At 49.8% G+C, this 72,089-nt stretch overlaps 1 protein-coding gene across 1 annotated transcript; it reads right to left on the minus strand.

Moving 5' to 3' along the window:
- Positions 1-17,711: 17,711 nt before the first annotated feature.
- On the minus strand, positions 17,712-19,305 carry LOC119969620 (bladder cancer associated protein). Its single transcript, XM_038803495.1, has one exon. It carries the CDS (start codon positions 19,067-19,069, stop codon positions 18,806-18,808), a length of 264 nt encoding a protein of 87 aa, XP_038659423.1. The 5' UTR covers positions 19,070-19,305; the 3' UTR covers positions 17,712-18,805.
- Positions 19,306-72,089: the final 52,784 nt, after the last annotated feature.

Consider the following 72,089-nt stretch of genomic DNA (forward strand, 5'->3'; position numbering starts at 1 on the left):
TTTTTCCTGCACGGCAAACTATCTCCCTCGCTTTGGGCTCCCACTCTGTTCACATCCAAGGGCGCACTGTCGCGTCCCTAACGATCCAAGGTGCTAGTTACTCTAATTTTCAACTATACGTCCTGCCCGAACTCTGCGCCCCACTCTTACTGGGACTCGACTTCCAGTGTAACCTCAAAAGTCGCACCCTCAGCTTCGGCGGACCCCTACCCCCACTCACCATCTGCAGCCTAGCCACACTGCGAATCTCCCCCCCTCCACTCTTTGCCAATCTCACTCTGGATTGCAAACCCGTAGCCACTCGCAGCAGGCGGTACAGCCTGCAGGACAGGGTGTTTTTTCAGAACCCTGGTCTGGAGGCTCCTACATGAGGGGATCAAAGAGGCCAGTAACAGCCCCTGGTGAGATCAGGTGGTGGTCGTCAAGACCGGGGAAAAATTCTGCATGGTCGTAGACTATAGTCAGACCATTAATCGGTTTACGCTCCTCGATGCGTACCCCCTCCCCACGATTGCAGACATGGTGAATCAGATCGCCCAGTATCGTATTTTCTCCACAGTGGATCTGAAGTCTGCATACCACCAGCTCCCAATCCGCCCAGAGGACTGCCACTACACGGCATTCGAGGCCGATGGCCGCCTCTTCCATTTCCTCCGGGTTCCCTTTGGCGTCACGAACGGGGTCTCGGTGTTCCAACGAGCAATGGACCGAATGGTGGACCAGTACGGGCTGCGGGCCACGTTTCCGTACTTGGATAACGTCACCATCTGCGGCTATGACCAGCAGGACCACGATCCCAACCTCCATCGATTTCTCCAGACGGCCCAGAAACTCAACCTCAAACGGTGCCTGGGATTCTTTTCATACTATGCCCAGTGGGTCCCTCAATATGCGGACAAAGCCCGCCCACTATTTAAGGCCACACGTTTCCCCTTGTCGGCTGAGGCTCGCCAGGCCTTCAACTGCATCAAGGAGGACATCGCCAAGGCGGCCATGTGGGCGGTGGATGAATCCGTCCCCTTTCAGGTTGAGAGTGGTGCCTCTTTCAGCCACATTAAATCAGGCAGGGAGACAAGTCGCATTTTTCTCCCGAACCCTCTCCGCTTCAGAACTTCGACATTCATCGGTCGAAAAAGAAGCACAAGCCATTGTGGAGGCTATACGTCACTGGAGGCACTACCTCGCAGGTAAGAGGTTCACCCTCATCACCGACCAAACATCGGTTGCCTTCATGGTTAACAACTCGCAAAGGGGCAAAATTAAAAATGATAAAATTCTGAGGTGGAGGATCGAGCTCTCCACCTACAAATATGATATTATGTATCGACCGGGAAAGTTCAACATGTCCCCAGATGCACTGTCCCGCGGCACGTGCGCCAGCACGCAGAGCGACCGCTTAAAAGCCATCCACAATGACCTCTGCCACTCGAGGGTCACCAGGATCGCCAACTACATTAAAGCCCGAAATCTGCCTTTCGCCACTGAGGTAAAAGCCGTCACCAGGGATTGCCCGATCTGTGCGGAGTGCAAACCGCACTTCTACAGACCAGACAGGGCCCACCTGGTCAAGGCTTCTAGGCCGTTTGAACGCCTCGCTATCGATTTCAAAGGGCCACTCCCCTCGACGAATCGAAATGTGTACTTCAAATGTGTCATCAACGAGTTCCCTTTTGCTATCCCGTGCCCCGATATGACCACCCACACAGTCATTAGGGCCCTGCATAGTATCTTCACCCTGTTTGGTTTCCCCAGCTATGTACATAGCGACTGGGGTTCGTCCTTTATGAGCGACGAGCTGCGTCAGTACCTGCTCGACAAGGGCATCGCCTCGAGCAGGACTACCAGCTATAACCCCAGGAGGAACGGGCAGGTAGAGAGGGAGAATGTGAAGATCTGGAAGACTGTCCTACTGACCCTCTGGTCCAGGAATCTCCCGATCTCCCATTGGCAGGAAGTCCTCCCAGACGCGCTCCACGCTATTAGGTCCCTCGTATGTACCGCCACCAACCAGACCCCTCACGAGCAGCTCTTTATTTTTTCCAGGGGCACCACCACAGGGGCTTCGCTCCCGGCGTGGTTGAAGACACCGGGCCCAGCACTCCTCCGGAAGCACCTCAGGGCACACAAAACGGACCCACTCGTAGAGAAAGTGCTTCTACTGCACTCAAACCCCCAATACGCCTTCATAGAGTACCCTGACGGCCGTCAGGACACCGTATCCCTCCGGGACATAGCGCCTGCAGGATCAAACCCCACCACTACCACCGCCGAGGTACCCCTCACACTACTTCCCACCCAACTCGCCGCGCCCCACGCCCCCGCGCCTACCAGTTCGCTATACATGTTCCACGCACCCGCACTTGCAAGCTTCCACTCCCCAGTCGAACCAGACGGGTACGAAGCTCGGACAGAATCGCCCCCGGAGTCCGCCATCGTACCCCAACCGACCGTGATCATCCAGCCACCAGAAGGGGCTGCAACACCGGTGCTCCGCTGATCACAACGGACAACTCGACCACCGGACAGACTCAATCTGTAAACCATCACCCCCGCCGAACTTGATTTTTTTGCAGGGAGTGAATGTGGTGAATTATAAATACTAATACTCCACACTGTATTGTACATGTGTTGAGCCTGTATATTGTATTGGATCACGTGTAGTTGCACGGCTCTACCCATAGGGGGAGATGAGGAGCTTGTACTGGGCTCCACCCATGGCTCCTCCCCTTAACTGGATGTATAAAGGTTGATGCTGAGAGCCTGCCTGCCAGTTCATCTGGAGTTCATCTCGTCACAGGCAGGCTCTGTTGTAAGACGATCAAAACCACTGTTCACTTCTAACCACGTGTCGCGTGAAATGATGGTCTCATCACCGGGAAGGGCCAAATGCGATGGGCTCGAGAAGGACATGGTGGGAATAGAGAGTTAAAGCAATTGTGAACAGTCTGTACAGCAGTCAAGGCAAATAAATCCTAAAGGGAGTAGTGTATAATTCTGGACTGGATTCACTGTTAAAAGTGTGAGTGGAAGCTTTGTTGAAAAGTGTAACTTGGAAATTCTGGCCTGGGTTTCGGAATGCAAACCGCTGAGGGAAAGCATTATTATGAGATGTTGTAGCGGGGTTTTGGGAATGGAGTTTTGAAACTCTCATGGGACAATCATCGGGGGGGGGGGGGGGGGAATCCACAGCCACTACATTGGGTTCAGAGCGGAGTGTGTGTATTTGATCACAGCCAATCCACGTGCTTAAAGGGTCTGTGTGGTAATTAGACCATTGTATCTTAAGGGAATGGAGTATAAATTAGGAAGTCCTGCTAAAACTATACAACATTGTAATTAGTCCACACCTGGAATACTATGAATAGTTTTGATCCCCTTATCCAAGGAAAGATATACTGGCATTGGAGGCCCCAGATTCTGTCCCGGCTCTGGGTCACTGTCTGTGTGGAGTTTGCACATTCTCCCTATGTTTGCGTGGGTCTTATTCCCACAACCCAAAGATGGGCAGGTTAGGTGGATTGGCCACGCTAAACTGCCCCTTAATTGGAAAAAATGAATTGGGTGGTGGTGATCTGCTGAGCGGAAGCACATCAGGTGGCTCTCCTCTCAATCGGACCCAAAATAGCACATTTTCCAGGATTCTTGGCTCAAAAAGCCACCCAAAACTCCTAAAAACCCAAAAGGCATTAGTAGCGAAGAAGCAGAAGAGAAGATGCCGGCAAACGGTAGTTCAAAGGGCCGGCGAGAAGGCAGAAGTGGCGGCAAGGAGCAGGAGCAACAAGCAGATGGACCAGCGTACACATGAGGCGAGGCGGAGGCCCGGGTGAGTCAAGAGAGGGGGGTGACCGCCGAACCGAACAGAAGAACATGAACAGGCAGCGACGCCCCGCACCACGCCGGGGGATGGATGGCAGACATTCCTAAAAAAAGAACTGGCTGCCATGAGGGAGGTGATCGGGATGGAACTCCAGGTGGTGGTGGAAGAGGTGGTGAAGGAGGTAGCGACGGAAGCAAAATGGCTGCCCTTCAGCACATGACAGATGGTCTGGGAAAGAAGGTGGAAGCCCAGGAAAGGACGATCCTGGACTGGAAAGGGCAGCAACCGACCAGAGTGATAGGATCGTGGCTCTTGAGACTGAGGCGAAGAGTTTGGTGGCAGCCGAAGGGAACCCGAGGGGAAAGGCAGAGGACCAGGAAAGCAGGTCCAGGCGACAGAACATCCGTATTGTGGGTCTGCCAGAGGGGGTGGAGGGAAGGGACCCAATGGCCTACATCGCCCACATGCTGGGCAACTTGGTCGGGAGGAACAGCTTCCCAAACCCCCCAGAGCTTGACAGGGCACACAGGTCGCTCCGGCCAAAACCCATGACTGGGGAGCAGCCGAGTGTGATCACTGCCAAGCTGTACTGGTACCAGGACCGGGAAAAAATCCTGAGGTGGGCCGACAGACAAAGTTGTGCTCGTGGGAAGGATACAGAATAAGGATCTATCAGGACACTGGGGCTGACCTCGTGAAAAAAGGGCCAAATTTAATAAGGCAAAATCGGCACACTACAAGAGCAGGGCGAGGTTCGGCAAGCTGTTCCCAGCCAGAGTCTGGGTAACTTATAAAGGGAAAGAACATTTCTTCGGCATCCCAATGGAGGCCGAGGAGCTCGTGAAAACCAACAATCTAGAGAAGGAAAGACGCAGCAACGGTGAGGGCCGTAGGGAAAATGACAGAAGGTGGAGGAAGAAACGGAACCAAGATCTGCTGTATGGACTCTGTGTTTGCGAGGGACTGGGCTGCCTCATTCTCAGACTAAAGTAGGAGGATAGAGAGTGCGAAGCGAGGATAGGGGAAACAGGTGAGGGGGCGAGGAAGGAAATGGAGACGGGCAGACAGAACAGAGTCAGTTCGAGACCAGCCCAGGGAGGGGAGCCACCATACTAGCAGGGAAGACTAGCACGGGAAAACAAGCAGTCAAGGGGGCCGCGGCACGCCTCTTAGAGGAGAGGGAGCTTCTGGTTAGGGGGCAGTGGGAAGGAGCAGGGTCTCACAGAACAGAAAAGGACAGAAGGATATGAAAGGGTTGGCAGCGAGACAGACACAGGCCTCAGCAGGCATGGAGCAGGCGGAGGAATCAAGATGGTGCCACAAGCAGCCACTTTGGAGGGTCCCTAAACAAAGGGAGACCTCGGAGTACAGGGGCACACCCACGTGGCGTACACATAGTTGGCGGCCATGTTAGGTGCCCCAGGACAAAGGGAAACCCTGGAGCGCAGGGCTCCGACCTCATGGTGAGAACGGCGACTGTGGCCATTTTGGACGGCCCCCTAACAAAGGGAAATCCCGGAGTGCAAGGGCACATCCACCAGGTAAGTATGGTTGATCCCGCAGGACCAGGTGATCAGAAACTACACACCACGATAGTCACCTGGAACGTAAAGGGACTTAACGGCCCAGTGAAAAGATCCAGAGTCTTCGCCTATCTGAGAAGCCTGAAGGTGGACATAGTCTACCTACAGGGTACACACCTGAGGGAGCAGGACAGATTACTGACAAGGAAGGGCTGGGTGGGACAGTCGTACCATTCATGCTACGGGACGAGGGCTAGGGGAGTGGCCATACTGATTAGCAAGAGGACAAGATTTACTGAGACCAGGACGATTACGGACCCAGGGGGACGGTACGTCATGGTCAGCGGTGTCCTGGAAGGGGCGTCGGTAGTCCTGGTAAATGTGTACGCCCCCAACTGGGATGACACAGACTTTATTGAAAAAACCATGGCGGAAATCCCCGACATTGACATGCGCCAACTGATGATGGGGGGTCACTTTAACTGCGTACAGGAGCCGCTGATCAACCGATCAAACCCTAGGACAGGGAAAAAGACAGGCATGGCTAAGGAACTGGGAGCATTTATGGGGTGATGGACCCCTGGAGGTTCCTGCAGCTGGGAGAAAAAAAATTCTCGTTTTTTTTTTGCAAGTTCCTGTATCTGCTGTGGGGAAATCGGTGCTTCCAGGAATTACAGGCGCAGAGTGCTCCATGACAGTGATTTCCGACCACGCTGCGCACTATGTGGCTGTGAGGTTGGAGACAGGCCGTGCCCAGCGCCCCACATGGAGGCTGGACATGGACCACCTGGCCGATAAGGCCTTCTGCCAGAAAACATCACAGGCCACAGGCAACTTCGTGATTAACAACCGGAACAGGGAACTCTCTCCTTCCACGTTCTGGGAGGCACTGAAGGCTGTGTTCAGAGGGGAAACAATAGCCTATAAGGCACACAGAGATAGGGAAGAGAGGGAGGCCAGGCATCAGCTGATCAACTCTATGTTGGAAGTAGATAGAAAGTACTCGGAGGCCCTGACCGTAGAACTGCTGGCAGAGAGGAAAAAGCTACTTCAACCTGCTATCCACTAGGAAAGCAGTGTACCAACTCTGCCAGACACGGGGTACCTTTTACAAACACGGAGACAAGGCTGGCCGCCTATTGGCTCACCAGCTGAGAAAGCAGGCAGTCATGAGGGAAATAGCACAGGTAAAGTGCTATTTCTCAGGGGCTGGTTTAGCTCACCAAGCTAAATCACTGGCTTTTAAAGCAGGCCAGCAGCACGGTTCGATTCCCGTACCAGCCTCCCTGGACAGGCGCCGGAATGTGGCGACTAGGGGCTTTTCACAGTAACTTCATTGAAGCCTACTCGTGACAATAAGCGATTTTCTATTTCTATTTTCTTTCTAAAGGTTGGCAGAGACAGACTGGTAGCGGAACCCAAAATGGTCAATCAAGCATTTGAGACCATCTACCGAGGACTGTACACCTCTGAACCCTCCGATGGGGACGCGGGGATGAAACAGCTCCTCGAGGGACTGGAAATGCCAGTTGTTGGAGAGGACAGACAGGGGGAGCTGGAAGTACCAATCGATCTCAAGGTACTGAACGGTTTGGGCTAGGAGCACTATTCACCACCTAGGCGAGACTCCTGTACAACGCTCCTAAGGCGAGCTTTCAAACTAACACCACCAGCTCTGAATACATCCAGCTACAAAGAGGCACAAGGCAACGATGCCCACTGTCCCCGCTCCTGTTTGCATTAGCAATCGAACCCCTGGCAATAGCCCTAGGGGGTGCGAAAAGCTGGAGGGGCATTCAAAGAGGAGACAGTAAGCACAGAGTCTCACTCTATGCGGATGACCTGCCCCTGTACGTCTCAAAACCACAGGAAGGACTGAAAGCAATCATGTGGATCCAAAAAGAGTTCGGAACCTTCTCGGGTTACAAACTCAACCTGGGCAAAAGTGAGGCATTCCCAGTGAACCCAAACGGGGGAGAGACAGAACTGGAGGAACTCCCGTTCAAAATAACCCAAAACAGATTCTGATACCTGGGGATCCAAATAGCCAAACTGCCCACAGATCCACAAGTGGAACCTGACCAGCCTGATAGAGGAAGTCAAAAAGGATCTACAGAGGTGGGACACACTCCCACTCTCCCTGGTGGGGGAAGAATGCAGACGATCAAAACAAACGTGCTGTCGAGGTTCCTCTTTCTGTTTAAGTCTATACCAATCTTCATCCCCAAGGCCTTCTTCCAGAACCTAAATAGCTTAATTATGGCTTTTATGTGTGTGTGTGTGTGTGTGTTTTTTTTTGGGTGGGGGGGGGGCAAGAATCCAAGAAATCAACACTGCAAAGGAGGAAAATCAAAGGAGGCCTGGCACTATTACCACTGGGCAGCAACTGCAGAAAGAGTGAGGGGATGGGTGCGAGAGCTCAACTCAAGAGTGGGTACAGATGTAGGAGACTTCCTGGCCACGGCAGCACTCCCACCCCCAACGAAATACGCATCGAGACCAGTGGTAATGGCCACACTGAAAATGTGGGGCCAGCTAAGACAGCATTTCAGGCTGACCGGGATGTCCCACATCTGCGGTAAGCACAGATTCCCACCAGCTATGCTAGTAGATGCAACGTTTAAAAAATTGAGACAGGACAGGGGAACGCTGACAGTCAGGGAGTTGTAGGACACAGACTAGCGCCGCTGAACGGGCTAACGGTGGAATGGGAATTGCCGACAGGACAGGAAATGAGACATCTACAAATAAAACATTTCTTCCGCAGAAACAATAGGATACCCGGAGACTACACTATTAGAGGATCTGATGCCCATAGACAGTAAGGGGGGGGGGGGGGGAAGAGACTCTGTGGGAAAATATATGGACAGCTACTGGGCAGACCCCGAATACCTCTGGACGAGACCAGATGGAAATGGGGGGGATGAACTGGGGCCAGAGGTGGGGTGGGGACTCTGGAGCGAAGTACTGAGCAGGGCCAACTCCACCTCCTCCTGAGCAAGGCTCAGCTTCATGCAGCTCTAAGTGTTGCAGAGCACAGCTAACCAGAACCCGATTGAGCAGGTTCTTCCCGGATGTGGAGGATAAATGTGAAAGGTCCCAGAGGGGCCCAACCAACTGTTCTGGACTTGTTTCAAGCTTGCTGGGTTCTGGACTGCCTCCTCCGAGGCAATGTCCAAGGTTGTGGGGGTGAGGGTGAAGCCATGCCCAAATGTGGCAATCTTCAGGGTATCAGAGCAGCCAGAGCTACACATGGGGAAGAGGGCTGACGCCCTAGCTTTCGCTTCCCTAATCGCACACCGGAGAATCCTGCTTGGCTGGCGATCAGCAGCACCACCCACTGCTTCAGACTGGCTCGCTGACCTTTCGGAATTTCTCCACCTGGAGAAGATAAAATACGCCATCCAAGGGTCGGAGGAAGATTTCCTCACTGCATGGGGGCAATTTGTCGGTCTGTTCAAACCCGTTTGAGGCCAGCAACAGCCAGTAAGGCGGGGGGGGGGGGGGGGGGGGGGGGGGGGGGGGGGTAACTGGAGGCAGAGAGTCTGAGACGGACAAAGAGGGACAACATGGGGGGATGGGACACCTCCACCATCCACAAAAAAAAAACAACACAGGTGAAGCCGACAAAGGGAGAAGAGAAAGGGGAGGGGGGAGCAAGGAGAAGGGGCAGCACACACCCTTATCGAGCAGGTAGGGGTTAGGGATGGGGGACTGGGGGTGGGGTGCGAGGACACGCCGAACTAGATGGCAGCAGTCTGTAAACAAAGTAAAGTAAGATAAAGTCCTTTTTGCGTTACACTGTACAATAAATAAACACGAACGACTGTACATAATGTTGAAAATGCTAATAAACCTGGTGGGGGGAATGCCAGAGGTGATGGAGATTCTTGTTGAGTTCGGGAGTTTCTCGGGATATAAATTGAACCTGGGCAAGAGTGAGCTGTTTGTCGTGCACCCGGGATATCAGGAGGAGGGGATTGGTAGGCTCCCGCTAAAGAGGGCAGTGAGGAGTTTTAGGTACCTGGGGGTTCAGGTGGCTAGGAGCTGGGGGACTCTGCACAAGCTCAATTTTACTAGGTTGGTGGAGCAGATGGAGGAGGAATTAAAACGGTGGGACATGCTGCCTTTGTCGTTGGCGGGTAGAGTACAGTCCGTTAAAATGACGGTGCTCCCGAGGTTTTTGCTTTTGTTTCAGTGCCTCCCCATTTTTGTTCCGAGGGCCTTTTTTAGGAGGGTGAACAGCAGCATTCTGGGATTTGTTTGGGCGCACGGGACTTCGAGGGTAAGGAGGGTCTTTTTGGAGCGGGGCAGGGATTGAGGGGGGCTGGCACTGCCCAACCTCTCTGGGTACTATTGGGCGGCTAATGTCTCGATGGTACGCAAATGGGTAATGGAGGGGGAGGGGGCAGCATGGAAAAGGATGGAGATGGCGTCCTGCGGAGGCACGAGACTGAAGGCACTGGTAACGGCTCCGTTGCTGCTCCCTCCGACGAGGTACACCACGAGCCCGGTGCTGGCGGCCACCCTCAAAATTTGGGGACAGTGGAGGCGACACAGGGGGGAAGTGGGGGGCTCGGTGGAGGCCCCGCTGTGGGGGAACCACTGGTTTGTCCCAGGGAACATGGATGGTGGGTTCCTGGGGTGGCACAGGGCGGGCATTCGGAAGTTGGGAGACCTGTTTATTGACAGGAGGTTCGCGAGCCTTGGTGAACTGGAGGAGAAGTTTGAGCTCCCCCCGGGGAATATGTTCAGGTACCTTCAGGTCAAGGCGTTTGCTAGGCGACAGGTGGAGGGGTTCCCTTTGCTGCCCCCGCAGGGGGTAAGGGATAGGGTGCTTTCGGGGGTGTGGGTCGGGGATGGGAAGGTGTCTGACATCTACCAGGTAATGCAGGAGGTGGGGGAGGCCTTGGTAGAGGAGCTGAAGGCTAAGTGGGAGGTGGAGCTGGGGGAGCAGATTGAGCAGGGGACATGGGCGGACGCACTGGAGAGGGTGAACTCCTCCTCTTCATGTGCGAGGCTGAGTCTCATCCAGTTCAAGGTGCTGCACCGGGCCCACATGTCCGGATCTAGGATGAGTAGGTTCTTTGGGGGCGAAGACAGGTGCGTCAGGTGTTCGGGGAATCATGCCCATATGTTCTGGGCATGCCCGGCACTGGAGGAGTTCTGTAAGGGGGTGGCGGGGACGGTGTCGAGGGTGGTGGGATCCAGGGTCAAGCCAGGTTGGGGACTCGCGATATTTGGGGTTGGGGTGGAGCCGGGAGTGCAGGAGGCGAAAGAAGTCGATGTCTTGGCCTTTGCGTCCCTAGTAGCCCGGCGGAGGATCTTGCTGCAGTGGAAAGATGCGAGACCTCCGAGTGTGGAGACCTGGATTAATGACATGGCGGGATTCATTAAGTTGGAAAGGGTCAAGTTCGCCCTGAGGGGGTCGATATAAGGGTTCTTTAGGAGGTGGCAGCCTTTCCTCGACTTTGTGGCTCAACGATAAGGTACTAGGTCAGCAGCAGCAGCAACCCAGGGGGGTGGGGGGGTTTAGGGGTATAGTGTTTAAGTTAATTTGCTTATTGTTAATTTATTCTGTTGTTTATTGGGGTTGGGAGGGGGTGGGGGTTTGTTATATGCGTAGTTACGGGTGCCAGGGGGAGGGGGTTTATTATTGTATTGTTTTGTTGATATATTTTCAAAAAATTATTAAAAAAAAGAAAATGCTAATAAAAAGATTTTAAAAATAACGAAAAAAGAACTTCCTGCATTCCGCTGGAGCAGTAGCTGCACAATTCATGAACATGGGTTTGTTAATCCTCCCCAACTGAATAAACACATTTGAACTTAAATATTGCCTGGGGTCAGCACATCTTCATAACACTTTACAGTTGGAAGTACTTTTGAGATATAGACACGGCTGTAATGCTCAAAAATGTGATCGAACATTTCCACACATAATCCCAATAGCAACAAAATGCCACCAAGATAATCTTTTTTGCCAGCTGATACTTATCTCAAAAATAATTAGGTATTTTTCATCTGAATTGGGCAAACTGGGACTTGGATTAATGTTTCTCCAGAATACAGCAGTTCCAACAGTGCTACACTCCCATGCCTAGATTACCTACTCACGTTCTTGGAGTGGGACTCAAATCCACAACGATCAGACTCAGAGATGGGAGACATATCACTGAGCCAAGGTTGACATCCCAAATTGTGGGACAAAGGGAGTGGAGGATACAGAAGAGGCCAGAATTATAAGAAGCCAGAGTTCTGGGAGTTAGAAGCTGGAGAAATTAACTGAGAGAGAAGTAAGGAAAGAATGAGATTGGAACTCAAGGATGGTTCACTAGGGGTCAACGTAGATTGGCAAGCATTGGGGCAAGGGGTGAGGCTATAGGCTGCAGAGTTTGGAATTAATTGAAGTTGGTGGAAGGGAGATGGGATGTCAGCCAGGAATGTCCGATGAGTGTGTGTGTGAGTGAGAGAGACTTATATTTGACATGTATCTAGAATTTTATTTTTTTTAAAAGTAGTGAGTTGGTGGCTATCACGAAATACACCAGAAGTTGTCATGAGAGCATTATCAGTGTATTGTTTTGGTGCCAATATGCTCCCTTCCCCTTCTGAAAGCATCTATTACTTTCAGAGCCCCTTGAGCTTCATGCAAGTGACTATCTAATCACATGAGGCTAGGCAGTGGCCACTGGCAAGCTAGTCAGATGCAAGGCTTCACAAAAACATTATCTTGTCTTTCATAGAATTAAATCATATAATTTACAGTGCAGGAGGCCATTCGGCCCATCAAGTCTGCACCGACTCTTGGAAAGGGCACCCAAGCCCACCCTATTACCGTAACTCAGTAACCCCACCCAACCTTTTGGACACTTAGGACAATTTGTCATGGCCAATCCACCTGACCTACACATCTTTGGACTGTGGGAGGAAATCAGAGCACCTGGAGGAAACCCACAGAGACACGGGGAGAACGTGCAGACTCCGCACAGACAGTAACCCAAGCCGGGAATCGAACCTGGAGCCGTGAAGCAACTATGCTAACCACTGTGCTACCATGCTTCCCGTTAAAATTTATTAATATTTAAAAAAAATTTAGAGTACCCAATTATTTTTTCCAATTAAGGGGCAATTTAGAGTGGCCAATCTATCTATCCTGCATATCTTTGGGTTGTGGGGGTGAAACCCACGCAGACACGGGGAGAATGTGCAAACTCCACACCGACAGTGACCCAGAGCCAGGATTCGAACCCAGGTCCTCAAGTGCCGAAATTTATTAATATTTTTTTAAATTCAGAAGCCAAGATAAAAGCATTAGGGATCATAGTATGGTGCACTAAATAGTTTGTAAAGGTTGAAAGAGACAAAGTACATCAGGAAGTACTGAATGGATAAGCTTGAAAGTGAACAGGACTAATTGTTTACCTTGTTTGACTCAGCACTACTGTGAGAGCAGCTAACTCAACAGGAGTAGAATCAAAGCTGAAACGTGTTGATTTATACGGCTCAGCTGACTGCGTAGCCATTGAAAAAATAACCTTTATTTCATGTACTGGCCAGGTTACATTCAAAGCTTCAATTCCACAAACAGCCCTCTGTGTTGTGCACCAATTCAAAATCATCTCCACAATTTGCAACCAAAGTGTTTTGCTCGTATTTGGATTGGTTCCAGGTCTGCTTTGAACCCTCTTGACAGACTGTACAAATTGACCAAAATGCCTCCACACATCCACATTTGTGCTTGCAGCACTTATCTTCCCTTCTGTGCATTCCACGTCACGCTGAAAAGATCAAAGGTGCACAGCAAGCAGATACGCTGGAGAAAAACACATGCTTCAGATAAGAAAAGGTCATAGCCGTTGATGCTCAGTAACTGCAATAAAATAATTTTTATTCTGAGAAAGTAGATGAAAAGACTTTGGAGGCAAGTCCATAAGGCATCAGAAACCAGAAATTTAGTCTCCAATTAAAAACGCTCTACCCTACATTTCCTGGGGTAGATGCTTCATCTTTTTGGAACAGAGAATGCATGAATGAGTACAGGCAGCACCCACGTTGGCACTTGTAAACTACTGTACATTATACAGATATCACCGAGGGAGAAAAATGGCAGGAAACGTCCAAGTAACAAGTTAATTCCTCTAGAGGAAAAAATCCATCCCACTGCCAACACACAACACATTCCAATTTATGACGCATGAATGATTCATGTTGAAAACATATCAACATTCTTTGTACGAGACAACTACCTCCTTCCTTTGCACAGTCAAATCTTTTATTTCATGAAGCAGTCGAAGCTAGACTACAACACGAGCTCTACCTACAATTCTTCCCCACATGGATGGTTATTTTACAAAGTGTAGCCAGGTTGAAGAGGGTAAGGCACTTCCATGAAAGAAGTGAAAAACTGGCAGTAGGTAACCTCTACTCGTCATCTGAATGGACACAAGTGACAAGTGTACATAACAATTCTATAAATTTGGTTGGGTGCATTTGCAGCTTCAAAAAAATATTTACCAGTTTGGAAATGGTACAGCTATCACACTGCCAGGGTCAACAACCACATCAATGTAACTGGATATATTGATGGCAGTATTAAATCTTGAAACACGAGCAGTCTGCTCAACAATACAATTTTACTTTGAGATGAGATGACAATGAGAACTGGTGAAATATTAAAGCTGCAAAATTGCATTATATATTGATCATAGAAACATACAAGATAGGAGGCCATTTTCCCCTTCGAGCCTGCTCCCCCATTCATTATCATGGCAGATCAGCCAACTCAGTAGCCTAATCCCACCTTCCTCCATATCCTTTGACCCCCTTCATCCCAAGTGCTATATCTAACTGCTTCTTGAAAATATACAATGTTTTGGCTTCAATTACTTCCTGCGGTAACAAATTCCACAGGCTCACCACTCTCTAGGTGAAGAAATGTCTACTAATCTCAGTCCTGAATGGTCTACCCTGTATCCTCAAACTGTGACCCCCTGGTTCTGGACACTTCCACCATCGGGACTACCTACCCTGTCTAGTCCTGTTAGAATTTTGTAGGTTTCTAGATCCCCGCTCATTCTTCTGAACTCCACACATTACAGGTGTGGCCTCACCAAGGCATAACTCCAGCAAGACATTCTTGCTCCTGTACTCTAATCCTCTCGCAATGAAGGCTAGCATATCATTTGTCTTTACTCTCTGCTGTACCTGCAAGCTCACCTTCAGTGAACCTTTAACTTGTTCCTCAATTTGTAATTTTAAATAGAGGCATTTGAATTGGTTAATGCTCTTAAATACAAGGACACCAAGACCAATTGACTGCTTTAAAGGTTCCCCCTTCATACAGCAAATCTCAGGTGCTATATATTCCCTACCACCTTGCATATTCTGGATGCTAAATGCTTCCAGCAGGTAAACCGGCACCATATTTTACCTTTTTACCACAGGCCTTAAATGTTCATCATCTTTAGATAGGTTGTTGATCATGACTGTACTATTGGATGCAATTGTCTCATTCCTTCAATCTACTGAGCCAGTCACTTATGGATCATTTGGCATTATCAGTAAAAAGAGATGTCACTCCTTTTGTCACAGTAAAGCTGAGAGCTGTCACTGGGCACTCTAATGGAATTTAGCAGTTGAGAAATTCAATTTGCATCTAAATGCATGTAACTATCAGGAGAGTCATGTCTCTTCAGACCAGATATGGCTTTGTATCGAGACATTGCCAGTAAACTGCAAGTAGATTACCTCTCGTTTCAGAGAAAGGAGGGAGTCAGCTGGTTCCTACACTAAGCTGGCTACTAAGTTGGATGTGATGGGGCGAGAAGTGAAAGTAACTCTAGGAGGACCCCAAATGCACTGGCAGTGGAGCAGGCTGCAGCACATTGACTTGGAAAGACGGATTTTCAATTCACCTCAGGACATTCCGAAGCCCTTTACAGTCAAGTAAGTACTTTTCAAGAGTAATCCTTGTTGTAAATATAGAGAAATGTGACAAGCAATGTGCACATTAAGGTCTTCCAGACTTTAACGTGATAATGATTAGAGAGACATTGGGAGAGAATTCCTCTGTCCTTTTTAAAAGGTCCTGAAGTCCACCTGAGGGAGCAGACATGGCTTCAGTTTAAAATTTTATCTGAAAGACAGCTCCTCTAAAAACGCAGCACTACCTCAGCCACCTACATTATCCGTTTAAGTCTCCAGCATGGGACATGAACCTACAGCCTTCAATTTAGGAGAGATTATTAGCACTGAGCCACGGCAAACAACTGCTGCGTCTCTTGGGAGCACAAAAATAACAAAGTTTACCTGGCCAACTTTTGAGCTCCTCTAGTAGATCCCTTAAGGATTGGTGGCTAAGCTGCTCAAGCAGGTCCAACTACGCAAAGCATGCACACTGCAAATACAGCCCATTTGTTAGCAAATTTTAGCATTTGGGACTTACCAATGGGCATTAGACCCAGAGTTGCATTTTTAAAAAGGGAGACAGCACCCTGAGCAACCCAAGTCAATATTTCAACATTCACACTACTGGTGTGACTCAGAGGTTTTAAGCTTCAAATTTTTTAAAGATTTGCATTTCTCCCACTGCAACTTGGAAAAATAAAATAAATCATAGCAGCCACAGTTTCCTAAACTTAAAAAGCACAATTCCTCTTCTAGTCAGTCATTCATTTACATTTTTCAATCATGCCATCATAATTGAATTGAGAGCAGTTATAAGGAGCAACCGGATTAAACTTGCTCTGATGTTTTTCCTGCCAGGATATTGATAAACTGTGAACAGGATCAAAGCATATATCGTGGAAACATGCTATTCCAGCCGTATGTATTCTGTACATTTTGAAGTTACTGACTAAAGCTTAAAATTGTTTTCTTGATCAAAGTTTAATTTAATGACTTGCTCCACAATTTGAGTGGCAAATACTCTGATTATAAAAGGATACAACTGAGCTCATATTGCAAATCAGAGGAAAAAATACTAAATAAAATTGGATTTAACCTAGAAGACCAGCATTTCTAATTCAAATCATTAAAAAAAAATTACATTTAAATAGCACTTTCACAATTACCAGATGTCTCAAAGCTCCTTATAGCTGATGATGTATGTTTGAAGTGTTGACACAGTTGTAGGATCTATGGTAGCCAAGATGCACACAGCAAATCCCACAACCAGCAATGTGATAGTGATTAGATGATTTGCCCTTATGATGATGATTGAGCAATCAATATTGACCAGGTCACCAGGGATAACTCCCCTCCTTTTTTTGTGAAATAGGCAGGCAGAGGAGGTCTTGATGTAACATTTCATTCAAAAGATAGCACCTCGCATTGTTCACTTAGCATTGCATGAAGCGTCAGCCTCAACGTTTTTATAAATTTAGAGTACCCAATTATTTTTTCTTCCAATTAAGGGACAATTTAGCGTGTTCAATCCACCTACCTTGCACATCTTTGTCTTGGGGGGGCGAAACCCAAGTAAACACAAGGAGAATGTGACAACTCCACACGGACAGTGACCCAGAGCCGGAATCGAACCTGGGACCTCGGCGCCGTGAGACTGCAGTACCACTGCGCCACACTGCTGCCCATCAGCCTCAACTTTTATGTTCAAGCCCTGAATGGGACTTGAACCCTAAACCTTCAGATGAGTGTTGCAAACTGAACCATAGCTGACATTAGATATTAACTGACATTAAAACAAAAGACAGTCTCTGTTGATTAAAAAGTCAGAATCCATTGAAACACAATTATTAAAATGTGAATCAGAAGTTCTGTAACTTATCACCAGTTACCTGATCTCAGATAGGGAAGTGATGTAGCATTTACACTTTGCCTCATTCTCCCCCCAAGAAAGGGTTTTTAAAAATTCAGTCATAGTTCTTACTCAAGCAAGATTGCTAGCATGCACATTGGGAAAGTACATTTACAGGAACACTGGACGAGGACATGCTTGGTTCTGATGGCATTCCATAATGGGTTTAGCCTGTCAACTTTCATTGTTTGTCATGGGAGGTAAGAATGGTGACTTTTTAGACAAAGGATGGCAGAAAAAATTGGAAAAAAGTAACCCACTACATCGCTGTCAAACTGCCTTCACCATGAATCATGTAATCTAATTTAGAAACACAGATTATTAAACGGGGACAATTCAGACAGAGGAGCAAGAAAACAATCCATCTGGCTAAACAAAATGTGCTACTTTTTAAACCACAAGGTAGATGGTTACTGGGTTTAGTAAGCAGAAGCTTACTCAATAGCCACACCATTGATCAAACTTATGGGATAGGCCAGCCTGAATAAAACTGAACATAGCATGTACATATATCAACCATTTCTTCAAAATTACTGACAAATCAGAAAAAGAGTTCAAATAATGCTGTAAACCCGTTTTATTTTCTGAAGCTCACTTTAAAAACATTTGGTGCTATAGACTGCATCATGCAACACGCTTGCACATCACAGACGCAGATGGAAGGGCACTAGTGGGTTCAAACATGATCAAAGAGTGAAATGGAAATATCACATCTGAACAGATAATTTATCCTGTAGTTTGTTTTCTTTATAATCATGAAAGACCCAAGATATCAATTAATGAATGGGCTTTGTGCTGCCATCAAGAAAAGACAATCAGCTGGGAGATTGAATACCTGTATTACTAAGTTTTTGTATTATCTGATCAATACTTATGACTGGCGTAAAATCGCAAACCCACTGTGCAAAAATAAACTAGATATGTAAACTGTGAAACATTTGCATATTTAATCACATCCTACACTAAAATCCCTGCATTTTAAACACAAAAGCGATACTATTTCAGCTACCAAAATTGTGCAGAAATAGCATCCTTCTCATAAAGACCAGGAAACAAAGGAACACCCAAAAAATACATCGGTATGTTGCCCTAAATTAACCACAACAAACACTAAGACCTCCCAATTGAATGAAGTCACACACATTATTAGCCATAAGGTACTTTCCAAGTCATCCTCAAGACAGGGGATAAACAGTAGGTCTCTGTTGCAGAGGTTCATTATTTACGACTTAAGTTTGAAAGCCGATACCAAAAGTTTCCACTGTTCAAGGGGGTGCTGAATAAAGGCCTCTTCTTTCGCAGGGCTTGTGGGTGGGGAAGTGGAAATACTGAATTTCGTTCCTGTGATCATACGCAACGCAGGCTCCAAAATATAAATCCATGCAGCACTTCTGGCTCCACGTCCGCAAGCACGTTATCCTTTGCGATGGAAGCTGCCGACCAAATGCCACCTCCTCTGACTTCTGAATGCGACAGAACGCAGAGATAAAGGATCCCCTCATTTTGGTTGCTTTTGAATAGAGTCAGCTGCCAAATCGCGTCCGCTTGACCGGAGGGAGGAGGGGATGGAAAATAACTTAAGCAGGAGGTGGGAGACGGCGGCAGGCAGCCGGGTTGATGGAGATGGTCCGGGCAGAGGGCTCGCCATTAGGTGCCCACGATGCCGGGGTCGTGCGCCGAGTCAGGGAGCGGGGCCCCGCCGCAGTGGTAGAGGAAGCAGTTGCCCCAGCAGCTGTAGCAGATGAGGAAGAGGGCGGCCAGGAAGACCAGGGCGCAGATGGTGCAGGGTTTCCTCTCCAGCAGGAAGCTCAGCAGGTAGAAGCCCATGAACATGGAGTGGTTGAACCACAGCGCCGGGTTCAGGGGCTTGGGGATGAGCAGGACGGGCAGCAGCCACTGCAGACAGTACATGGCGGATCCGGGGAGAGAGCGCGGCTCCCCGCCCGCCCGCCCGCCCCCCGGGGGCGGGGGAAAGACAGCGGCTCACACCGGCCCGGCTCCGAATAAAGCGGCCAAACCCCCCGCCCGCAGAGACACTCTCTCCGGGCTGCTCTCGGACACTTCCCCCTGGGCTGCTCTCCGACTCTCCCCCGGCCTCCTCTCTCTCGGGCTCTCCCCGTGTCTCCAGGCCCGCCTTCTCCCTCCCACTCCACTGCGCAGCCGCATCCAGCCCGCAGGACCCCCCTCCCTGCTCACAGGTGGCCACACTCCTCGCCTGCACACCCCACCCACCCCATATCATTGTAAACGTTTACGTCCTCCTGCTGCTTGTCATTTTTTTTCTTTTTATGTTTCTGAATAAAGGAAGTCAGATGGACGCCGATCCCTGGTCGCCCCCCCCCCCCAGGCGCACTTTGGTTGCCTCGCATGAGGGGGCCTCGTGGTGCTGCTCGCACAGCGGGATGGGGTAACCATGGAAACGGGAGGAGGGCGGGGGGGGGCTTTAGTGGTCCTCACTGACTCCATCAGCATTTATTGCCTTTCAGAAGGTAGCGTTGAGCTGCCTTCTTGGACCGCTGCAGGTGTAGATACCCCATTGCGCTATTAGAACATAGAACAGTACAGCACAGAACAGGCCCTTCGGCCCTCGATGTTGTGCCGAGCAATGATCACCCTACTTAAACCCACATAACCCGTATACCCGTAACCCAACAATCCCCCCATTAACCTTACACTACGGGCAATTTAGCATGGCCAATCCACCTAACCCGCACATCTTTGGACTGTGGGAGGAAACCGGAGCACCCGGAGGAAACCCACGCACACACGGGGAGGACGTGCAGACTCCACACAGACAGTGACCCAGCCGGGAATCGAACCTGGGACCCTGGAGCTGTGAAGCATTGATGCTAACCACCATGCTACCGTGAGGCCCCAAATTAGGGAGGGAATTCCAGGGTTTTGTCCCACTCAGGGTAGTGAGTGACTTGGAGGGGAACCTCCAGGTGGTGGCATTCCCAGGTATCTGCCGCTCTTGTCCTTCTGGGTTTAGAGATCCCAGATTCAGAAGGTGCTGTGGAAGGAGCCTTGGTGAGTTCCTGCAGTGCATCTTGTAGATGGTCCACATGACTGCCGCTGTACGTCGGTGGTGGAGGGTTTGAATGTTTAAGGGGGAGCAATCAAGCGAGATGCTTTGTCCTGGATGGTGTTGACCTTCTTGAGTGATGTTGGAGCTGCACGCATCCATGCAAGTGGAGAGTTCTCCATTACCTGTGCTTTTTAGATGATGGACAACTTTTTGGGGAGGCAGGAGGCGAGTCACTTGGCACTTATAATTCCCAGCCTCAGTTTCTGGTCAACAGTAACCCCATGGATCCGTCCCCAGGGCGAGGTTGGCTCTTTGTCGCAACAATATTGCAAGCAGGGCCCGGACCCAATTATTCCCTTCCTGCAACATAGCTTTAGCTGGGCTGTTTTTTAAGGTCCGGTTCATCCGCGCTACCATTCCCGAGCTCTGATGATATGGGATGTGGAATCTTTGCTGGATTCCAAAAAACGTACAAGCCTCCTTTATGACTTTTCCCGTGAAATGGGCCCCGTGGTCAGAATCCAGTCTGAGGAGCATCCCTCATCTTGGTATTATTTCGTTAGCCAATATCACAGCCACGGCACTAGCGATGACGTCCTTACACGGGAATGCTTCCACCCACCATGTGAATTGATCTATAATTCACCCTGTTCCCGAGGCAAAGGCCCATAAAATCTAGTTGCAAATTGTCCCATGGTCTCTTGGGCTGGGGCTAACTTCCCATTTTTATCTTGCAGGGACGGCCTGGTTCCACCAGGGCACCCTGTATGCATCGCTGGCAGAATGTGGCCCCATCACTGCCCATTCTCTTCCACCACCAACATTCCTTTAATAGTTTGATCATATTTTCTCTCCCTGTGTGCGTTTGTCCATGGTATATGTCTAACAGGGGTTGTTGCACGGCCTCGGGGGCTATTATCTCTCCTCCATATTCCATTATGGCATATCTGTCCCCTGTTATTTCTCCACCCCATCCTTTTCCTCCACTAGTGCTTGTTCTTGCACCTGCCTTACATCAATATCTGCCTTGCCTGCGGTCTTCACAGCTGCTATTCCTGGAGTCTGCATCCCCACCCGTTCCTGCTCAAATAGATCTTTCGAGGCCTGATCGGCCCAACTGTTACCTTGCTGCGCATAATTCTCAATTCTCCGATGGGCTTGGACCTTAATCATGGCTGCTTCTAAGGGCTGCCGGGGGCCAGGATCAAGTCCTTGATTAAATTCTCATGCTGTATGTGACCTCCACTGGAGGTCACAAACTCTCGCCTACTCCAAGCTGTCATATAGTCATGAACTATGCCAAAAACGTACCTACTGTCAGTGCACACATTGATTCGCTTTCCCCTGCCCCATTCCTGGGCCTTCAATTCAGCTATTTGTGCTGAGTGGTTCCCGGTATCAGGTTTCCAAATCGGTCCAGATGGCTGGGATATGATGTGGTGCAGTCAGAGCGGAGCTTGGGCGTGCTGGAGTGGAGCACAAGGTAGCAGGAGCTATAGTGAGTGACTGGAGACTGAGTGAGGGAGAGCATGGGGTGGGGGGGGGGGGGGGGGGGGGGGGGGGGTCGAGAGAGAGAGAGAGAGTGTAAGAGGGGAAGAAAGTATAGGGGAGACAATAGCGTATGAGAGTGAGTAGAGAAGAGTGTGAAGGTGGTGGTAGAGCACGTGTGAGGTGGGGCAGGCTGAGGAGGGTGAGAGTGTGAGGGAGGGGAGAGTCTGGGGGATTTAAGTGTGAGGAGGGTAAGAGTACATGTGAGAGGACGAGTGCGAGGGAGGAAAGGAAACACTTGTGGGGTGAGCGTGTGTGGGGCAGAATGTCTCCATAAGTCTGGTTCACACCCGGAATCAGGGGTATCATTCACCTTACCTACACAATCATGTACTCTCCTCCACTCTCACAGTGGGCAAGGGTGACGGTGAGTGAGCACCCTGAACTGCGAATGAAGCATGAATAACATACCCTATTACACTCTAATACTGTGCTTTACTTACTACTTATTGTTTTATTTGCTCAGCAAATTGTTTCTTTTAAGACCTCATTTATTTTTTAAAATTCATATTTAATATTGAGCCAAACTTTATCTTTCCAAAATGTGCTCATCGGCCCCTTGAGTGGGAAAAAAAATCAAAATGTGGCCACCCCATGTGGGTTGGACAAGCCTGTTGTAGAAGGACAGCATAGTCATTGCGTTGACCATAAATCATTTGAGGTCTGTACACTAAAATATTCAGATTTCCCTTTCTCCATTTGCTTATTTTCCTGAAACCTGTATGAATGTTCAGCATTCACTCTGTCCATGTATAGAATTTGGACTTTCCTGGGTAAAATGCATTTGCCAGTCATGGGCTCAATCGTCCACTGAATTTAGTTGAGCTTGTCAAGGTGTCCTCAGCCTAACCATCCTCAGCAGCTCCATCAATGACCTTTCCTCCACCATAAGGTCTGAAGTGTGGAATGTTCTCTGATGATTGCACAGTGTTCCGCACCATTTATTACTCCTCAGACACTGAAGCAGTCTGAACACCATTCAGGCTCAGGCTGATAAATGGCAAGTAACGTGTGCCCTCAGCCCCAGGCAATGAAAATCTCCCAACAAGCTCTCAGTCTTGAACTGAGCCTCCACAGCCCTCCCAGGCAGAGACTAAAGACCCAATCTGTTTAATTTTTCACCTTGGACAATCCCTCTATCCCAGGAATTGATTTATTGAGCCTTTGTTGTACTCCTTCTATCTGGGTGTCCTGGTACATGAATCACAAGTGGCATACAGGTACAGCAAGTGATTAGGAATCCAAATGGAATGTTGTCGTTTATTGCAAAGGAATGAAATATATAAACAGGAACATTTTGTTGTAGTTGTGTAGAGTTTTGGTCCCCTCATATAATTGAATGAGAAGCAATGAAGAAAAGGCCTACATGACTGCTTCCTTGGATATGAGTAAAGGTCGGATAGATTGGGTCTGTATCCATTGAAGTTTAGAAGAGTGGGAAGTGACCAGATTGCAATGTGTAAAATCCTGAGGGGACTTGACAGGATGATGGCTGAGGTGATGTTTCCCCTTATGGGAGAGATTAGAACTCTGGGATACAGCTTAAAATAAGGGGTCTCTCATATCAGATGGAGTTGGGGAGAATTTCTTTCTCTCGAGAGGATTGTTAGTCGATGGAATCTTTTTTCCCCAGAGGGCAGTGGAGGCAGGGTCATTGAATGTTTTAAAGGTTAAATTAGGTAGATTCTTGACTGACGAGAGAGTTAGAGGGTATAGGAGGTAGTCAGAAGAACAAACTTGCGGCCACAAATGACAGAGCAGGCTCAAATGGTTGAGTAGCCTACTCCTGCTCTTAATTTGTATGTTTGTAGATATGGATGTCAGGAGTGTGATGGAATGCTCTCTACTTGCCTGGATGAATGAAATTCCCAACAACATTTAAGAGGCTCAACATCATCCATGACAAAGCAGTCTCCTGGATTGGCACCCTATCCACCGTCTTTAACAGTCACTCCCTCTCCTACCGACAAGATGCACAGCAGCAACTCACCCAGCCTCCTTCAACAAGCACCTTCAAACCTGCAGCCTCTATTAACTAGAGGGGCAAGGGTAGGGGATGAATGGGAACACTACCACCCTTCAAGCTACACATCATCTTGACTTGGAACTATATCACCCTTCCTTCACTGTCGCGGAGTCAGAATCCTGGAACACCCTTGCAGCACAGCTGACGTGCCTACACCACATAGACTGCAATGGCTCACCCACCACGATCTCTAGTGCAATTAGGAATGGGCAATGCATGCTGACCTAGCCTGAAATGCCCACATCCCATGAAGGAATTTTTAAAATGCAGTGAGTGAGCGTCATATACATCCCATACTCTCACACAAATCTTAATATCACCTGCAAATTGCTGAAAAGAAAAATTGTTGAAAATCTTTGTCTTGCACCCATCAGCAATTGCAGGGATATCAATGTTGGTACAACCACTTTATACTGTACGAGAGGAGAATATTGATTGGTTGGGAAGTAGACTCTGATTGATATAGGCCTTGCCATGGAGAATGCACCAGTTTATGATGAGTGAAAGTTAACTGCCAAGCATTGTTTGAAAATTTCAACCAGGTAACTTAACTCACCATTAACTGTTATATTCTCCATGGCAACACTTCTACAAATCAGAGTCCATTTGCCAACCAACCAGCACCCTCTTGGGCAGCAGGGTAGCATGGTGGTTAGCATAAATACTTCACAGCTCCAGGGTCCCAGGTTCAATTCCCGGCTGGGTCACTGTCTGTGTGGAGTCTGCACGTCCTCCCCCTGTGTGCGTGGGTTTCCGCCGGGTACTCCGGTTTCCTCCCACAGTCCAAAGATGTGCGGGTTAGGTGGATTGGCCATGCTAAATTGCCCATAGTGTCCTAATAAAAGTAAGGTTAGGGGGGGGGGGTTGTTGGGTTACGGGTATAGGGTGGATACGTGGGTTTGAGTAGGGTGATCATGGCTCGGCACAACATTGAGGGCCGAAGGGCCTGTTCTGTGCTGTACTGTTCTATGTTCTATGTTCTTCTCATAATATATAAAGTTGTTTCCCTAACACTGGTGTTCTTGCGATTGTCCTGATGAGTGTGAGATGAAAAAGACAAGTGTCTTTTTTCAGCAATGCTCAAGTTGTGTAATACTAAATGGGTACTATCTGCAAACCTGAAGACCATTCTCCTAGCACCTGGAGCTAGATCATTATGAAAATAGCAAAGGCCCTCGTGGGACCCCATCTCCGAACAGATCTAAAATCATCAACAACCATTTTCTGCGTATGCGTAATTGGCCAATTCTCAATCTAGCGTGGCAGATTGCCACTAATAGCTCAGCTTTCAGCTTTCAGTATTGGTAACCACTATCTTGATGACTTCAAAAAATAGAACTAAATTAGTAAGACAAGAGCTCCTTTATCTGAAGCAATGTACAGTGAATCTGGTTCACCTTTCCCTGTCAACTTCGTGTCAATTTTTGATTACACTTCTGTGAAACAGCTTGGGACAGTTTTTAATGTAAGTGCTAGATGAATCAAAGTTGTTGTAAAGTTGACAGATGACCACAAAGAAATGCATCATAATGTAACTTAATTACAACTGTTTTGTTATGCAAAGAGAATGGCACAAGGCACTTGTGGTCCCATATTACAATCAAAATGCATTTTACAGCTATTATGTGATTTGCAGAATTTAGAATTCAGAAGAGCCCTGGAAGGGATGGATTTGATGAATCTGTGATGCGAATGGGCAGGTATGAGAGCATTTGTGCAACATGAAGAACCACTTCAATTGGAATAGCTTCTGCAACATAAATGGTATATGCATGTTTTCACCTGCATCGAGGAGGACCAATTGTACAAGTGCTGGCTAGTTGCAGGGCTGTTGAAATACAAATTGTCCCTGTTGATTTGTCTTGCTGATTTTAAAACCATGTCACTTATAGTACAGAAAAATCTTATTAGCTTTAGTCTCGGTGGTTTAAGACCACTGCTGCTCTTCAATAATGGTTACCCAATTTAGGTTCTGAGCAGGCCGTCAGGCCAATTTGTTAAAAAAGTTGACCACATACCAAAGTTTTGTTTTTGTAAACAATTGTGAAGATATCGTCTGTCAAGATTTACAAGTGTGTTAAAACTTTTGAGGGGTAATCAGACAGAATTCTGCTATTTGGCTTGTGAGTCAGTAATCAAATGTCATAAATTTAAGATCGTCACCAAAAAAGAGGAAGATAGAAGAACAATTGTGTTGGTGACTGGGTGCCTGTAGATTTGCAGCCATGAGGTGTGAGTTATTGCTGCCAGCGCCACTTATGGCTGATTGTAGTGTGGGCTGGACAGTGTAACACCCTTTAGCATTGAAATTTAAAGTTGTAATCGTTTGCTGGCCCCATCCAGCGTTTTGCTGGAGATCTAATTAAACCTGGCCTCGCACTGAGATGCAGTTACATGGCAACCAGAATGAAGCCTCACAACCACAAGCCTGATTGCTTACGTGGCTCATGAGAAGTGCCTTTGAAACCACGTGGCACCGATGCAAAAGCGGGACCATAAGTAAATAAATAATGGGATAAAAGAATATGAGACAGCAGCCAATTCCAATCTGGGACATCTTCAGCAGGCCCAATGAATCAGCCAATATCAGTAATCTGAACTGGTCCTGCATCAACACATGACCTGTATCAAATTTAGAAGCATGACTATACATAACCCCAAACAAACGTCAAATGTTGTCGCACCAGTAGCCACTGATGGCTTGGTCCATTTCACTCATGCAAAACAAAAAAGCACCTCAAAATTATGCTCAAATTCACTCAGGAACTCCATGTTGCTGTGACAACATGCACTCTTTTTACATGCATGTTGTAACCTGGAGCTATGGTATCACATGGCTGACTAGGAATCTCTCCCACTCATACCTCCAGCCACTTGGCAGATTTTGGAGGGATTTGCAGATTGGCACTCAACCTGCTTGGCAGCATTAGGAACACACATTCCTGGGTCATTGCTTCCTGGGGTGGAACTCAAACCCAGTGCTTCAGAGGTTGTGATATTACTCACAACGCCACAAGATCTCCAACGGTGATGTACATCCACTAACACATTGTTTATATGTTAAGACATAATATTCTGGTTACATCACAATCTATCCAGTCAAACTGGCATCCAGAGATTTGCCATTTACACCAACAGATCTCATAATACCACAGTGTTATAGTATGACTAGAGGTATTACGGTAACTAGCAATACCGAGACACCATTGGTGGAGAAGGCTCGCTGCTCATTGGCCCAATGGTATGTAACACTAGTCACCCATTGTTTAGAGCTGTAAGGTAGCTTTGCCTTGTAAGGCGGGGTATAAGAGCCCGTGTGTTCCCCACAGCTTCCTTTTCTGTACCTGAGCTGCTGGGGAAACATCTTGTCTATTAAAGTCTTCAGTTTCGGACTACAACTTCGCTTCTGTGGTCAATTGATAGTGCATCAGACAGTTACACAGAGTATTTGAACATAAAACAACTTCTGCTGAATCTGGAAAATTGGATTTTTGATGATTAGCCTGGATTACAGTAGCCCTGCAAAACCTTTGATGAAAATAGATTGTGCATGCGCCCCCAATTTCAGCAACGAAGACACTGAAGCCAACCTCTAGCACCATCCAAGTCAGGACCTGCATTTGGCTGCATGATCTTAGCTGGGAACATCTTTTCTACCATCTGGCCGCTGTATGCTCCATATTCCCAGACAGATCAGCCACTGCTTCTGCTTTCCCTCTCGGCTGTGGGTCTATGCAACAAATTTCAGGTCTGATTTAGGGATGGGTTCAGTGGCCACTTCCATGAGTGGGCTCTGCATCCTTTATGATCGGGAGTTATTTTAAAAATTTAACTTAGGATGTAAGCATTGCCGCCAGGGCCAACATTTTATTGTCCATTCGTAATCGCTCTTGAAAAGGTTGCGGTGTGCTGGGCTAGCAGGTTGATTAATGTTTGCTTTTGGCCTGGAAACTTGAGGTTTCCGCAGATTGTTTGGCACTGCTCTTAAAATAGACTATCTACCTTTCTAGTTTTATACTCTGTTTCTGACATTTCCACCTCCGTTCAAAATAAATGAAGAGTTTATAAGCCCTTGGCAAAGAAAGTTACTGTTTTGACTTCAGCCTTTAGAAAATAAAATGGTGGAAGCTATGGGCCCAGTCCATTGCTAATCATCCAGTCATATCCACCTGTGGTAGCAATCAATAATGTACCGCTGAAGCTGACAATAAAATTCCACGACCTAGGGTAATGTTCTCTCTCTCAGAATGGCATTATCAACAATTCTGCCTTGAGCACAGACTCTGGCAGATCTGTTCATCAAAAATTATGTACTAAACTAGTCTCATCATTCTGCATTATGGATTGGAATCATGCATCTGCTACTGCTGTACCATTAAGAAATGTGACCATTTACATTTGCCCTGTCAATGACTTATGGCTGCATTTGTACCTGTAATAACATAGGTCGGCAGATGAAACATTGTTTTTTTTTAACAAACAATTTTATTGAGGTAGTTTTTTGGCATTGTAAACAGTTACAAACATCAACAGAAAGAAAGCAAAAAAAGGCAAAAATGTGCAAACATCCACGTACATTCAATACTTCAGTCGTAAAATACTGCACAAGCCCGGTCCTCTCCCACCGGTACTACCCGCCAATTTATCCCTCCTATTCTACTCTACCCCCCCCCCGCGCTGACGCTCACTCTCCTGCAAAGAAGTCAATGAATGGTTGCCACATTCGGGCGAACCCTGTACAGATCCCCTCAAGGCGAACTTAATTTTTTCCATACCCAGGAAACTTGACATGTCCGTAAAGCACAACTCAGTCTTCGGGGGCTTTGAGTCTCTCCATGCCAATAATATTCGTCGCCGGGCTATCAGGGAAGCAAAGGCCAAAACATCGGCCTCTTTCTCATCCTGGACTCCCGGGTCTTCCGAAACCCCAAAAATTGCCACCCCTGGACCCATCGCCACCCTTGTTTTTAGCACCCGCGACATGATCCCCGCAAATCCCTCCCAGTATCCCCTAAGCATCGGGCATGCCCAAAACATGTGTACGTGGCTCGCTGGTCCTCCTGCGCACCTAGCACATTTGTCCTCTACCCCAAAGAATTTGCTCATCCGAGCCACCGTCATGTGGGCCCGGTGAACGACCTCAAATTGAATCAGGCCGAGCCTGGCACATGTTGCGGTCGAATGTACCCTACTCAGGGCTTCTGCCCACAGCCCGTCCTTCATTTCCCCGCCTAGCTCCTCCTCCTATTTGAGTTTCAGTTCCTCCGTCAGGGACCCTTCCTCCATCATGAGCACCTTATAAATATAAGAGACTCTACCATCCCCTCCTTCCCCCCCTAGAGACTATTCTGTCCTGAATCCCCAATGGCGGGAGGCGTGGGAAGGATGGGACCTGTCTACGGACAAAGTCCCGCAACTGTAGGTACCTAAAATCATTTCCCCTTACCAGACCAAATTTCTCCTCCAAGCTCCTCAAACTCGCAAAGCTCCCTTCCAGGAACATATCGGCCACCCTCCCCACCCCCGCCCGCCGCCATGCCCGAAGCAGATGAAACATTGTTGAGACACTTTTAAAGACCTCTTTAAGATGTTGCCAAGTTTACCCCAACACCTGAGTTGGTACAGCCACCATGCCAATTACGATGGCATTGCATTTGTTGTGTCACCTTAAATGAATGTGTCCAAAGATGCGCAGGTTAGATGGATTAGCCATCTAAAATTGCCCCTTAGTGTCCAAGGAATTGCAGGTTAGGTGGGGTTACGGAGATAGGGTGGGGGAGTGTGCCCAGGTAGGGTCTTCTTTCAGAGGGTGCAGACTCGATGGGCCAAATGGTTTTCTTGCTGCTCTGTAGGAATTCTTTATTTTTAATATAAATTTAGAGTACCCAATTATTTTTTTCCAATTAATGGGCAATTTAGTGTGGCCAATCCACCCTAACCCTTTGCATTTGATAAGGTTCCCCATGGTAGGCTTATGCAGAAAGTAAGGAGGCATGGGATAGTGGGAAATTTGGCTAGTTGGATAACGAACTGGCTAACCAATAGAAGACAGAGAGTGGTGGTGGATGGCAAATATTCACCCTGGAGCCCAGTTACTAGTGGCGTACCACAGGGATCAGTTCTGGGTCCTCTGCTGTTTGTGATTTTCATTAATGACTTGGATGAGGGAGTTGAAGGGTGGGTCAGTAAATTTGCAGACGATACGAAGATTGGTGGAGTTGTGGATAGTGAGGAGGGCTGTTGTCGGCTGCAAAGAGACATAGATAGGATGCAGAGTTGGGCTGAAAAGTGGCAGATGGAGTTTAACCCTGAGAAGTGTGAGGTTGTCCATTTTGGAAGGAAAAATATGAATGCGGAATACAGGGTTAACGGTAGGGTTCTTGGCAATGTGGAGGAGCAGAGAGATCTTGGGGTCTATGTTCATAGATCTTTGAAAGTTGCCACTCAAGTGGATAGAGCTCTGAAGAAGGCCTATGGTGTGCTCGCGTTCATTAGCAGAGGGATTGAATTTAAGAGCCGTGAGGTGATGGTGCAGCTGTACAAAACCTTGGTAAGGCCACATTTAGAGTACCGTGTGCAGTTCTGGTCGCCTCATTTTAGGAAGGATGTGGAAGCTTTGGAAAAGGTCTACCAGGATGTTGCGTGGAATGGAGAGTAGGTCTTACGAGGAAAGGTTGAGGGTGCTAGGCCTTTTCTCATTAGAACGGAGAAGGATGAGGGGCGACTTGATAGAGGTTTATAAGATGATCAGGGAATAGATAGAGTAGACAGTCAGAGACTTTTTCCCCAGGTGGAACAAACCATTACAAGGGGACATAAATTTAAGGTGAATGGTGGAAGATATAGGGGAGATGTCAGAGGTAGGTTCTTTACCCAGAGAGTAGTGGGGGCATGGAATGCACTGCCTGTGGAAGTAGTTGAGTCGGAAACATTAGGGACCTTCAAGCGGCTATTGGACAGATACATGGATTACGGTAGAATAATGGGGTGTAGATTAATTTGTTCTTAATCTAGGACAAAAGTTCGGCACAACATTGTGGGCTGAAGGGCCTGTTCCGTGCTGTATTTTTCTATGTTCTATGTTCTAACCTGCACATCTTTGGGTTGTGTGGGTGAAACTCACGCAGACAGGGGAGAATGTGTAAACTCCACAGACAGTGACCCGGGGCTGGGATCAAACCCACGTCCTCAGCGCTGTAGGCAGCAGTGCTAATCGCTGCGCCACCGTGCCTCCCCCACACTGTACGACTTCTATGGAAGCTTCAAATACTGGTGGTTAAATGCCTGATACGCAAAGCAATTAATCTCTACCTCATTGAGCTCCCAAAGCCTGGTATAGGTAAGGTATTCTGTGTTTGGCGCCCACAAATCCAGAAGAACCCAAAAGGTGATTCCATTCACAACTGCACCCTGGGTAGCCATTTGAATAAAGCCCTTCTATTCTTTATTTTCCACACATTATTCTATTTATTAGAGGGACATGCTAGGCCTAGGACCCCAAATCCATAAAACCCCAAATGTGCCACATGTTGGTCCAGGGGCTGGATTATTTGCACCCCGATGCCGAAATCGCGTCCAGCACCGGGGCAGAGAATCCACTTTTGCACATGGAATTGGGACCGGCGGTAGTTCCTCGATTCTCCGGCCCCCGAAAATTGACGTACCCGGGAAGTACGCTGCGTCGCGTATCCCCTACCTGTGGCCATTGCTGGAGGCCTGCCCTGCCATTCTCCACCCCTGACGGGCCGAAGTCCTGATGGCGTGGACCACTCATTGTCCTGCCGTTCGGGATACTTGCCCGCAGCCGCCATGGTCGGGGGAGGGCCGATCAGAGGGTAGCGGGGGCCTCATACGCGACCGGGCTATTTTTGGGCAGGCAGTCTGGGTCGGGTGGGCGACTGATCGGGAACACTATTTACGAGGTCCTCCTCCGCGGTCTGAGTCCACCATGGAGCACAGCGCAGCCGCTGGAGACCACCGCCGTGCGAATGTGCGGCCTCTGACATGGAAGTGCGGGGGCCCGTATCACAGTTTGTATGACGACGTGGGGATATAGTCCCTGAAACGGAAAATCCAGCCCCAGAGCTCCCCGGATCCAGGACTTCGGCCCGTCGGGGGTGGAGAATGGCAGGGCAGGCCTCCAGCAATGGCCACAGGTAGGGGATACGCGACGCAGCGTATTTCCCGGGTACGCCAATTATCGGGAGCCGGAGAATCGAGGAACCGGCGGCAGTCCCAATTCCATGTGCAAAAGTGGATTCTCTGCCCCGGTGCTGGACGCGATTTCGGCATCGGGGTGCAAATAATCCAGCCCCTGGACCGAGTGTGACCTTGGATGGGATCTTCAACAATTAGCGCACACACAGTAACTGTGACTCATCCACAAACTCCATTTTCACTGCCTTGAAATCAATGAGTATTTAGAGTTTTATGTCTCATTCCTTTTAAAAAACAAAATAATTTTTATTGAAAAATTTTGAATTTACACAACATCAAACCATACTAAAATACCAACGATAACAGTAACAACAACAATCATAGCCCCTCCTCAATGAACAACCCAACATATTAACAACAACTTAAGTTAACCCAGTGTTAAGTTACATAACCGTAGCAAAAAAATTATAGAAACTATAGTTAGGAACGCCCCCCCCCTTGCGCGCCCCCCCCCCCCCCCCCCCCCAGGGTTGCTGCTGCTATTGACCAAGACACCTATCTTTGAGCCAGGAAGTCCAGAAAAGGCTGCCACCGTTTATAGAACCCTTGTACTGATCCTCTCAGGGCAAATTTGACCCTCTCCAATTTTATAAATCCCGCCATGTCATTGATCCAGGTCTCCACACTTGGGGGCCTCGCATCCATCCACTGCAGCAAGATCCTCCGCCGGGCTACTAGGGATGCAAAGGCCAGGACACCAGCCTCTTTCGCCTCCTGCACTCCCGGCTCCACCGCAACTCCAAAAATCGCGAGTCCCCACCCTGGTTTGACCCTGGATCCAACCACCCTCGACACCGTCCCCGCCACCCCCTTCCAGAATTCTTCCAGTGCCGGGCATGCCCAGAACATATGGGCATGATTCGCTGGGCTCCCCGAACACCTGGTGCACCTGTCCTCACCCCCAAAGAACCTACTCATCCTAGTCCCGGACATGTGGGTCCGTGCAACACCTTAAATTGGATGAGGCTAAGCCTCGCACATGAAGAGGAAGAGTTGACTCTCTCCAAGGCATCCGCTCAAGTCCCGTCCTCTATCTGCTCCCCAAGTTCCCCCTCCCATTTAGCCTTCAGCTCCTCCACTGACGACTCCTCCACCTCCTGCATTACCTTATAGATGTCAGACACCTTCCCCTCTCCGACCCACACCCCCGAAAGCACTCTGTCCATCGTCCCCCGCGAGGGAAGCAAAGGGAATCCTTCTACCTGTCGCCTAACAAACGCCTTTACCTGCAAGTATCTGAACATGTTCCCTTGGGGAAGCCCAAATTTATCTTCCAGTTCCCCCAGGCCCGCAAACCTCCCGCCAATAAACAGGTCCCTCAATTTACTGATGCCTGCCCTTTGCCACCTCCTAAATCCCCCATCCTTGTTCCCCGGGATGAACCGATGATTGCCACCCAGTGGCGCCTCCATCGAGCCCCCTGTTTCCCCCCGATGCCGTCTCCACTGTCCCCAGATTCTTAGGGTCGCCGCCACCACCGGGCTCGTGGTAAACCTCTTAGGGGAGAGCGGCAGCGGCGCCGTTACCATGGCACCCAGGCTCGTACCTCTACATGACGCCATCTCCATTCTTTTCCACGCCGCCCCTCCCCCCTCCATCACCCATTTACGCACCATTGACACATTGGCCGTCCAATAGTACCCCAAAAGGTTGGGCAGCACCAGCCTGCCTCTATCCCTCCCTCGCTCCAGGAAAACCCTCTTCACTCTCGGAGTCCCATGTGCCCACATAAAGCTCAAGATACTGCTAGTCACTCTCCTAAAGAAGGCCCTGGGGATAAAGATGGGCAGGTACTGAAAGAGGAACAAGAATCTCGGAAGCACCGTCATTTTGACGGACTGCACCATCCCCGCCAACGGCAATGGCAACATGTCCCACCTCTTGAACTCCTCCTCCATTTGATCTACAAGTCTGGTGAAATTATGTTTGTGAAAAGTCCCCCAGTCCCTGGCCACCTGCACCCCCAGGTACCTAAAGCTCTCCCCTGCCCGCCTAAGCGGGAGCCTACCAATTCCTTCCTCCTGGTCTCCAGGGTGCACCACAAACACCTCACTCTTGTCTAAATTTAGTTTATAACCTGAAAAGGTCCCAAACTCAGCTAGCAGCTCCATCACCCCCGGCATCCCTCCCACCGGGTCCGCCACATACAGTAACAGGTCATCGGCATACAACGACACCCTATGTTCCTCCCCACCTCGCACTAAACCTCTCCACCTCTCTGAATCCCTCAACGCCATTGCCAGCGGCTCGATTGCCAATGCAAACAACAAGGGGGATGGGGGCAACCCTGCCTGGTCCCTCGGTAAAGCCGGAAGTACTCCAACCTCCTCCCATTCATGGCCACGCACGCCATCGTGGCCTTATATAGCAGCCTCACCCATCTAACAATCCCTTCACCAAATCCAAACCTCCCCAACACCTCCCATAAGTACCCCCACTCCACTCTATCGAAGTCCTTCTCCGCATCCAGCGCCACCACTATCTCTGCCTCCCCCTCAATCGCCGGCATCAGGGTGACATTCAACAATCCCCCCATATTCGTGTTCAGCTGCCTTCCCTTCACAAAACCTGTCTGGTCCTCGTGTACAACCCCGGCACACAGTCCTCTATCCTGGTGGCCAGGAATTTTGCCAGCATCTTGGCATTTACGTTAAGGAGAGATATGGGCCCGTATGAACCACACTGCTGGGGGTCCTTGTCCTTCTTTAAGATTAACGAGATCAGCGCCCGCGACATCGTCGGGGGCAAAGTACCCCCTTCCTATGGGGCAGCATGGTAGCATGGTGGTTAGCATAAATGCTTCACAGCTCCAGGGTCCCAGGTTCGATTCCCGGCTGGGTCACTGTCTGTGCGGAGTCTGCATGTCCTCCCCATGTGTGCGTGGGTTTCCTCCGGGTGCTCCGGTTTCCTCCCACAGTCCAAAGATGTGCGGGTTAGGTGGATTGGCCATGCTAAAATTGCCCGTCGTGTCCTAAAAAGTAAGGTTAAGGGGGGGGTTGTTGGGTTACGGGTATAGGGTGGATACGTGGGTTTGAGTAGGGTGATCATTGCTCGGCACAACATTGAGGGCCGAAGGGCCTGTTCTGTGCTGTACTGTTCTAAGTTCTAAGTTATTCTAAGTTTCCCACGCTTTATTAAGTGTCTGCACCAGTAAAGGGCCCACTAGGTCCACAAACTTTTTATAAAATTCCACCGGGAACCCATCCGGCCCCGGTGCCTTCCCTGACTGCATCTGCCCGATCCCCTTAACTAGCTCCTCCAGTTCAATCGGCACACCCAACCCCTCCACCTGCTCCTTCTGCACCTTCGGGAAAGAAAGCCCGTCGAGGAACCTCTTCATTCCCCTTGAAGACCACATTCAACTCTACCCCCTTCCGCACCACATTCCCACTCTTGTCTCTCAGTCCAGCAATTTCCTTTGCCGCATCCCGCTTGCGGAGCTGAAGAGCCAGCATCCTACTCGCCTTTTCACCATGTTCGTACACTGCCCCTTGTGCCTTCCTCCACTGTGCGTCCGCCTTTCTAGTGGTCAGCAAATCAAATTTAGCCGGCAGGCTGTGCCTCTCCCCAACAGTCCCTCCTCTGGTGTCTCTGCGTACCTCCTGTCTACCTCCAGCATCCTTCCCACCAGTCTATCCCTCTCACTCCTCTCGCTTCTCTCCTTGCGTGCCCGGATGGATATCAGCTCCCCACGAATCACTGCTTTCAGGGCTTCCCAGACCACCCCCACCTGAACCTCCCCCGTATCATTCACCTCAAGGTACCCCTCAATACTTGCCCGGACCCTCCTACACACCTCCTCCTCCGCCAACAACCCCACATCCAACCGCCACAACGGACGCTGGTCCCGCACCTCCCCCATCACCAACTCCATCCAATGCGGAGCGTGGTCGGAGATTGCAATGGCCGAATACTCGGCCTCCTCCACTCTCGGAATCAGTCCCCTACTCACCACGAAGAAGTCTATCCGAGAGTAGACCCTATGTACGCGGGAGAAGAAAGAGTACTCCCGTGCCTTCGGCCTCACAAACCTCCATGGATCCACCCCACCCATCTGGTCCATAACCCCTCTCAGTACCTTGGCCGCCGGCGGCCTCCTACCCATCCTAGAGCTGGACCGATCCAGTGAAGGATCCAACACCGTATTGAAGTCCGTCCCCCCCCCCCCCCCCCCCCCCCCCCCCCAATGATCAGACCTCCCGCCTCTAGATCCGGGACCCATCCCAACATACGCCTCATAAAGCCCGCGTCGTCCCAATTTGGGGCATACACACTAGCAAGTACCACCTTCTCACCTTGTAGCCTGCCCCTAACCATAACATATCTACCCCCCTTATCCGCCACCACCTCCGATGCCTCAAACGACACATTTTTCCCCACCAGAATCGCCACTCCCCGGTTCTTCACATCCAACCCGGAGTGGAAAACCTGCCCCACCCATCCCTTCCTCAGACGGACCTGGTCCGCCACCTTCAGGTGGATCTCCTGAAGCATTGACGCATCTGCCTTTAGCCCCCTCAGATGAGCAAGTACCCTCGACCGCTTCGCCGGCCCATTCAATCCTCTCGCATTCCAGGTGACCAACCGGATCCGAGGGCGTCCCACCCCCCTCCCCCGTCGACTAGCCATAGCCCGTCGACTGCCCGCCCCAGGTCAGCACCCCCTGCCCAACCCAGTCCCCACAGCGACAACACCTCACCTCTGTCCCCCCAGCCCCCACCAGCTCCTTCCTGACCCTGCCAGCAGCAACCCGGTATTCCTCTTCCCCCCCACCCTCCCCCCCCAGGCCAGGAACCCTCCTAGCCGCGAACCGTCCTCCATTGTACTTCCGTGGGTCAGCTAACTTCTGCTGACCCCGGAAACTCCCGCCAATAACCCGACCCCTCCCAAAGTGGGATCATCCCCCATCCTATCCCTCCTCCAGGCACCGCTCCTCCAGCGCGGGGAAGAACCAGTTAAGGCCCCGCCTCCCCCATCATCGTCTCCACTCCCCAGCCCCGCAGTGCGGGAAACCGGAGGAAAGCCCGCGCTTTCGCACTGCCCCACCACACCCTTCTGACGCAGCGCCCAAATACCAGCCCCACTCCATACCCCCAACCCAACATAGAATACAACAAACACCCCCAACCCTCCCCGCAAGATACAAAACTCAAACAATGCCCCACAGCAAAAAACATAACAGAACAACACCCCCATAAATAACTATATCAAAATTGTATAAGTGCAGAAAAAGAGAACACAGCAACAGCAGAATCCAGCAATAAAGTATTACAACCGACCCCGCAACCCCCAACCCCTAGTTCAAGTCCAGTGTCTCCGTCCGCACGAAGGCCCACGCCTCCTCCGGGGAATCGAAATAATAATGCCGGTCCGAATAAGTTACCCACAGGCGTGCAGGCTGCAACATTCCAAACTTAATCTTCTTCTTGTAAAGCACCTCTTTCATCCGATTAAACCTGGACCGCCGCTTAGCCACCTCCGCACTCCAATCCTGGTAGATCCGTACTACCCCATTCTCCCAGTTGCTGCTCTTCACCCTCTTGGCCCAGCGCAGCACACACTCCCGATCACTGAACCGGTGGAACCTCACCAGCACCGCACGCGGGGGTTCATTCTCCTTAGGCCTCCTGGCCAGTACTCTGTGTGCTCCCTCCAGCTCCAAGGGCAGATGGAAAGACCCGGCCCCCACTAGTGAGTTCAGCATCGCAGCCACGTAGGTTGTCAGGTCTGACCCCTCCAGCCCCTCCGCAAGGCCCATGATCTGCAGATTTTTCTGCCTCATGCGGTGATCAAGCTCCTCGAAGCGTTCCTGCCACTTCTTGTGGAGCACCTCATGTCCCTCCACCTTACTCATGAGGATCGCGGCCTCTTCCTCTCGTTCAGTGGCCTGCGTCTGCAACTCCTTGATAGCAGCACCCTGGGTCGTCTGAATCTCCGAGAGCCTTTTGTTCATTTCCTGCAGAGAGCTCAGTACCTCAGCCTTGATGTCTGCAAAACAGCGCAGGAGAGCAGCTTGTTGCTCCAGGGCCCACTGCTTCCACTCCTCTGGAGCTCCGTGGCCGCCATCTTGGATTCCTTCCCCCGTTTTTTCTGGGGAGCTGCTGCCGTTTTTTCCCCCTTTCCACTCCGAGTTCGAGTCATGAACTGCGGGGAAAGTCGATCAGCACACCTTCTCCCACTGGGAGACGTCGAAAAATTTCCGTTTTGGGCTCTAAAAAGAGCCGAGAAGTCAGTTTGAAACGGGAGCTCCCAAATGTGCGGCTTCCTACGTCATCGCCGCCACCGGAAATCGTCAGTTTTATGTCTCATTCCTAATGGTACATTTCTGCCTTTGGGATTGAGTTGGAAATGTTACCAGACCTTTGGTTCCTGAGGACTTCTGAATGCTAGAGATTTCCAGCTGATGCTGACAAATTTCCTGTGTATGCTTGTGCTAAAGAAAGGCACAGAAAAATAAGAGGTGGGATCCCTCAATAATGGGGCTATGTCCCCACGCCAGCGTCACAACACGGGCGTTTCACTCTGTACTTTCCTTAAGCAAGTCCAGAGTGATTCTCCAATTAGCAGGGGGCTAGCAAGGCCCCGGAATGATTCTCGCAGCTCTGGCTGCCAATACGGGGCCCCGCACATCCGGTCGGGACTCCGCACATGCGCACGGCGGCGACCTGCAGCGGCCGCCCTGTGCTACACGGCGGACTCAGCCCGTAGAGCAGCACCAGTCATGTAGGTCCCCCAAGATCGCGCGCGCCCGCAGATTGGTGCCGCCCGATCGATTGCCTGGCCGTCTATGAGGCCCCCCCCCCGGTGAAGGATTCCCATGCCCCCCCAGCAGGGCGGCCGTGGACTGAGTCCGCAGCCGCCACCGGCCGTTCCTGACAGGCAAAACGTGGTTAGAACCCGCCGTCAGGAGCTTGGCCCATTGTCAGCGGAGAATCGCCGTGGGGGCCTCTGTCAATGGCCCCATACCCGTAGACCGCACGCGATCAGCGGCGATTCTCCGGGGAACAAAGAATCGCAGGGGCGGCGTTGTTCTGGATTTTGGCATCTACGCCTATTCTCCACCCCCGCGCCAGTACGATTTTGGCGTGGAGAGTCGGAGAATCCCGCCCAAGGTTTCAGTTAAATTTAAAAGAGTTTGATTCAGGGCTAATTTTAGGTCTAGATTCAAAATTGCCTGATGTGTAGAAAACAACTTTTTAAGGAGATCCATTTGAACAAATAATAAAGAACAAAGAAAAGTACAGCACAGGAACAGGCCCTTCAGCCCTCCAAGCCTGCGCCGACCATGCTGCCTGTCTAAACTAAAATCTTCTACACTTTCTGGGTCCGTATCCCTCTATTCCCATCCTATTCACGTATTTATCAACATGCCCCTTAAATGTCAATATCGTCCTTGCTTCCGCCACCTCCTCCGGCAGCTGGTTCCAGGCACCCACTACCCTCTGTGTAAAAACTTGCCTTGTACATCTACTCTAAACCTTGCCCCTCGCACCTTAAACCTATGCCCCCTAGTAATTGACCCCTCGACCCTGGGGAAAAGCCTCTTACTATCCACTCTGTCTATGCCCCTCATAATTTTGTAGACCTCTATCAGGTCGCCCCTCAACCTACGTCATTCCAGTGAGAACAAACCGAGTTTATTCAACCTCTCGTCATAGCTATTGCCCTCCATACCAGGCAACATTCTGGTAAATCTCTTCTGAACCCTCTCTAAAGCCTCCACATCCATCTGGTAGTGTGGCGACCAGAATTGAACACTATACTCCAAGTGTGGCCTAACTAAGGTTCTATACAGCTGCAACATGACTTGCCAATTCTTATACTCAATGCCCCGGCCAATGAAGGAAAGCATGCCGTATGCCTTCTTGACTACCTTCTCCACCTGTGTTGCCCCTTTCAGTGACCTGTGGACCTGTACACCTAGATCTCTCTGACTTTCAATACTCTCGAGAGTTCTACCATTCACAGTATAAACATTATGCAATGTAAACACTACTAGTTAACTGCACCTATCGACTAAGACAACCTGTACTTAACTTCAGGCACCCGGCTTAGGTCAGAGGAACAGTGGCCGCTAATCGATTCTGGATCTATCGAGTCTGTAGAAGTAACTGCTGCTCAGCTAGGCTCATCCATCTGGTAGCGAGCGTTGAACTTGGACTTGCTTCTGGTGGTGCTGCATTTGGAGATGGACGTTGCCAGGGTGCCAGGACCAAAAGAGGATGAACATATGGCAAACTCTCTTCTTATACTTGGGGGTTTTCATGCTCTTTTGGGCGGTCCTTCAGTTTGGGCCCCATTAATTGGGTGATCCCTCATCACCATCCGGAGTGCGTCCTGTCCCACCAACAGGACAGAACCATGAAAGGTGGCGACGGCATGGTGATATGCAGCTGGGTTGGAATTGCCCTGGGTGTCTTCAGCGTCAATTCTGAACCTCATGAAGCCTCATGGCATCAGGGCAAACATGGACAAGGAGACCTGCTAGTTATCCCCAACCACCTCCAGGGCCAGGGAGAGAAATCATGGGCCACATGCTTCTCCTGTTTCCTGGCTCCTCATTCCCACACTCCCAACCGTCTCCCTCAATCTTGCATTATATTATTTCCTTTTCAAGATTCACCAATCAATTCGGCAAACAGTCGCAGATAGTTCCTAATAAAATGATAATGCCCATTGCTGGCATCTGGTTATAAATATCATCTGCCATGTATGCAGCGTGAATCATTAAAGGGCGTGAGCAAACGGCCACACTGTGGCAGAAAGATAGAAGCCGGGATACCCCGCTCCCGGGATCTACCCGGCTCCCGGGATCTACCCGGCTCCGGGATCTACCCAGCTCCCGGGATCTACCCCGCTCCCAGGATCTACCCGGCTCCCGGGATCTACCCCGCTCCTGGGATCTACCCTGCTCCTGGGATCTACCAGGCTCCCGGGATCTACCCCGCTCCCGGGATCTACCCCGCTCCCGGGATCTACCCGGCACGCAACACCTCACGAGATCTAACGCAATCTCATGAGATATTGCGATGTAAATCCCTCCCATTGTGGAGGGGATCCCAGGGGATTCGAGGGCCCCCAGGTGCATGTCCTTTGGGCAGGGTGATACCCTGACACTGCTGGTGTCACCCAAACACCCTGGCAGTCAGCCTGGCACCCTGGGTGTGTCATCTGGGTGGCAGCCTGACACTGCCAATTTGCCCAGGTGGCACTGCCTGCTGCTCTAACATTTGATAACATCGCCTACATTATACCAGTGACTACAACTTAAAAGTACTGAATTGGCTGTAAAGTGAATGGTGCCAATCAATTGTAGGTTTTGTCTTTCTTTAATAGTAGCATGTAGTAGGTGGAGTGACTGAAGCAATGGTGAAATGGAGGCTCAGTGTTGAGTGTCTGAGGATAATTAATCACAGAGTAATCAACTATTAGGAAAGTAGCTACATGGAAATCACTACATTTACAAATGTATGGTCATACTCCCGGCACTCACAGGCACCAGCACCTCATCCTACTTTTTAAATTTTTTAGTTAGTAGCCAATTATTTTTTCCAATTAAAGGAGAATTTAGCATGGCCAATCCGCCTTTCCTGCACATCTTAGGGTTGCGGGAGTGAAACCCACGCAGACACGGGGAGAATGTGCAAATTCCACACGGACAGTGACCCAGGTCCGGGATTCGAACCTGGGTCCTCAGCGCCGTAGGCAGCAATGCTAACCACTGTGCCACCTCCGCCAGCTCATCCTAGGCAGCACTGGCTGCCCTATGGCTGACCGTCCGGGACCCTCGGGGGAACAGGACATCCCTCCTGGCCTCCACACATTTAACAGTCTCCCCAGGCCAGCGTTCCCGAATCTTAGGGCCGGCCTCCTCGGTGCCATAAGACCATAAGACATAGGAGTGGAAGTAAGGCCATTCGGCCCATCGAGTCCACTCCACCATTCAATCATGGTTGATTTCAACTCCATTTACCCGCTCTCTCCCCATAGCCCTTAATTCCTCGAGAAATCAAGAATTTATCAATTTCTGTCTTAAAGACACTCAATGTCCCGGCCTCCACCGCCCTCTGTGGCAATGAATTCCACAGACCTACCACTCTCTGGCTGAAGAAATTTCTCCTCATCTCTGTTCTAAAGTGACTCCCTTTTATTCTAAGGCTGTGCCCCCGCGTCCTAGTCTCCCCTGCTAATGGAAACAACTTCCCTACGTCCATCCTATCCAAGCCATTCATTATCTTGTACGTTTCTATTAGATCTCCCCTCAACCTCCTAAACTCCAATGAATATAATCCCACGATCCTCAGACGTTCATCGTATGTTAGGCCTACCATTCCTGGGATAATCCGTGTGAATCTCCGCTGGACCCGCTCCAGTGCCAGTATGTCCTTCCTGAGGTATGGGGCCCAAAATTGCTCACAGTATTCTAAATGGGGCCTAACTAGTGCTTTATAAAGCCTCAGAAGTACATCCCTGCTTTTATATTCCAAGCCTCTTGAGATAAATGACAACATTACATTGTTGCGAGCTGGCTGGGGTTGGCTGAACAAGTGCTACTCAAGAGCTGCGCCACCTTGTTAGCAGGGGGCTGGCGCGCGTGGTCCCGGCAAATGAGCTGGCGAGCCTTCATTTGTGGCGAGAAACCCGCGAGGCCTCGTTAAGAGGACCAATTAATGCTGGACAGCGTTGCCGGCCTCGCTAGGCTGTGTGCTGGGAAGCTTGCGGCATTTCCCGCTCGCTAACAAACTTAGAAATCCTTCCGGAGAATCGTGCCTTGTGTTGAACACTGTGAATCACAGCCTATTTGGGGTGCATCAAGGACAGAGTAGAGATTTGTAAAACATCAAGTAAGCAATCGCCTCGTGATAAATAGGGATTTCTTTCACAGACTTTGCAAAAGTAGGAGAGCGGGCGATAATGAGTCACACCATGTTCTCCATCGCTCCCAGTTTGAAGTTTCTGAATTTATTTTGAGGAGGCCCAAGGTGCTCAGCATGTCATCAGAATTGTGCCTACTTTCAGGATAAAGTCTTGAGGATAAAATTGTAGACTGATATTTATGCTGGTTTAAATTCACAAGAGAATTTTGCGACGTGTCCAGTATTTAATTCTGTGATACTAAACATTAAAAGTGACTCCCCCAACCCCCACCAGCCCAAGCCCCACCATCATACTACCTGCCACCTGCTCATCCCCCCACCACACAGACCCCTTTCCCCACCCCCACAGTAAAAGTATTACAGGGATTTCACTGACCACCTTTCAAGCCGATATTCAACCAAGGGCTCTCTCATGACAGTATCTGCGAATAGGAAGTGCTGCTGATCTCCAGGCAGCTTCATGGTTTTCTGGTGGGCTTTTCAGAAGGAATTGGAAGCAGGAAGGTGCCCGAAGGTCACCTCAGTGAAAGTAACCTGAAGAAACGGCTTTTAAATCATAGGAACAGTCGGGCTGAACGTTCTGATTGTTTTTAAAGCCGGCCTCGTGGTCTGCACCTCTGGCTGGATGATGAGGAACTTCATTTACAACACTGATCCCGGGCCCCTCTCGGCCGCTAGGCCACGGTGTTTGGCACCGACTGTAGCCCACTCACTTGGGCTCTGACCACTTCCCCTCAGCTGATGAACCGGTACTCCTCCATGTTGAACACCAATTGGAAGAAACACTGAGCGTGGCAAGGGCACAGAATGCACTCTTCAGTGTCTATCACCAAGTGTGGCTTGGTAGCACCACTTCTGACCAAGCTGGCCGATTCTTTAAGGACAAAGTTGCTCGACTGGATCTGCAGCAGGTGGTGAGGCAACCAACAAGTGGGAGAAACCTACTGGACCTCATCCTCACTAATCTACCTGTTGCAGATGCATCTCACCATGACAGTATCGGTAGGAGTGACCCCCGTTCAGTCCTTGTGAACAGGAGGCTCTGTCTTCACATTGAGGGTACCCTCCATCGTGTCGTGTGGCACTAGTGCTGTCCAAAATGGGACAGATTTCAAACAGATCCAGCAACTCAAGACTGGACATCCATGAAGCGCTATGGGCCATCAGCAGCAGCAGAATGGTGTTCAATCACAACCTGTAACCTCATGGGCTGGCATTTCCTCCACTCTGCCATTATCACCAAGTTGGTGGCACATTCTGCAGTGAATGTTGGTGGGCAATTAAACAACTAACTGGGGAATAACTTTCCAAAAATATCCTCAGCCTCACTGATGGGGGAGGTCAGCAAACTAGTGCCAAAGTCAAGGTTAAAATATTTGCAACAATCTTCAGCCAGAAGTGTCAAGTGGATGATCCATCTCAGCTTCCTCTGGTGGACCCCAGCGTTACAGCTGCCAGACTTAAGCCAATCCGATCCACTCCACATGATATCTAGAAATAGCTGAAGGAACTGGATACCACAAAGATTAGGCACCTTGGCAACATTCCTGCAATATTACTGAAGATTTCAACTCAAAACTGTGCTCCTCGCCAAACTACTCCAGTACAGCTAAAACACTGTCATCTACCTGGCAGTGTGGACAATTGTCCAGGCATGTCCTGTCAACCACAATCAGGACAAATTCAACCTGGCCAACTACTGCTCCATCAATCTACTCCTGATCATCAGCAAGGTGATGGAAGATGCCATCAACAGTGTTATTGAGCGGCACTTTAACCTGCTCACTGATGATTGATTTCAGTTCTAAGAGGACCAGTTAATAATAATAATCGCTTATTGTCACAAGTAGGCTTCAATGAAGTTACTGTGAAAAGCCCCTAGTCGCCACATTCTGGCGCCTGTTTGGGGAGGCTGGTACGGGAATTGAACCTGCGCTGTTGGCCTTGTTCTGCATTACAAGCCAGCTCTTTAGCCCACTGTGCTAAACCAGCCCCTCGGTTAGCCCCTAGGTCAGCCCAGCACCTAACCTCATTGCAGCCTTGGTCCAAACATGGACAAAAGAATTGAACTCTAGAGGTGAGGTGAGAATGACTGCCCTTGACATCAAGGCAGCATCTGACCAAGTGTAGCATCAAGGAACCCCAGCTAAACTGGAGTCAATAGGAATCAGGGGGAAAACTCTCAACTGGTTGGCGCCATACCCAGCACAAAGGAAGATTGTCGCGGTTGGTGGAGGTCAACTATCTCAGTCCCAAGACATCACTTCAGGGGTTCTTCAGAACAATGTCCAAGGCCCAGCCACCATTAGCTGCTTCATCAATGACCTCCCCTCCAGCATAAAGTCGGAAATGAGGATATTCATGAATGATTGCGCAATGTTCAGCACTGCTTGACTCATCAGATATCGAAGCAGTCCATGTTTATATACAGCAAGACCTGAACAATGTTCAGGCTTGAGCTGATAAGTAATAAATAATATTCAAGCTATAAGTGCCAGGCAATGGCCATCTCCAATAAGAGGGAATCCAATCATCGCCCCTTGACATTCAATGGCTATCGCTAAATCCCCCACTATCAACATCCTGGTGGCTACCATTAACGAGAAACTAAGCTGGAGGAGCCATATAAACACTGTGGCTGCAAGAACAGGTAGAGGCTGGGGATTCTGCAGACAGTATCTCACCTCCTGCCTTCCCAAAGCCTGTCCACCATCTGCAAGGCACAAGTCAGGATTGTGATGGAATACTCTCCACTTGCCTGGATGAATGCAGCTCCAATAACACTCAAGAAGCTTGGCAGCATACAAGACAAAGCAGCCCAGTTAATAGGCACACCCACCAACAACCTGTCCCTCCGCCATTGACACACATTTGCGGCAGTGTGTACCACCTGCACGTTACAGTGCTGCAACTCACCAAGGCTCTTTCGACAGCCCCTTCCAAACTTGTGACTCCTACCACCAAAACATTCAAGGGCAACAGATACATGGGAACAGCACCATGTGCAAGTTTCTCTCTGAGCCACGCACAATCCTGACTTGAAACACCGTTCCTTCACCGTCACTGGGTGAAAATCCCGTAACCCCCTCCCAAACAGGGATGGGTGTACCTACATCACGTGGACTGCATGGATTCAAGAAGATGGTTCATCGTGCCCTTCCCGAGCGCAATTATGAATGGGGAATAAATGCTGGCCAACAATACCCAACATCCCATGAATGAATAAAAAAATTGGTTGTGTTACATTCCGCATGGAGTGCAGAGACATCTGAATCATTCAAATTCATAACTCCAGCCTTTTAAACATTTATTTCTGCTTCTATTTTCCTGCATCGGTTTTTCACCTGCAGTCATCATAATATCCTCTAATGAAATTCACTCTGTTGGTTGACAATCTTTCTCAAAATTAAAAGTAACAGTCTAGCTTGGTCTGACATGTACTATAATGAAAGACGATTCATGTGTGTAAAGGCTGCAGGGTGTCAGATTAACCCTGCACAAAAACAAGAACTGCCAGATGGAAAACTCTTTACTCTTGTAATGATGGCTCATTCTTGAAATTATCAAATGTCTCACTCTATTGTTTTTTTGCCTGTGGATCATGTCTTGCTAGGGGCCATTTAGAATTTTTGTCGTTTACTCCTGATGGCAAAGTGTATTAATTATTTCCCCCTTCACGTCCAAAAGTGCACTGCAAAACTGCCTTTGAATAATTAAACTATTATTTTTATGTTATATTTTTTAATAGATTTGTGGTTCATGTAATTTCAATGCATTTTTAAAAAGAGACCGAGGCCATTGCAAATGTAATCCTGAACAAGTATTTGTGAAATTAAATACATCATATAATGATTTAGAATGATTTAGAATGCTTTATGACACAGAAGCTGGCCATTCGGCCCATTGACTCTATGCCAGTTGAATGCAAACTGTGCAAAGAGATGTAACTGATTTTTTTTTGGAAATATCTTTATTGGTTTTCGTATGTATTTGTGACAACAAAGAAAGGACACAAAAAAAGGAGAATAAATGGGTAGGAACACATAGAAAACATATACACAGATGAGGCATATTAACATCAATTGATTGTTACAACCATACTATTACAATATACATGATGCTCCTTGGTATTAAAACATATCTGGGGTGTGTTTGAGGCCACCAAGGCGTACCATGTTATTCTTTGCTGTGGCCGCCTCCTTGGGTATTCTTTCCCTCCATACCCTTTGGTTTCTCTGTACCTACTTACTTTGCTCTCTCTGTGTGACCCTTCCATCCTTCCCTCCCCACCTTTACCTACCCCCATCGTTCCCCCCCTTTTCTGCTTCATTTCCCCCTCTCCCCACAACCCTCACAACCCTCACCCCCCCCCCCCCCCCCTCCCCACCCCCCCCTTCCCCCCCACACACTCCCTTATTGGTCTCTGGTCAAACATGCTGGTAAATTTCCATGTATTGCGGAAGCCTTCTTCCGATCCTCGAATTTTAGCTTCTCGAATTGGAGGAATTCTGCTAAGTCAGACAGCCAGTCTGTGGCCTTGGGTGGTGCTCCTCACCCCCCCCCCCCCCCCCCCCCACCCGATCCCACACACAGCCCCCCACAAAACCGTCATGATTATTTAGTCTATTTTGGTGAAGAAGGCTTTGGGAATGAAGGTCAGAAGGGATCTGAACAGGAAGAGGAATCTTGGCAGCACGATTGTTTTGATTGATGGCACTCTTCCCACCAGGGAGAGGGGGAACGAGTCCCACCTCCACAGGACTCTCTTTACCTCTTCCACCAGACTTGATAGATTTCACTGATGGTTCCGTGTCCAGTCGAGGGATATTTGGATCCCCAGGTATCGGAATTTGGTTTGGGCCAACTTGTATGGCAGCTTCTCCAGCTCTGATTCCCCCCCCCCCCCCCCCACCCCCCTGCAGGTTCACCCATGAGGTGAACCCTGGCCCAAACCGGTCCAGTACCTCCGGTACCTCCATTCAACTCTGTTGAAGGCCTTCTCTGAGAATAGGGTGGTGATCGCTTCTGGTGTCTTCTCCCCGGGAGGGGTCATGCTCACATTCAACAGGCGTCTGATGTCTGCTGTTAGCTGTCTGCCCTTGATAAAGTCTGTCTGACGTTCTGCGACTACCTCCAACACACAACTCTCCATTCGCCTTGCCAAGGCCTTTGACAGAACTTTGGCGTCACCAGGACTGAGATGGGTCTATATGACCCGCACTCTGTCGGGTCTTTGTCTTTTTTAGGGATCAGCAATATCGAGGCCTGTGCCAGCGTGGGTGGCAGGGTCCCTCTCAACAGTGAGTCATTGAACATCTCTCGCAGGTGGGGGCCATTACTGGCGCAAACATTTTATAGAAATCCACCTGGACCCGATGCCTCCCCCAGCTGCACAGAGTTGATGCTCTGCATGACGTTCCCCCAGTTCTATCGGTTCTTCCAGTCCCGTTTCTTTTCCTTCCCCACAGCTGTTATGTCCAGCCCATTAAGAAACTGTTTCATCCTCGAGTCCCCCTCCATGGATCTGGAGGTGTACAGTTCCCAGTAGAAGGTCGCCAAGGTCTCGTTGATCTTAGCTGGCGCTGTGACTAGTTTACCTTTCCTGACCTTGTCTCTGTGCTCATTAAAGATTCCCTGTGTCTGGCGGAGTTGGTTCACTGCTTTCCCGGTGGAGAGGAAGTCAATTTTACATTTGTTATTTTTTTCCCTCTCCGCCAGCAACTCCGCAGTGGGGGCGGTGGAGTACTGCCGATCCACCTTAAATATATAATTATTTCTCCCCTTAACACCACCTTTAGTGCCTCCCAGAATGTAGAGGGTGAGATCTCCCAATTTTGATTGCAGGTTACATACCTATCGATGGCTTGTGACATTCTTTCGCAGAATGCTTTGTCGGTGAGAAGGGCTGTGTCCAGCCTCCATGGGGTTGCTGGGCCATGCCCATCGCCAATCTCACATCCCACATCATGTGCTGCGTGGTCTGAGATTACTATAGCAGAGTATTCCGCCCCTACTATCCCTGGAAGCACCAATTTGCCAACTATAAAGTAGTACATGCAGGAGTATACCTAGTGAACCTGGGAGAACAAGGAGAATTCCTTCTCCCTCGGATGGCTGAACCTCCATGGGCCCACCCCCTCCATCTGCTCCATAACTGTTCAGTTCCTTTGCCAATTTTTTCCTGATTTTGGGCTGGATTTGTCTGTCTGTCATTGGGTGCTACACACAGTTGAAGTCTTCCCCATAATGAGTTGGTGGGAATCGAGGTTGGGATCTCCCCCTTGTTTTTTTTAATGAAGTCCGCGTCATCCCAGTTATGGGTTTATATGTTTCCAAGAACCACCGGTGCCCCTTCCAGGACACCGCTAACCGTTATGTACCGTCAACCCCCCCGTGTTTTTCACCGTTTTTGTCACTGTAAAGGTAATCCTTTTGCTCAACAGTATGACCAAACCCCTCCCCCTCGTACTGAAGCATACTTGGTAAGTCTGTCCTATCCAGCCCTTCCTTACCATCAGTCAGTCCTTCTCCCTCAGGTGTATCTACTGGAGGAAGACTATGCCCAGATGGGCCAAGAGTCTGGATCTTTTCACCGGGCAGTTAAGACCCTTCATGTTCCAGGTGACTATTCTGATGGGGAGTTTCTGTCCCCCCCCCCCTTGCTGTGGGGTCAGCCATACTTACCATGTGGGCGTGCCTTTCCACGCTGGGGTTTCCCTTTGTTTGTGGGCCATCCAAGGTGGCCACCGCTGTCTTCTTTGTTCCTGTCGTCCCCATATGCGACCTGTTGTAACCAGCATTCTATCCTCCCCCTCCCCCACTTAATCCCCAGCGTGCACCCTCCTCCTCCCCCGGGCCTATCTATCCTTGCCAGCCTTTCTTCCCTTTTCCTGCACCCCTATTTCCTCCCCCTCATTACCTACCCCCCCTTTACCCCTTGCCCCCTCCTCTCCCAGACTTGTTTTGCGCCCCCCCCCCCCCCACCCCCCACTACTGCCAGCCACTCTTTCCCCTTTGGGAGCTGCGCCATGCACCCCACCCCTCTTTTTACTCCTTTGCACTAGTGGTGGCTCCTCCCTGGGAGCAGCTCTTTTTGCACTCAGACCGTTTTGTTACCCCTCCCCCCCGCACCCCCTTCCCATTTCAGTGAACCTCTGTACCCCCCCCCCTCCCCTGATCAGAAAATCAGAAAGAAAGTCTAATTGCTGTTTTCTCAGTCCGTTTTTCCAGATGAATTTGTTAATTCCTCCGCTGCGTTAAAATCATGCCATTCTTGTTTGCCGTACGTTACCCATACTCTCCTTGGGTCCAATGTGCCAAAGCCACTTTGTCCCCATTAAACTTCGCCTGGTGCTTGGTCTGGTCGGCTCCAATGTCCTGGTAGATGCGATTTGTATGCCCTTCCCATCTACACAACTGAGTGCTCCTCGCCCTGTTTCAGCACCCGCTCTTTGTCCTGAAGCTTATGTAGTTTTCCAATTATCGCCCGCGGTAGTTCGCCTGATTTGGTCCATTGCCGGAGTGACCTGTGGGCCCAATCCACCTGTGGGGGTTTAGAAAAACCCTCCCCTCCAACTAGCTTCCCGAGCATCTTCGTGACATACTCTGCCAGGTTTCTGACGGCTGTTTCAATGGCATTTCTTTGATTGGTTGTTAGTTAGGGGTGAGGATGGAGGAGATTTTGTTGCATTTTGTACCCGCTTGATGGGTTAAATGGGCCTATATTGAGGATTCCAAGAGAGAGCCGCCTTTCGTGCGACCGCTCAGCTCATAGCTGCCCCGGAAGTCAAGAGGTAACTGATTTTGTTATTAGGAAACTCAGATCAGTAGAGGTGGAGTGTTATTGGGAGGTAAACAGCTGGACTGGCTTGACCAACCTGTTCCTCTACTGTCTTTTTTTTAGATGTGCATTACAAATTAGGTCCATTTATTAATGCCATTCAAAAGGGCAGCACAGTGGCACAGCGGTTAACACTGCTGCTTCAGAGCTCCAGGAACCCGGGTTCAATTCCGGCCTTGGGTGACTGTGTGGAGTTTGTACATTCTCCCCGTGTCTGCGTGGGTTTCCCCTGGGTGCTCCGGTTTCCTCCCACAGTCCAAAGATGTGCAGGTTTGTTGGATTAGCCATGCTAAATTTCCCCTTCATGCCCAAAACAGGTTAGATGGGGTTACTGGGCTACGGGGCTAAGGTGGAAGCATGGGCCTAAGTGGGGTGCTCTTTCTAAGGGTTGTTGCAGACTTGATGGGCTGAATGGGCTCCTTCTGCACTGTAGATATTCTAATATCATGCTGCCTGCTATAACTCCTTCGGTGAAGACAATGGGACTAATATTGACTTTGGCCCTCAGAGTAAATTGCACAATATCTGATCAACCACCTGAGTACAACTCTCAAGATTTAACTTTGTCAACGGATGCTGGGAGAGATGTATATATAATAGATGACTAGTGAGAAATCACTGATTTCACACGACCATCCAAATTCAAAATGACTCCCGGAAGATCCAAAATCTCTGGGGCTCTGCTCCCTGTTCAAATGCAGTGAATTCTGGTCACCGTCTGTTGCGGCGCTGACACCCATTCGAACTCCTGGAGATTTTCAGATGAATTGGTTGTGTAGGGACTGAAAGCCATATCGCACTCAGCATGGAAGGGGCTGTTGGAACACGAAGCCGGGAATCCCGCAATGGTAACTTACTGTTGCACCTCAGAACTGACCATTCCAGTCAGAGAAGATTTAGATTTAAATAACAACATTCAAATCGATAGTTGCTAATTTACCAATGACATTTGATGCAGCAATTGCATTTTGCTTCTACAGGGGGGGGTCTACCTGATTCTCGGCCATTGGCTTTCCAATGGCAAGCTATTGGGGATGGAACTGTGTGTCCATCCACCATTACCATATCTTCCGATGAGACTGGCAAAAGCTTAAAAGGTTCATCCCCACTTCCAGCACAATCTGACAACAGCCAGGAGGAAGCAGTGGCAGAGACCTGAGAGAGACAAATTTAATTTGTTCCAGCCAGCCAAAGTGGGCCACTACATCAACCCCTCTCCCAGGTTCATGAATTTCAAGCCCAGGAATCATATAGTGTTGTGTGCTAATACTTTTCGTATCGTGAGCAGGTATTACCTCAGCATCATTTATCTATGTGAACGATCCTCGATTGGAGCTCTAGTGGAAACATTATAAAGCCCTTTTAGCATTAATCGCGGCTCAGTTGGCAGCACTCCAGCTTCTGAGTGACAAGATTCTGGGGATTCAAGTCCCACTCAAGGGCTTGTGCACAAACAACTGGGCTGACACTGCAGTGCAGTATTGAAGGAATGCTGCACTGTCAGGAGTGCTCTCTTTTGATGTTAAACCCCTCGGTCCATCCGGGTAGATATTGAAGAACCCACGGCATTATTTTGAAAAATAACAGGGGTGCTTTCCCCAGCGTCCTGGTCAATGTTTATCCCTCAAAGTCATAAAAACAGATTATCCGGTCATTATCACATTGTTATTCATGGAAGATTGCCGTGCGTCAACTGACTTCCGTCTTTCCTATAATATAACAGTTGCTACACCTCACAAGTACATCAACAGCTGTGAAAAGCTTTTGGATGTCACGGGGTCCTGAAAGGCACTATATAAATGCAAAATTTCCACCCCCCCACCCCCACCTTAAGACTGGCAATTACAATCAAAACCCTGTCAAATGAAAATAACTAGTGAAAACATTTCTTCACATGTAGCTAATCCAAGACTTTCCAAGCCTTGCCTTTTATTTCAGAAGCCTCCACTGAATGATGCAAGGCAGATACTCGCTCTATTCTGCAGTACCACAAGGTGGCGGCAAAGACAAACCTCATGATATTTTCCGAAATAGAGAATTGTCCTGGTTGCTGAGTGGGGACAAAAAGATTCCCAATTGCAATGTAAAATTTGAGACTAAAATTTGATGAATGATAAACTTTGAGAGATTTAACCTTGTGTTTTTAAATTTAGTTTTCTGTTTTTTTTCTGACAAGGAAGGGGTTTCCTCCCCATTTTGGGTACCCATTTTGGGTAAATTTGACAAGTGTGCATTCAGAGGCAACATGGAGTACAGAATCACTCCCGATATTGTTAAAGCTGCTTCGCTGGCCCAAGTTTTCTAACGAGGCTCCTCATTGAGAGTATGGCTTTTTGGAATTTGCCTCTTAGTGTCAGTTGTTCAAGGCTGGGATCGATAGAAATTTAGATTCTATTTTTGGAAATGAATTTTATAAAAATTTTAAACATTTTATACAGAAGTTAAAAAAGACGAAAACAAAAACTTTCACAAAGTACCAGCCCCCACCCCCAACGCCCCTCCCAACAGTTAACAATCACCAATTCACTAAAGTACAATATAAACAGCGGCCATTTTTAATAGACCGCTCAATCCACCCCCTCACGGTGTAACCTTCATAGAGTCATAGAACAGTACAGCACAGAACAGGCCCTTCGGCCCTCGATGTTGTGCCGAGCAATGATCACCCTACTTAAACCCACGTAACCCGTATACCCGTAACCCAACAATCCCCCCATTAACCTTACACTACGGGCAATTTAGCATGGCCAATCCACCTAACCCGCACATCTTTGGACTGTGGGAAGAAACCGGAGCACCCGGAGGAAACCCACGCACACACGGGGAGGACGTGCAGACTCCACACAGACAGTGACCCAGCTGGGAATCGAACCTGGGACCCTGGAGCTGTGAAGCATTGATGCTAACCACCATGCTACCTCGAGGTGCAAAACCTCCATCAAGTCCCCTAGCCACGCCGAAGCACTCGGCGGTTCCCCAGCCTCCAGCCCAATAGGATCCACCTCCTTGCCACCAACAAGGCGAAGGCCACGACTTCTGCCCCTGCTCCATCCGTAGTTCTGACACCTCAGAGACCCCCAAAACTCCCGCCACTGAGCAGCGTTCCAACTCCACGTTCAGGATCGGCAACATAGTGTCAAAAAAGGACCTCCAAATACCTCATAGAGGTACTGGAGCGGTTCGGGATTGGAACAAGGTTCACCTCCTGGGTAAAGCTCCTATACAACGCTCCCATGGCGAGTGTACGGATCAACAACACCAACTCCTGATACTTGCAGCTGCACAGGGGCACCGGTCAAGGATGCGCACTGTCCCCGCTGCTGTTTGCTCTAGCGATCGAACCACCAGCAATCGCGCTCAGAGCAGTAAAACGCTGGAGGGGGATCCGAAGGGGAGGCAGAGAGCACAGAGTCTCACTCTATGCAGATGACCTGCTCCTCTACATTTCGGACCCACAAAGCAGCATGGACGAAATCATCGCACTCCTGAAAAGTTTGGCGCCTTCTCGGGCTACAAACTCAACATGAGAAAAAGCGAGATCTTCCCGGTACACCCACAAGTAGGAGTAGCAGCACTAAAGGGGCTGCCGTTTAAACAAGCCCGACACAAATTCCGCTACCTGGGGATCCAAATAGCCCATGACTGGAAAGGGATCTACAAATGGAACCTCACCAGTCTGACGGAGGAAGTAAAAAGGGATCTGCAAAGATGGAACACACTCCCACTCTCCCTCGCGGAGGGAGTCCAGACGATCAAAATGAACGTACTGCCCAGGTACCTCTTCCTACTTAGATTCATTCCGATCTACATCCCCAAGGCCTTTTTCAAAGCACTGGACAAACTAATCATGGCGTTCGTATGTGGGGGGAGGTGGGGGGGGGGAAGAATGCTAGGATCCCAAAGAAGGTCTACAAAAAACAAAATCCGGGGGGGGTGGGGTTGGGGGGGAGGGGGGATAGCCCTCCCAAACATACAATTCTACCACTGGGCAGCGACGACCGAGCGAATAAGGGGATGGATCAAGGAGCTAGAAGCTGAGTGGGTGCGCGCGGAAGAGGCCTCCTGCATGGGGACCTCCCTCCAGGCTCTCGCCATGGCAGCACTCCCATCCCCACCCAAAAAACACTCCAGCAGCCCAGTGGTGACAGTCACCATCCAATCCTGGAACCAACTATGGCAGCAATTTGGCCTGACCAAAATGTCGGACAAAGCTCCCTCTGCAATAACCATAGGGTCACACCAGCACTGACTGACACTATCTTCAAAAGGTGGGGGCATGACGGAGGGACACTGACAGTCAGGGACCTATGCACAGACGGCAGGATCGCACCACTGGACGAACTGATAGAGAAATTCCAGCTAGCCAGGGGGAACGAACTAAGGTATCTACAGCTCAAAAACTTCCTATGAAAGGAGATAAGGACGTACCCACAACCGCCACGACAGACATTACTGGAAGAGTTACTGGACGCAAGCATCCTAGATAAAGAAAACTGTGGCGACATGTATGACCGACTGTAGAGAGGGCCGACACCGTACTGGACGCAACAAGAAAGAAATAGGAGGAAGACCTGGGGATTGAGATAGGGTCTGGAGCAAAGCATTGCATAGGGTCAACTCCTATTCCACGTGCGCAAGGCTCAGCCTGACGCAGCTAAAAGTGGCAGCTAAAAGTAGAGCCCACTTAACAAGATCCCGTATGAGTAGGTTCTTCCCGGAGGTAGAGGATAGATGCGAACGGTGCCAAGGAGGCCCGGCCAACCACGCCCACATGTTCTGGTCTTGCCCCAGACTTGTGGAGTACTGGACAGCCTTCTTTGAGGCAATGCCCAAATTGGTGGGGATGAGGGTAGAGCCACGCCCGAAAGTGGCGGTCTTCGGGGTTTCAGACGAGCCGGATCTATTCCTAGGGAGAAGGGCGGATGCCCTTGCCTTTGCCTCCCTGATCGCCCACCGTAGAATCCTGTTCAGCTGGCGGTCAGCAGCACCGCCCAGAGCTGCAGACTGGCTGTCCGACCTCTCGGAATCTCTCCAAATGGAGAAAATCAAATTTGCCATCTGAAGGTCAGACGACAGCTTCCACAGAAGGTGGGAGCCATTTACCCAATTGTTCCGGGACCTGTTTGTGGCCAACGAACAAGCAGAAGAATAGCCAGGTAGCCAGGAATCAGGGGAAAGTGGCCAAAGCATGAGAGGGAGAGATAGAAGTGGAGAGGGGGAGTGGGGTAGAGCTAAACCTAAGAGGAAAGAAAGGCAAACCCCAGAAGGGGGGGGGGGGGGAGAGAGGAAAGGGACAGGGAACAAGAGAGGAGAACCAGGGAGGTGGGGGGGAGGCAGGGAAATGACAGTCGGAAGGAGGGCACGGGATACGATAACAAACTTGGCATCTCCAGGAACAGGGAGAATACAGGCGAAAGACGGGGAGGCTTGGCTGAAGCAGAGGTGAGCGCGAGACGACAACGGCAGCGAGATCCGTCCGGGAGAAGCAAGTGACAACACCAACACCAAACCCATTCAAGTATTGCCCACTGTAATTGCTTCTCCGGCACCCGAATGTATATTTACCTCCACAGTCTCCACCCCCCCCCCCCCCCCCCCCCCCCCCCCCCCACACACCACACAAACAAACAGACGCCTACTTATGTGTTGCAAATAATTTTGCCAGTTGTACAGAGTTGCTGCTGTTAACCCTACCAATTATTCTATTTTATTTTTTATTATTACTTTTTTTTGGTATGTTTGGGTGTGCCCTTCTCTTCTATATATGTATATATATATATTTCTTATTCTGTGTACATAACAGTAAATATACTTTGTTCAAAAACTCTATAAAAACATTTATTAAAAAAAAGGACTTCCAGAACCCCACCAGCTTGGGACACAGCCAGAACATGTGTGTGTGTGTGGTGGGCGGGCCCCCTCAAGCAGCGCTCGACCTGCCCTCCACTGCTTCGGAAAAATGGCTCATCTTCGCTTTTGTGAGGTGCACTCGAAATACCGCCTTCAACTGAATAAGGCTCAGTCTTGCGCAGGACGTTGCCACGTTCACTCTCCTCAGTGCCTCACTCCACACCTCTTCCTCCAGTGTCGTCCCCAACTCCTCGACCCATTTTGTCTTCATCCCCGAACCAAACTCAAAGCCTCCCCTCCCTGCTATTCGCTGCTACGTGCTGGACATACTGTCCCCTTCTGATCCTGCGCAGGTAGAATCCGCTCCAACAAGGCGGATGGTTGGACCAGCAGGAAAGACAAAAATCTCCTTCACCTAGCTCCGCACCCGGAGGTACTTAAGCACGCCCGCATTCATGAGACCAAAATTCTCCTTTAACTCCTCCAAGCTGGCAAACCGCCCCTCCAAAAATAGATTGCACACCTTCTCCAACCCTCGCCCCTCCCATGCACCAACGTGACATTTAGCTTTGCTGGCTCGAATAGGTGGTGTGCACAAACCGGAGTCAGTCGTCAAGCTGCCCCCAATTTGAAACTCTGGCGGGGTTGCCTCCAGATTTTTAACGTGGCCACCATCACTGGATGTGTTCAGTACTTCGTCAGCGCCACTGGAAGTGGCCCTGTTACCAGCGCCCCCAGGCTCGTCTCCCTAACTGATTCCGACTCTATCTGGAGTCTAAGCGCTCCTGGATCCCGCACCACCCCAGCACCTTCTCCGCACACATGCTCTGGCTGTGTCCCAAGCTGGTGGGGTTCTGGAAGTCCTTTTTTTTAATATAAGTTTTAATTGGGTTTTTGAACAAAGTATATTTACCATTATGTACACAGAATAAGAAATATATATATATATATATATATACACATATATAGAGAAGGGCACACCCAAAAATACAAAAAAAAAGATAATAATAAAAAATAAAATAAAAAATAAAGTAGAATAATTGGTAGGGTATCGTGCACCAGCTCAACAGCAGCAACTCTGGGACTGCCCAATAATAGTATAACAAATTTGGCAATGCCAGGCCCCCTACCTGCCTATCCCTCTGAAGCACCCAACCCCCTCTGAATCCTCGGGACCTTGCCCAACTCCTCCCCCAACTTGGGAAACACGAAGAGCTGGATTCTCCGTTTCTGAGACTAAGTGTTGACGCCAGGGCAGGATTCGTGGACTTTCACGACAGCAAAACTGGTGCCGAAGCTGGACCGATTCAGCGACTGTAGAGGGGCTAGCACCAGTGCCTTGTGAATCGCAATCAATTCGCCAGGTCCGTGATTGATACTCGGGAGGCTGACAAGCTGCAGTCGCTCCTCACACACACTCATTCCAGCCAACAAGATGACACTGGTTGTGCTGGAGCACGCCCATCCCACTGATGGGTCGGCCGGGGCCAGAAGGCACCTTGGGGAGTGGCCTGGGGGGGGGACAACTGTACGATCTGTGGCCCTACGTTCACAGTGGGCAGTCAGCGGCGTGTGGGAATTTGGCCCATTGGAGGTGGAGGCCCCGGAGAATACTGGTTCGGGCCCACTAATGATACGCAAACAGTGTTTACTGTACGTGCGTTCTGGAACGCATTGACGTCGGTGTTGAGGCAACAGAGAATTGTGAATTGGCGTAAAATCGGCACTTGCCGCGATTTCGGTATCAGAACTGATTCTCCGCCCATGGATTCTCCATCGCCCGTGTTGGCCGATGGAGAATCCTGCCCCAGATCTCCTAAAAACTCAGACATCCTGCATCCTGCATTCACCCCAACTTGAACAATCTCCCTGACCGGCTCCCGCTACCACAGTTGATGAGTCACGAGCTGACTCGCCTTCTCCCCATATTCGTATACTGCCTCCTTTGTCCGCCTCAGCTGCCGCACCGCCTTGTCCATGGACATCAAGTCAAATTGCATTTGCAGCTTCTTCCTGCCCAACAATAGTTCTGGGGTTGGGTCACTCGCATACCTGCGATCCACACTTAAGATAATCTCCAGCAATTTCTGTCGCTCCTCCTCATCTACATGTGCCTTAAATGCATGACCTCTCATCTGATTACCAGTTTCAATGCCTCCCACAAAATGGAGGATGAGACCTCCCCGTTATCATTGCTTGCAATGTACTCTTGTACTGCCCTTGAGTACCTCACACAGAACCCCAAGTTCGATAAAAACCCTACGTCCAGCTGCCACCTCCTCGGTACTCTTGACCAATGTCCAGCGCCAGCCAGGTCCGTCCAATGCGAGGTGTGATCAGAGACCACCACCATTGAATATTCAGCTTCTCTCACCCTATCTAAGAGCCCGACTCATAATAAAGTAATCAATCCATGAGTACACTTTGTGTATTGTGGAAAAAATTTAAATCTCTCTCTTTCCCGGATGTGTGAACTCCACGAGTCCGCCCCTCCCACCTCCTGCATGAATGCAGACAATACTCTTGCCATCCCAACTGGGGCCAGCCATCTGCCTTCCGTAGCCTAACCTGGCCTCGTTCCTGCATGTCAGTCTCTTGTAAAAACACCACGCCGGCTCCCGCCTTTAGATGGGCGAAAACCTTCATTCTTTTAACTGGTCCCCTCAGGCTCCGCACCGTCCAGGCAACTAACTATATTGGGGGTTTCTCACCACCCCCAATCTTGAGTCAGCCATTACCACCATGAAATGTCGTACACTCGCCGACACTGCCAGGGTCCAGGCCCACCGAAGAAGGCACTCTGCCCCACCCTCTGGGTGAGACAAAGAAAAAGCCCCGCCCTTCACCCCCTCCCTCTCACTCCAGGTCGGCGGGTGGGCTACCTGCCATCTTCATTAACACCCTCCACTTCCCATCCACGCTATAGATCCATTGAGCCTTGCCTAACTGACCGAACAAGTTGCAGCCCCTCCCCCCACATCACATCCGTTAACTAGCCTACCTCCTAGCGCTAGCAAGGTGCTTGCCCCCCCCACAGGTCAACCCCAAAAGACAATCAGAGCAAAGGCTTGTGATCCCCTCCCCCTACCAATGTCTCCTCTTCCCATATTCAAGCCCCAACCGAACACCATGGGTGGGACTCTCGTTTGGGCGATGACAAAATCGCAAACAGTCATTGGGTGGAGAATACGTTCCAACGCCAAAATTGCTGGCGGGGGCCGATTTGACCCCAAATTGCGATCCTCCGACAACGCGTCAATGCGCACCGGAACGCATGTACAGTAGACACTGTTTGCAAATCATTAGCGGGCCACACTTGGTATTCTCCGGGACCTCCACGATGCTCCGTCTCCGATGGGCCGAGTTCCCAATGGTGCGGTTCACTTGTGCTTTTAAAATTCGTGAAACTGACGTTGTGGCTGCTGAGAGAGAGAGGGGGGGGGGGGATACGGAAAGTGTCCAACATCGCCATAGTTTCCTGACAGTTGTGCCGCTGGCCGGAGGGCTTCTGCCAGTGCTGGGAGGACTAGTGAGGGGTGGCCAGGAGGTGGGCTGTACGGTTGGGGTGGACAGGCACCCCCCTGGGTGTCCTCTGGCCCCGGCCGACCCATCAGCTGTATGGGCACACTCCAGCGCAACCAGTGCCATCTTGTTGGCTGGGCTGGTGTGTGTGGGGAGTGTAATGTGTATGTGCAGCTTCAGCTTGTCAGCCTCCCGAGTGTCAATCACAGACTCGACCGATCCTACACCATTTTTCATTGGAATCGATTGTGTTCCCCGTGGCGCAGGTTCAGAATCAATGCAGGTTCAGCGCCAATTTTGCTGTTGTGAAAGTTCACAAATTCTGCGTTGGCGTCAACACTTAGTCTCAGAAAATCCCACCCTATATTTCTCCGTTCCTCCATTTACCGTATCAAAAACCCTCTCAATTCTATCATCCCCCATGGACCTAATCTCTTAAAGAGAAAAGAAAACAATGAACGCCACATGTCTTCCAGGTCGAATGTCAAGGCCACAAAGAGAACAACAAACATAACCCACGATATTACAAAATTTATAATTAACCCAGCTCAACTTGTACAGAGAGAAAAAAGCAGCTCACCAACCCTCCTCAAACCATTCCCAGTCCTTGTTCCTTGACGAAGGGTTTCAGCCTGCTCTGGCGACTAATAGTAATAGTAGAATAATAGTCCTTTGAACCCAACATGACGCTCAGCTTCACTGGATGCAGAATTCCGAACTGCATACCCTTGACGTAAAGCATCACCCTCACTCTGTTAAAGGCTCCTCTGCTTCGCCTGTTCAGTACTGCGGGGGGTGGGGGGCGGGGGGGGTGGGGGGGTGGGGGGGTGGGGGGGGGGGGGGGGGGCGTAACATTCCAGCAAAGCCATAATTCTGAGATCTGATTCTGATGGACCATTTAAGCTCCCTCACCCCCACTCCTCAGACATCAGGACCTTCCCCACCTCCGCGGAGACCGGGAGCATTGGAGGAGGGTTACCCCTCCCGCCAGAGCCAACTTGACATTGCCAGGATGCCATGGGCAATGCCCAGCTTGTTCCTCAACCCCTGGCGCCCCCATCCAAGCACCTCTGCGCCCTGGCCTGGTCACCCCAACTGGTTTTTGCTTTTGAAAATCAGTCGTGACTCGTGCCAGAGTGACGTTATATCGTCAGGGGGGAGGATACATCATGGACAGATGCTATGATGTAAAGCCCTTTAATGACAATAAAATGTATTCCAATTCATAGAAATCAAGGGCATGAACCTAATTACATCTCCGGTTGGTGGGGGCGGGGAAGATCTCAAACCAAGGTCTCAGCGGCGCAAATCCCGTTTTGGCCGTCTCACGAGAATCAGTGGCAATACTGTGATTTTTGCCCGGAGTGAATGGCTGGATCGCATCCAATAGTAATTGGATTAATATTGACTTGGGCAATATGGTAGAATGGGTGACATCGAATCAGCCACTCATTGTACATCACTGCCTATTTTAAATTCCATTGGTGTCTAATAATGATGGAGGGCAGGCTGCTGATTTGATAATGGCCAGAGTCAAAATTATCCCCAGTATCCTCAATCGCCTGTGTCTACTTTGACGAGCATCATTTTTAATAATCTTTATTGTCACAAGTAGACTTACATTAACATTGCAATGAAGTTACTGTGAAAATCTCCTAGTCGCCACATTCTGGCGCCTGTTCGGGTACACAGAGGGAGAATTCAGAATGTCCAAATTACCTAACAGCACGTTTTTCGGGAGGAAACCGGAGCACCCGGAGGAAACCGACACAGACATGGGGAGAGCGTGCAGTCTCCGCACAGACAGTGACCCAAGCCGGGAATTGAACCTGAGACCCTGGAGCTGCGAAGCAACAGTGCTAACCACTGTGCTACCGTGACGTCCATGAAGCCTGACAGACATATTCACGGTATATTAATATTAATTTCTACAGTGGAAGGTGAACCAGATGAGAGACAGAACAAAAAACAGCAATTCTGAATTGTTTCATTAATTAAACAAAATTTCAAAATGGAGTCAAGCATGAACATTGGAGCTTCCTTAAAAATAAAATCATTTCTAGGGGATAGGGGCTTTTCGCAGTAACCTCATTGACGCCTACTTGTGACAATAAGCAATTATTATTATTATGGTTACCAACTGACACAGAGAGGAACAGAAAAACGGAGGGGAAAATAAACATACATTTACCTTGTTTCTACTTTTTCTCCATGAACATTGGCACTTTCAATATTTAGGGGAAAGTGTTGGTGCAGCAAAGATTGTTGAAAACCGTGGGGCAGATGCGGGGCAAATGTTAAATACAGTCATTTGGTAATTCCCTCTTTTCTCTTCCTGAGTCGGAGTGCCGGCTTCTATCCAATTTGTGCAAACTCTCCTGAATTTTATTGCCATAACTAGAATTGCTGCAACATTTCATAAATCCTTTCTGTCTCTATTGGGCACCACTGGGGTAGCTGTACCTCTGTAAAATTAAGGACGACTGGATCTATCTCGTAATGCACATCATTGTGGGTGGGGGTGGGGTGGGGTTCTCTTTTGGCGGGTCTGTGCAAACTTTAAAATAAAATTATTGGTATTTTCAATTTATACACAGTAACATGTTATGTTTAATATTTACAGCTTGTGTGGTTCTCATGTACATATTGATATTGTCAGTCATGGTATGTCTTCCCCCTCTTTCCTTTCTCCCTGCCGCTCCCTACCGACCCCCCCTTGGTTTCCCCTTCTTTGTTCGGGGTGTTCTGTCCCCTAGCACCTATTCTCCCCTTTTCCCTTCCTGTTATGTTTTCTGTTGCTTGCCTTGTGGGTTTGGGGGAGGGGGAGGGGGAGGGGGAGGGGAGGGGGAGGGGGAGGGGGAGGGGGAGGGGGAGGGGGAGGGGGAGGGGGAGGGGGAACCTTCCGCCCCCTCCTCTCCCCTCCCCCACCCCCATGCTTGCCCTTGTAGCTCCCCTCAGTTCCCTCCTCTCTTCCTCCCCCCCTCCCCCCAGAGTTGTGTGTTCCTGTCTGTTTTCCCACCTCTCTCACCTTTTCCCCTAATGCTGTTTGCTTCAAACAGGTCTTGGAACAGGGGTCAGTGCAGAAATGATGGGCCGAATAGCCTCATTCTGCACTGTAGGGATTCTATTTTATTCTATGATTGATCATGAGATTCCACCTTCCCCGTCAGGTTAACACTAACTCGTTCCTGGATCCATGTGTTAGGGAATTCTTGACTTCTGTAATCCAGCCTTTGGGATTATTGGTGGAGGCTGCCTTTCAGGTGTTATCAGTTTGATAATAATAATCTTTATTAGTGTCACAGGTAGCACAGTGGTTAGCACTGTTGATTCACAGCACCAGGGACCTGATTTCGATTCTCGGCTTGGGTCACTGTCTGTGCGGAGTCTACATGTTCTCCCTGTGTTTGTGTGGGTTTCCTCCGGGTGCTCCGGTTTCCTCCCACAAGTCCGGAAAGACGTGCTTGTTGGGTGAATTGGACATTTTGAATTCTCCCTCTGTTTACCCGAACAGGCGCAGTAGAGGGGGGACTAGAGGATTTTCCAGGATTTCCTTACAGTGTTAATGTGACACCAATAAAGATAATTATTATGTTATTTATCTCACAGTTTCTGTCACCTTTTCCACCACTGACATCTTAATTTTAATGAGGAATTTATTTTCTTCAAAATGCATGTATTCTACCTTCCTTAATCCACCTATTATTACAGGAAGCTTCCGGCTTGATGTCCGTCGACACACACAGTGCACTACAAATGCCTTTTGGGTTAAATTGCCATTCAGAGCTGCACTTATCACTGATTCAATTGTTAGGATAACCAGCTGAGGTCATATATCTACCTTTTCAAATCTTACCGTGCTGCCGATTCTAATGAACTGCGCACGTGAGCAGGAAACCTAACGGTATCTATATATGCTGTGGCCTTCTCATTCTAATAGGACTTTTGGCCTTTGCCTATTGTCCTCCCATTCCCTCTCTTGCTTGATTGGTCCTAATAGCCAGGAATCTCTCCGCCATCTCAAATGATAGGCTCCACCTGAAAGTTCAATTTTTTCTTACCAAACGCTGATTACCCTGCTTGTGTGTTTTCAGTGTTTTGCAATTTTTCTTTCCCTCCCTGCAGCAATCAGTAACACTCCAAGCTACCGCCAGCCTCCCGGTTAGCCCTCGCCTGCATTGCAGATAATAGGTTTGTGCGATATTCGTAAAATCATTTTAAAATTGAGTTCTTTCTAATTCTGCCGGCCGTCGCTGTGTTGCCCTGCCACAATCAAGAAGGCGGTATCTTGACTCTCTGCTGCGGTTTAATCAATTAACCTCACCACTTCCATTAAACTGAAAGAACGGACGAAAAGAAATAGAAGTGGTCAAAGCGGATGCAGGGATCTTTCTCTGTCACTGGTTCAAAATGCAGTCACATTCTCTCCAGGCGTCCATCGTAAGCCGGATAATTGTTCATTTGACAGGGTGGAGAAAAGAGGTTTTTCAATTGACTTCAATCTCAGCAGGATAATCGTGGAACCATGTAGAAAATGGTTTGTTGTGCTTCAATTCAAAATGATTTGCTGCGCTTAAAATCGATGGTCGTTTGTTCACTTAAAACACCCGGGGAATCTATTACTTGGCCGAGCCTCTTCATTTAAAGGTGTGAGGGGCGCAGCAGATCTCAAGCCCCAGATTTCAGAAATGGGATAGGATTAATCCAATAGATGAGCATTGATATTGCAATTAAAATGCTCAGTGGATGCATGATCCAACGTGTTCTTGAAGCTGACTTTTCCAATAGAGCAGCCGCCACTTTGTTTTTCTTTTGTTAATGACTCATCTGTTGCTGTAGAAACATGTTATTTGCTGGAAGAAATACATTATACAATGCAAATTGTAGAGCACAAGACTGCCTGGCAAAATAACTGAGAGGAAAAGACAAATGTTTTTCAATCTTCTTCACCACAGAAATCTCATGTAAATTGTTGCATCTTTCTCCAGTGTCTCTCATGTCTGTTTTGTCTGTGAGACGCACCTCCTGCTCGCTTGGCTAGATTCACCAATGTGCTGACCACTAACTTCCCTTCCTGTCCCCCATGTTAGCTGAGAGCGTTCATAGTTTCACCTCCTCAGGAACTGTCCCCATTCCTTCAAATCTCACCTTTGACCCCTCTGTCCTTGTATAAACAGCCTCACCATCTCCTGCCTCACCATCTCCTGCTGCCCTTCCCCGATGTCCATGGAAGTGTTGTCACTTCCCAAATTTGTAGCCATCTTTCCAAGAATGCCATGATGGAATCAGATCAATCATGTTCATCCTTTGCCTTATTGAGAGACAACCTTTATCAAAATCACAAATGACATCCTATGTGACGGAACCATGAGAAACTATCACTCCCATGTCCTCCTCAGCTTTCTGCAACCTTTACGTTGGTTGATAAAAGATTCTGCTCCTCGGCACCATCAGACACAATGGCAGGTTCCAAATGTGCACTGATGATGTGCAATTTCCCCTCACCACGACAACGCCTCTCCATCCCATCACTATCTCTCTCCACCTCATCACATCTCTCTCCACCACGTCACAATCTTCTCCACCTCACCACCATATCTCTCCATCTCATCGCCATCTCTCTCCAACCCATCACCACCTCTCTCCAACCCATCACCACCTCTCTCCACCCCATCACCATCTCCCTCCTCTCCATCACCATCTCTCTCCACCTCACCACCATCACTCTCCACCTCACCACCATCTCTCTCCAACCAATCACCATCTCCCACCCCCTCACCACCATCACTCTCCACCTCATCACCATCTCCCTCCTCTCCATCACCATCTCTCTCCACCCCATCGCCATCTCTCTCCACCTTACCACCATCTCTCTCCACCCTATCGCCATCTCTCTCCACCTCACCACCATCTCTCTCCACCTCACCACCATCTCTCTCCACCTCACCACCATCCCTCTCCACCTCACCACCAACTCTCTCCACCCCACCACCATCTCTCTCCAACCCACCACCATCTCTCTCCAACCCACCACCATCCCTCACCACCATCTCTCTCCACCCCACCACCATCTCTCTCCACCTCACCACCATCTCTCTCCACCTCACCACTATCTCTCTCCATCCCATCGCCATCTCTCTCCACCTCACCACCATCTCTCTCCACCTCACCACCATCTCTCTCTGCCTCACCACCATCTCTCTCCGTCTCACCACCATCTCTCTCCACCTCACCACCATCTCTCTCCACCTCACCACCATCTCTCTCCACTTCACCACCATCTCTCTCCACCTCACCATTATCTCTCTCCACCTCACCACCATCTCTCTCCACCTCACCACCATCTCTTTCCACCTCACCACCATCTCTCTCTGCCTCACCACCATCTCTCTCCACCTCACCACCATCTCTCTCCAACCAATCACCATCTCCCACCCCCTCACCACCATCACTCTCCACCTCTTCACCATCTCCCTCCACCTCACCACTATCTCTCTCCATCCCATCGCCATCTCTCCCCACCTCACCACCATCCCTCTCCACCTCACCACCAACTCTTTCCACCCCACCACCATCTCTCTCCAACCCACCACCATCCCTCACCACCATCTCTCTCCACCCCACCACCATCTCTCTCCACCTCACCACCATCTCTCTCCACCTCACCGCTATCTCTCTCCATCCCATCGCCATCTCTCTCCACCTCACCACCATCTCTCTCCACCTCACCACCATCTCTCTCCGCCTCACCACCATCTCTCTCCACCTCACCATCATCTCTCTCCACCTCACCACCATCTCTCTCCACTTCACCACCATCTCTCTCCACCTCACCATCATCTCTCTCCACCTCACCAACCATCTCTCTCCACCTCACCATCATCTCTCTCCACCTCACCACCATCTCTCTCTGCCTCACCACCATCTCTCTCCACCTCACCACCATCTCTCTCCACCTCACCACCATCTCTCTCCACCTCACCACCATCTCTCTCCACCTCACCACCATCTCTCTCCAACCCACCACCATCTCTCTCCACCTCACCACCATCTCTCTCCAACCCACCACCATCCCTCTCCACCTCACCACCATCTCTCTCCATCCCATCGCCATCTCTCTCCACCTCACCACCATCTCTCTCCACCTCACCACCATCTCTCCACCTCACCGCCATCTCTCTCCACCTCACCGCCATCTCTCTCCACCTCACCACCATCTCTCTCCACCTCACCGCCATCTCTCTCCACCTCACCGCCATCTCTCTCCACCTCACCACCATCTCTCTCCAACCCACCACCATCTCTCTCCACCTCACCACCATCTCTCTCCAACCCACCTCCATCCCTCTCCACCTCACCACCATCTCTCTCCACCTCACCACCATCTCTCTCCACCTCACCGCCATCTCTCTCCACCTCACCACCATCTCTCTCCACCTCACCACCATCTCTCTCCAACCCACCACCATCTCTCTCCACCTCACCACCATCTCTCTCCAACCCACCACCATCCCTCTCCACCTCACCACCATCTCTCTCCACCTCACCACCATCTCTCTCCACCTCACCACCATCTCTCTCCACCCCACCACCATCTCTCTCCACCTCACCACCATCTCTCTCCACCTCACCACCATCTCTCATTGCCTCACCACCATCTCTCTCTGCCTCACCACCATCCCTCTCCACCCCTTCACCATCTCTCTCCAACCCATCAACATCTCTCTCCAACTTACCACCATCTCTCTCCACCTCATCACCATCTCTCTCCACCCCATCACCATCTCTCTCCACCTCACCACCATCTCTTTCCACCTCACCATCATCTCTCTCCACCTCACCACCATCCCTCTCCATCCCATCGCCATCTCTCTCCACCTCACCACTATCTCTCTCCATCCCATCGCCATCTCTCTCCACCTCACCACCATCTCTCTCCACCTCACCACCATCTTTCTCTGCCTCACCACCATCTCTCTCTGCCTCACCACCATCCCTCTCCACCTCACCGCCATCTCTCTCCACCTCACCGCCATCTCTCTCCACCTCACCACCATCTCTCTCCACCTCACCACCATCTCTCTCCACCTCACCGCCATCTCTCTCCACCTCACCGCCATCTCTCTCCACCTCACCACCATCTCTCTCCACCTCACCACCATCTCTCTCCAACCCACCACCATCTCTCTCCACCTCACCACCATCTCTCTCCAACCCACCTCCATCCCTCTCCACCTCACCACCATCTCTCTCCACCTCACCACCATCTCTCTCCACCTCACCACCATCTCTCTCCACCCCACAACCATCTCTCTCCACCTCACCACCATCTCTCTCCACCTCACCACCATCTCTCATTGCCTCACCACCATCTCTCTCTGCCTCACCACCATCCCTCTCCACCCCTTCACCATCTCTCTCCAACCCATCACCATCTCTCTCCAACTTACCACCATCTCTCTCCACCTCATCACCATCTCTCTCCACCCCATCACCATCTCTCTCCACCTCACCACCATCTCTTTCCACCTCACCATCATCTCTCTCCACCTCACCACCATCCCTCTCCATCCCATCGCCATCTCTCTCCACCTCACCACTATCTCTCTCCATCCCATCGCCATCTCTCTCCACCTCACCACCATCTCTCTCCACCTCACCACCATCTTTCTCTGCCTCACCACCATCTCTCTCTGCCTCACCACCATCCCTCTCCACCCCTTCGCCATCTCTCTCCAACCCATCACCATCTCTCTCCAACTCACCACCATCTCTCTCCACCTCATCACCATCTCTCTCCACCCCATCACCATCTCTCTCCACCTCACCACCATCTCTCTCCACCTCACTATCATCCCTCTCCACCTCACCAATGCCTCTGTCCACTCCCCCACTGCTTCTAAATGGTCAGATTGCTTGTTGACATGGGTTTCTGGATGAACTAATATTGGGAAGGCATAAACCATTGTCTTTAGCCCCTGTTACATACTCAATCCCCATCCCTCTCCCTGGCAATCTAACCAGAATGCTCGCAGATCTGCCATTATATTTGCCCTTGAAATGAGTTGCCGACCACATATCTGCTCCATCAACCACACCAGTTACTTTCATCTCTGCAACATTGCTTGAATCTGCCCTGACCCATCTTAGCTGCTGCTGCTGAAACCCTCTCGACCTGACAGGTCCACTTCAAATCCTTTAATAGCTTAATACACACACAGGTGTATAAATGATTCTGCAAGCAAACCCAATTTTTGAATCTGTGGTAATACTTTTGTAGTTAAAAATCTTTCTATTCCTTTTATGACTCGGGTCGCATTAACTCCTTGGGGAAAAAAGGACAATGAAATGCCACAGTAAAAATAAATGTTTATGAGAAATATGTCAATGAGAGGAAATTCTCTTGTTGAGAAGGTGTTGCAACTACGAGGAAGCACTACGCATTCTAGACCCTTCTATCAACATGGTTGGAATATTTTCTATCAGGGACTGAGATTGCTATTGAAAGCCTGGCTCAGCCATCATTGCAGCAGTAGAACATTAACATCATAGAATCCCTACAGTGCAGAAGGAGGCCATTCGGCACTTCGAGTCTGCACTGACTGAAAGAGCACTCTACCTAGGCCCGCTCCCCCGCAATCCCAATGCCCCACCCAATCTTTGGACACTAAGGGGCAATTTAGCATGGCCAATTCACCTAACCTGCATGTCTGTGGACTGTGGGAGGAAACCGGAGCACCCGGAGGAAACCCACGCAGACCCGGGGCGAAGGTGCAACCTCCGCACAGATAGTCATCCAAGGCTGGAATCAAACGCGGGGCCTGGCGCTGTGAGGCAACAGTGCTGATCACTGTGCCACCATGCTGCCCATCCTACACATAGATTCAGTAAAACAGAAACAAGCAGTTTCAATAAACAGAAACAAATAGAAACAAAAAGCTGCAAAGAAGACTGACCAGTAACTGCAAACGTAATGAGGGTTTATTGTTTGGATCACACTATTGGTAGGCAGATGTAGCACATGCATTAGATTTTTGAGTCTTGATATTGTATCTTGGCGACTTTATCACTTATTAAATTTATTTTACCGAGTGGCTTGGAGACAATTTTCTGAAGTAATTGAGCAATCATGACCAGTATCCTTCACTTGAAGGACTTAACTGACTGCCACTTGCTCAGTGTCAGTTGTTGTTAGCCTTTATGACTTAAAATAATGAGATAAATACACTGTTTACACACAATTTCAAACAAAATTCTAGCAGTATAAATGTTGTTACTCAACATATGTTCGTTAAATATTCCATAAGAGACTAGCATAAAGGAGATGTACACCAGGGGAAGCTGGTTAATCAGGTGGCATTGAATTCAAAGGGCGAGATGTGCCGCCTGCGTCACGCTCTCGTTTGAGTGCGACGCAGCTGGTAGATGCCAAGTGAAGCCTCCCGTGGGCTTCCTGGCAGCCATCACAGTCCCTTGGCTGGCCAGGGATACTGCAGGATGGCCCACCGGCCTTCCCCCTGGAACGTGGGCACCTTGGTACTGCCCGGCTGGCACCTTGGCACTGGTGCCTGGGTGGCACTGTCAAGCTGGAAGGAGCACTGCCAGGGTGTCAGGGTGGCAGTGCAAGGGTGCCCAGACACCAGGGTGGCATTTCCAAGGGTCAGGGCCCGATGGGGTCATGCCATGAAAGGAGGGTGGAGAGGAGTATGAATGATGGAGGGGGTGTGTGAAGGATGGGGGGCAGGGGTGCAGGTCAGGTAAGGAGGAGACTCTGGGAGATTTTGGGGGATGACGAGCAGGGTGCCTGGAATGGGGGGGCCTGCAAGAGGGTGTGGGATGGCCTGTAGAGGGGCCTGTCCAGGGACCCCATCCTCACTTGGGGTATGTGGAAGAAAATAATTCTAATGGTGCGATCTAAGGGAAACATTTCTAAGTGTGATTTGTGGCGGGTTTTGCTCGGAGTTTCCCCCTGGCTCTGTCGGCGAGTTGCCCACCGCTATATAATGACGTTCAGGCACCTTTTTGACCTCTGGGGAATTTCTCACCGGTTCAGCCCGAATATTCTTCCTTACTGGGGAACTGAACGCAGAGAATGTGCCGGCAGTTTGAAAGGGTGCCCTGATCTCTGGGTGAACTTGTGGATCCCCCCCCCCCACCCATGAGCACTGTCAACCCCCCCACACATGGACAGAACCCCCCAACCCCCCCAACTGAGGACACCCAGGTATAGGGTCCCTGAGGGCACCCCTTACAGCACCTGTCCTTTCAGGGCCCCCACCCTTCACCTTCCCACAACCTCTTTTCATGGGCATGGCCCCCTCAGGCCCTGGCCCTTGGCAGTGCCACCCTGGCACCCTGGTGAAGGTGCCAGCTGGGCAGTGCCAAGGTGCCCATATTCCAGAGGGAGGACCATCACTATGAAACACCCTGCTATCTGATGCCCATCCACTTAGATACGGGGCCTCATCTGTGAACGCAGCCTGAGACCGCACTCAGCCCTGTTTTCTGCACTGAGGAACTTCGCTCACCGTAATTCCTCAGTGCAGCGAGGGATCGGGACACCATTTTTAAATGGCTTCCCGGTCTCTCAAGCTCCTGATATGACCCCCGAACCAACCCCAGTCTCAACTCACTATAAGGGCGTCCCCAGGCCATCCACAACCCCGGCCCAATCACCGTCACGTGGAAAATGCCAACTTGTTACCCTAGTACTGCCAGGCTGATATACTGGCAGTGCCACCTGGGTACCTTGGCAGTGCCAGGATGGAACCCAGGTGCCACTGCCAGGGTGCCAGAGGGCAAGCACCTGGGGGTCTCCGATCCCCATTTGTGGAGACTAACACTGAACGGCGTTCGCCCGAGGGTCGAAGGTGAAGTGGATAGATCCCAATGGCTTGGTTACCTCAGGAAACGGCATACCAGAGTGAGACCAGCTGTCTCACTCTAATATGCAGATTTGCCAATTGGCAGGCTTCACATCATGACATCTGACAAGATGTGTTAGATCACGTGACGTGTAGCGA

Source organism: Scyliorhinus canicula, chromosome 7 (assembly GCF_902713615.1).
Source record: "Scyliorhinus canicula chromosome 7, sScyCan1.1, whole genome shotgun sequence".
Taxonomy (NCBI): Eukaryota; Metazoa; Chordata; class Chondrichthyes; order Carcharhiniformes; family Scyliorhinidae; genus Scyliorhinus; species Scyliorhinus canicula.

Bases quoted from the DNA above. Each gene is read 5' to 3' on its own strand.
- LOC119969620 (XM_038803495.1), bottom strand. From the start codon at position 19,069: ATGTACTGTCTGCAGTGGCTGCTGCCCGTCCTGCTCATCCCCAAGCCC.